Here is a 72,089-nt window from a genome sequence, read left to right as displayed (position 1 = left end):
TTTCAATCAACATTTTTCCAACCACTTTTTTTCATGTCGTTCTGCAATTTCCTGCTTCTTGCTTCTCTTTTGTAGGATATGAATCGATGCAACTGAAACGCAATAGGGAACGAATGAATGTCATTGAGCAAAAATGATTTTTGTATTGAGAAGCAATACATGCAAGATTGGAAATAAAACGGATTGAAATGGAAAAATGCGGCTTGCTTTCACGTCATGTGGATTATTATTATGAAAGGCAGCAAGCACTACATGACTTGCAATTTTTTTGCCTTGTCTTTAAAAAAATACGACTGAGATTAAAATCTGAGCCTTTAGACACGCAAAGATCCAATAAAGGATTTAAAGAGAAAATTATTGAAAAAAGAATTTTTAATTAAAAGATTTGAAAAAAAAATCTGGAACAGAAAATTATAAATTTGTTGAAAAATGTTCGCCATTAATTCAAATTTAATGGCCGATAATAATTCTCGCATATCTGACATTCGCACAGAAATAATTAAAAAATATTATGACACATTTGATTTAAATACACTCGTCCATTAGTAAATTTAAATCACGCCGAGAAAAAAACTGCCGGGAAATTTATTCGATTCGCAACCCATTAAAATAATCGCGAACATTGAACGCCGCTCATTCATCTCTGTCAGAGTTTAATCCAACCACGATGGTCAAACACCTTTTGAACAAATGACCGAAAAATACAAAAAAAAAACATCAAGAGTTTAATAATGATTCATTATCGCAACAAGTTTTAATATAATTTATTTTGTACAAATTATAAGAGGAATAATTTATCGCTCATTGTATTCGTGCCAACAGAATTTTCCATCACGACGAATTTCTTTTGAAATTTTTACGTTGATTGTTTCCACTGGGAAAATCAAAGGAAAATTACTCGAGAAATGCCATGGAGACGCCTCGTACATTGTGCCGCGGAAAAATAAAATAAAAACACATAAAACACTTAATTTTAATTATGTAAATGTTGTTGTGCGGGCATTCACCCGTGTTGTCGTTCGCGCGCACATTGACAATATTTGTTCGAACATCGAAACCAATAAAATTCGAAATAAACACGGAAAACTTTAACAAAACGTTTTTTAAGTAGAATTTATTCCAATTATTTAAAGTTCATGCAAAAATGCTGAATAAAAGGAACGAAGTGAACGAGGAAAAAATAGGTTCGCGCGCGACGCGACAAATAATGTGGTATTGAACTCCAATCAATGTCAATTACTGTGATGCATTATCCTTTGTTGATTTACCGACTTATTTTGTTTGTGGCAGTGCGGCGGTTGAATGAGCATTTATCGAATACATAAAGAGATCCCTGTGGGACGAAAGGGTTTTTAAAAAGCTTTAAAATTAAATTTATCCATAATAATTTAAAATTAATTTATATAATTTTATTAAATTTATTTTAATTAATTTTTGTTTAATTTTATTGAATTTAAAATTTTTAAATTTATTTTTAATTAGTCAAATAATTTTTTTTTTTTGATTAATTTATTTTTTTTTAATAATTTTTTTATTAATTTAAAATAGTTTAAATAATTTATATAATTTAAAATTAATTTAAATTAAATTGATTTAAATTAAATTTTATTTTTTTTTTAATTTAGAAAAATTGGATTATATAAAAAATTATTTAAAATAATTTTTATACCCAAAAAATTTATTAAAATTTAATTTATTTTTTTTATTTTCTAAAAAATAGTAAAAATTTTCTCTGAACATTTAGAGGATTTTTTTTTTAAATTCCCAAAGGCCTTGCAATAGACCATTTCATTCCATTGGGATTCTTTAGAATATTTTAAGTTTATCAAGTTTGTTTGTTTGTCAACAAACATGGAAATAATATCGTAAAGTGCATGTTTTGATAGCGAGGGAGATTTTTTTTTTATCTATTCGAAATTATATTGATAGAATAGAAAGACAGGAAGGAACAACGACCTCATTGAACAAAATGTTAGGAGTCGCATTACTGTTTAAATTACTTCCTTGATTAAAATTCTAATAATAGGACGAAACTTGAGACATTTGTAGTTTGATGAACGAACAACAAATTCAATAGAAATCAAGGCATGAATTACTTTGGTAAGAGGAGAACAGACAAAATGAGTATTTCATTGGATTCATTAAAATGAAATTCGAGTCATTTAAAAGGTCATTTTCAGGTATTTCAAAGGAAAAAAAATGTGGCTTTGACTGGCTGAAAGGTTTCTTAATTTTAATAAAAAGAAATTTTAATTTCTTTTAAATTTTATGAATGGAAAATTTTAGATCATCTAAAAAAACAAAAAAAAAAAAAATAAAACTAAGGAGAATTAATTTTTTTTTTAAATTTGTTTAAAAAAAGTTTTTAAAAATTTTAAAAATGTTTTTAAAAATTTTAAAAATGTTTTTAAAAATTTTAAATTTGCATATTAAAAAAAAACAAATAATTAGATAATTGTAATGTAAATAAATTAAAATTTGTTTTATTTTTTTTATGAAAAAATTAATCAAATGCTATTTAAATAGAATTTTCAACGTTAAGATAATTTTGAGATTAAAGTAAAAAAAAAAAAAAATAAAAAAAATAGAAATAAAATTTTAAAATTTAAATTTAAAAAAAAGTGTCAAAGAAGTATGACTAGAAAATTATTATTTTTATTTATTTTTATTTTTCTTAAAGTTTTTAAATATTTTTCACAATATTTTTTTTTACTTAAAAGTTTTTAACTTTTTTTTTTCATTAAACTCTTTTGTGAATAATTAAAAAAAAAATGTAAAAATTTAACGTCCCTAATTTTTTTTTTTAGTTTCGTTTATAATTTTTTGAATTCCTCATAAAATCCGTGTAAATTTTTTTTAAGTTATAAAACAACCGTATTTACCATAAAAAATGCGCTTAATCCTTTCTTTCATCGAAAACAATAAAAACTTTTCACCCAACCACTATATTTTGATTCGACATTTTTTCTGTCTGCCATCCGACAACGGTGAATGGTATCGGATATTCCTTCGACAAAAATATGTAACTGCGTCATACCCGAACACAGATACACACATTCCACACGAGAATTAATGTCAACAGGTTACCCATTAAAATTATAGTAATTGGAAAAGAACGTGATAAAATGAGTGTGTGAACATGCAATGAAGTGTGCCAATATCAAATTGGTTTTTCATGTGAAACTGAGGAAAATTGACTGTTGTGGATTCCTCTACCTACGTGCCGGCAGACCATTTAAGAGATCTTCCACGAAAAACCAGTGAAGAGTATTTTTTCGACGAAACCAACATTGCTAATGACTCTTTGTTGTTAATAATCGCTTGGTGTTGATTTTAAGCACGAATCTCCTGTTGCTAGTTGCAATTTAATTAATAATACAATTTGTTTGTTTAAGCGACATTTTCATTAGCGTTGTTTGTCAATATTTTTAAAAACTTCCACAAAACAAAAATGTCAGTCTCTGAAAACCACGAGACAGAAATAAAATTTAATTTTTATTCATGAAATTCAGACAACTTTTATCGAGACGTTTTGTAAAGCCCTTAAGCTCCGAAATTATTGTTCTTTTTATTTTAATGTTTTTTCTTTTTTCTTCCATTTTTCAGAATTTACCAACGAAAGTTTTTGATTGTCATGGTGGTCGGTTGCTGGCTTTTTGCCTTCTTGCCGCTGATTTTCACGTGGTCCGGGCACTGGGGAAAATTCGGCTTGGACAAAAACATCGGATCTTGCTCCATTTTGCCAGTTGAAGGTAAGTAGAAAATTATAAAAAAGGCACTTTCCCAAATCCGGCTTACATTAAAAAACACATTTTATATAAAATTTTTAATCTTAATTACTGTTTTATGTTTTATTATTAACATTGCCGTGTTTCAACATGTGTTTCTGTTCACTCATTTCGCTTTTTCTATAAACAATCGTTGTTGAAATAGTAACCGTGTTATCTGAAGCTCAAGTAAAAGAATAAATTTAATATGTAAATGGAACGTTTTTCCTCTTAATTAGGTTTGCATTTTCTTATCTCGGTACAGCCATGCCAAGTTAACTATAGACGACAATGACATATAATAATAGCATAATGGCAATAATAAATGTACAAATGTAAGGCAATGGTGTAAATTTAAATTTAATAATTCTTTGTAGTAACTACTGTTGTTACACATGCAATTTTAAATACACAATAAAAAATTACACGAGAGACGAAGGAATTTTTAATTGTTGAATTTTTGGCAAATTAGTAACTTTTGATGAGGGAAATTTTTGACTGTGATTTGAACATGAAGGAAAAGTTTGTTTAGCATATGAATAAAAATTTAAATAATTTATTTTTTTATTTCCATGAGGAAAAATATTTTTGTTTCTGGAAAAAATAAACCTTTAGGGAATTTTTCGGCAGTAAAATTGTTTTAAAAGATTTTTAAAGGCAAAATAAAGACTCGAAGGGAATTCATTGATTTTTTTTATTTAATTTTTTTTTGCATATCATTTTATTAAAATTTAAAAGCATTTTTATTCTAGATTTATTATATAATGACAATCTAAATTTTTCTCATGAGAATTAAATTTTTAATCAATTACAAAATCCATAAATTATACAAAAAGTTAAACATTTAAAAAAATTGTATTAACTAATGTTTTTTTAATATAAATTTTTTTCAAATCAAAAATATTTATCGATTTCAGAATCAATTTTCTAGTAAAAATTAATCGCAAAATTTTATTGATTTTTTAAAAGAAAAAAAGTATTAAATTTTATCAAATTTTAAAGATTTAGAAAAAGTAACGAAAACAAAACTTAAGAAATAATTCATTTTTAAAGCAAAATAATATTTTTTTTAAATAAAATAAAAATTAATAAAATTGTAAAAAATTAATAAATTAAACCTTTTTTAAAAATTTGTAAATTTATTTAATTTTTTTTAAATAGAATTAAATTTTATTTAAATTATTAAATTTTTATAAAATAAAATATAAAATAAAAATTTTAATTTAAATTTTTATTTAACATATTAAAACCAAACTTATTACTTAAAATTTTTGAATTTTCAAAAAATAGGTCAAAATGTAAAACATTTGAGGATGCATCACCGAAGGCCCATTTGTGATGTAAAATATTTTTATTTAACTTAACTTAAATACTTATCTTCAAATAAAAAATTCTATTAAAAGCAACAAACCTTTAAAATCTGTGAAAAATATTATAATTTAAATTCTTAAATTTTAAAAACTTAAAATTCTAGATGAAACTAAAATTTTTATTACCTAATATTAGTTGAAAATTAGTTTTATATTTTTATTTGTACATAAAAAATATTCCTTTTAAAAAAGAAAATTTTTTATCCTTCTCAAATATCAACATTATTACACAAAAGAGTAAAAAACCATGAGAAGTTGAGTGTAATTGCATCAAGACTTAAAATTGAATGAAAAAAAAAAATCATGAAAGACATCTTTTCACGAGACAAACTTAACTTTTTGAATTGTTCGCTCAATTAAATATCAACATCATTCAAAACTTGCACTTCCTTTCCGGAAACCATAAATGTCTCTTTTTAAAGAAACTCTTGCAATTTTAATATCTTTCAATGTTTTCTTTTAAAAATTGCCTGAAGCTTATGTCGTCTGCCTTCTCGTTTTCGCAACGCCAAGACTCGACACACAAAAAAATAATATTTTCTTGTCATTCTAATTTCACAGGTCACTCACCAAAAGAATTTCTCTTTATAATTGCATTTGCGCTGCCGTGCCTCTGCATCATAATTTGCTACGCTCGCATTTTCTACATTGTCCGCAAGACACACGAGTCTGTGATAAAGTCCGTGGGATCGATCAAGATTGTTCACACAAACAGCAACATGAAACTAACGGCAAGCAATGCTCCATTGGCCGAGGAGGAAAAACTCTGCTACGACGAGAAGAAGCAACAAATGCAACCAACGACGCCACCGCCGCCGCCACAAGAGAATAATTCCGAAAAGCAATTGTTTCCGAAGCACAATAATCACTACATGGACAACAATAGGCGACGACGACGAACGATGACGAAGAAAAATAACAATAATAATGATCATCGTCATCACGAGAAAAGTCACAAAATTCACCGAAACAGCAACAGCAGCGATTGTAATAATCATGCGGCAGCTATTGTCGTGACACAAGAACAACCAAGCAATATTAGTGTGGGAAGTAGTTATAATAGCAGCAGTAGTGCGAGCAATAACGAGAATAATATTTTCACGTGGAAAAACGAAAGCAACGGAAGCGAACGAACGACAAAGGACGTCGATATATCGCGAACCAGCAGTCTCTACAATCGCCAACGACGATACCTGAGCAAATTGGACAAAGACGAGGACCTAAAGTGAGTTGTCAGCATCATGAAACGACAATAATTAATTCTCTCATATTTTCTTTTTTCAGGTTCATTGACACCAGCATCGAAAGTGACCTGCCACCGACACTCTCCAACTTACGGCAGAAAGACGCACGAAAATTATCTGCACAATTAAGTGTAAGAATAAATGAAATGAATAATTTTGTAATAAATGGTGCAACGGCAGCGGCAGCAGCAACAACTACGGCGGATTTGCATGATGATGACGATAAAATTGCAAATGAATTCGACTCGGCAATGGAATACAGTAGCAGTGTGACGACAAATAACAGCAGTAGTTTAGCTACGGAACAGGTAATGAACTCACTTATTTTCTTTTTAAAGAACTTTTCACACAGAAAATTTTCAATAATCCCTTCAGTTTAAGTCCTTCATCGCATTACGGTGCATTTAACATCCTCAATAAACAAATTTCAGAAGATACAGATACTGGTTAAATTTTTAATGAAACCACTTAAAAAGTTTTTGGTTTACTTTAATGCGCTTACACCCAAACTCTCTCGCATAGAATATTAATCGGTAGCATAGCACTTGGTTCTAAAGCTGTGAAAAATTGATGTTTCGCAAACTGAAAAAATTGACGAGATACAATGCGAGAGTTGTAAAACAATAATTATATTACATGCAGAAAATAATTTAAAAATAATTGGCAAAAGTTTAAAATTATCAAGTGCGAAATGTGAACATTATCGAAATTTACAAAAAAACTTTTAAACGTGAATAAATAGCAATGAGCTAATTTAAAAACCCCAACAAAGCTGGACCTAAATTTGAACAAAATTCTGTCATCAACATCTGACATAGTTAAGACATGCTGTAAAGCTCACACAATTTGTATATTTTCATTGAGTCCATTAAAAACCTTGAGCCATGTTGAACTGTGAAAGAAGTTAGAAAAATAGCGGCAAATGAAATAAATTGTTCTTTTCCTCAAAGAAACATCAAAAATCTTCTAAAACAGATGTCGCTCTGATCTGACTTAAGATATTATGCATATTAAAAGAAGAATCTATCAATAAATTATTAAAAAATCAAAACAAATTTTCAAACGTGGATGTACTATTTAATTGTACAATAACACCAAAAATGCACATTCTATTAGCTCACGTTGTACCTTTCATTGAAGCTAAAAAACGTCCACTTGGATTCTTTAGTGAGCAGGCGTCTGAATCAGTGCATCATGCTTTCAATGAACATGTTGAGAATTACAAAATATCGAAAAAAAATCCGGACCATCAAAAACTTTTGCGAGCAGTATGTACATTTAACTCCTTTAGAATATAGATAAATATATATAATATAATAAAAATAGTATATTTTTGTTAGTCATTTATAATTTCCGCTAGTTTTTTATGTCACTTTTCTACAAATGTTTATCACAGGGCAGTGTTGTCTCACTCTCAAAAACACATTTCGATGTTTTACTAAAAGTCTCAAACAAAATTTATAAAAAAAAAACGGAAAAAACACAAAATTTGAGAAAAATTAGTCGATTTTTTTGTTTTTCTGCCTTAATTCCGATTCATCAAAGTCAAAACTCAAAATGACCTTCTATATTTTTGAAGCAAATTTTGTCAGCTTTTCAATGATACCACTCAGTTTGACATTAGTCTTACATTTGTTAGAGCTATGAGTGAAAAATGGAAAATGTCTCTCAATCCTAAGTGGAAAAATGACATTTTCATGTATAGCTTTCGATTAGCTCAACTCTGACTTATCAACGTGACTTATAAATCAAAATAAGTGAAACAAAGAAAGATAAAGGATTTTTTTGTGAATAGTCTTCAATTCTTCATGACCACATCAAACCGAGCCAAATCAGATCATAAGAGGCCATGTGGTTGTTAAAATCTTTAAAAAACTTGCAGACAATAAACGACAACTTCTAATTTTTTTTCCTAAAAATAAATTAAATTTTTTACACAACTCGCAATTTTTATTTAAGCTGCGAGACATCAATTTTTCACAATACCGCTTCTATGAACAGACACAAATTTACGCCTAATTTTCTTCAATAACAATGTCTCTTTATTACATTTATTTTGTTTTTCCACAAAAATTTAGATTTATCGCGAAATTAAGGATGCCAACAAATTAAGCAACAGTACGCAATACCTCGCTGTACAAATTGAGCCGTCATCAAGTTCAGGCATTGAAATTCCGTATGACCACGATACAAAATGGTAATAAGATTTATTTTTTGTTTGGTTTTTTATTATCATTATAAATTTCACTCTACACTCCAAACGCGTTCGCTATAATTAATTATCATTTTATGTTTAATTAAAAAATTTTTCAAGTGCTGATACCACAACGTCGAACAACGTGGCTCCGTCTCCGTCGAATTGCATGGTGAAAAAGCGTTCTTTCGTACAAAAGCTACGCAAAAGTACGCGTCTTGCACACCGAAAACGCTCGATGGGCAACACATCTGGTGCCTCGATGATGTATCCGGGTCGCATGACACCCAAAGATCGTCGACTCTTGAAAATGATTCTCGTTATTTTCGTATCGTTTGTCATTTGTTACCTGCCAATCACCATTAACAAAACCTTCGAAAGCATCGGACAGAATCATTTCATGAATATCACGGGATATCTTCTCATCTACCTGACAACTTGCATCAATCCCATCATTTATGTCGTGATGAGCTCGGAATATCGACAGGCGTACAAAAATTTGCTAATGTGCCGTAATGGAAATGTGCGACAGGGCAAAATGGAAATTCAACGGAATGCCTCGCCACGAGCATGACAAAAAATTATATTTGCATCGAAAGCTGTGATGATGACGACGACAACAACATCGTCCGCGACAACCACGAGCAATGTGACAGCCAGTACGTCGACAACCAAATGAAAGGCTCTGGCGTTCGTTACATTGCGTGACCAACAACGATGATGAAACGACGAAAAATTAGTAATTTTTAACATTCCAAAAGTAGTTAAAGCAAAATTTAAAAGAAACAGGATTTTAAATCTGAATTTAATTCAATTAGGAAGTAAATCAAAAGAGGAAAAAATATACGATTCACTGCCAAATCGGTAATTAAGTGTCTTCAAAAACTCATCAAAATGAGAAATTTATTAAAATAGTATTAAAGCTTTTATTCGAAAATATTTAAAAAAACAAACAAAAGAGATGGAAAAGTGAGTAAACCAAAATTTTGTAAATATAGAGAGGAAGTGTTAGCTTTTGGTATTTCGTATGAATAAAATAAAATAATATGAGTTGATTAATTGAACCAAAATTTGAATTATTGATGAGAAAAATATATAAAGGTAAGTTTATCGAAACATAATTTTCCACGAATTTTTGTTCTAGAAAACATTTGTTTGCAATTTAAATTATAAAACTGAGCTTTAATATTCACAATTTGGGTGAAATTTATTTTTGAATAAATTTGAAGCAAAATTTTATTTTCCATGGAAAAATGTTTTAAATGAAGATGAAAATGTCAAGAGCTCACAAGAGCTTTCCAAGTACTTAGAGATATTTTCTGAAGTATAAATTAATATTAATTTTCATGGAAACATAAAAAGAAGTTAGATAAATTTCATGATATTGAAATTGGACATAAGAACAATATTTGGATAAAATTTAAAATTTTCTAATTCAAGTTCTTAAAAAAAAATGTCGAAAAACGTTAATATATAGACAGAACTGATCTGTTGAACGTCTATCTATTTTTTTTTTCATTTTGACACTTAAAATTGGTCCAAAAATGATATTAAAAATGACCTTATATTGACCAAAATTTTTTTCCAAATATAATTTTTAAACCAAATCTATGTCTCAAAATTAAAAAAAAGGTTTTCAAAATAAGAATTCTGTCGATATCTTTTTTTACCGCATTTCGAAGAAAAAATGCGGATTAAACTCAATTTGTCGTGTGTGTGTGTGTGTGTTCCGGTGTGCCTTAAAATTTTTGTAAATAATTCGAGTACCCTAAGGATCTTTGGGCATAAAAAAATGAAACTGAAAAAAAAAATTTTTCTTTGACATAGTTATCAAGAGCAAAACTAAATCAAAAACTGTGTCAAAGCCATTTTTGTCAAATCTTGCTCCAAATGGATAAAAATTTGTCAGAGGGCTCTAATTTATCATTTTGAATCATTTTATAACTCAAAACTGCCAAAAAATTGAAACTGAAAAAAATTTTTTCCTTTGACATAGTTTTGTTTTAAAAACTAAATCAAGAGAAAAACTGTGTCAAAAACTGTGTCAAAAACTGTGTCAAAGCAATTTTTGTCAAATATTGCTCCAAATGGATAAAAATTTGTCAGAGGGCTCTAATTTATCATTTTTAATCATTTTATAACTCAAAACTGCCAAAAAATTGAAACTGAAAAAATTTTTTTTCTTTGACATAGTTTTGTTTTGAATGTGTATGAAATTGCGAAAGGGTCATGAGGAGTACGAAATTGTGAAATGAGGAGTACAAAAAAGCGTAGATTTATAACATCGAAATGCGGTATAGTATGTCGTTCTTTAGACGACTACTTTCTCTTTTTTTTATATTATTTTAATTTTTTTCTTGAATAATTGAATTGCTTGATTGAAAACCTTTTTTTTTAAATCGTAACCGAAGATTTTGTGTTTGTCATAATTTTTTTTTATTAAAAAGTTTTATGATTTTAATCTAAAAATTTAACTTCAAACATTTAAATAAATGTCACAAAGATTTCTATACATTTAATTTTATTTTAGAGAAGAAAACTTTCCTTTGCCCTACTTTTAATCGTTACTTACACTTGTTAGTTTTTCCGAAGAAATCTTCATTAAATACTTTACTTTTCATTCGAAAAATTTTCCATTTATCGCTTGTATCATTGTCGAACGATATTTCTTTTTACAGTTCTTCAAATCCTCTTAAATTCCACGAACATTGTATTTTCTCGCTCAAAGTGAAAGAAATGTAATTAATTTCCCTTCAAGAGCTAATTCGTAATTTCTCAAGAGCATTTTCCTGAATGTCATTAGATTGGTTGTACGTTCGACATGGAAAGTAAAGTAGAACAAACTTTGTTATAAATACGAAACAAAACTTATTTGCAATCCTTCTCAATCTCGCATGTGTTCATGCGTGTGATGCCTAAAAACAAATTGGAATTAGTTGTTTTATTTTTGCACTTGTTGAATTCACGACACTCCGTTCCATGTGTTTGTGTGGGTGAAGGTTTAATTAAAGCATTTGTTACCTAATTCATTCTTTTTCGATTTGATTGGGAATTCAGAACAAACAAAAACAATATCGAAGAATCCATGGTAACGTGGCTGTTATTGTTCTAACATTGATTTTACTTCACAAAGAATTTTTTTTTTTGAAAGAACCTTTTTTTTAATTAAAATTTGATATTTTTTTGGACATCATGAACTTTGAGGTACTTTTCAAAGAATTTTTTCAATTAATTTTTAATGAAATTTAATTTTTAGCAAGATCGTAAAGCTGTCTATGAACGAAGAAAGAATCTCCTGTACTTGATTCATCAATATTTAGTTGATGTTGGACTTGCAAAGACAAGTAATGCCTTGCAGCAAGAATCTGACTTGAGTAAGGACTACCAAGTTTGTGACAATGTGGATTTGGATACGATGTACATGGAGTTTTGCAGTTATTACAAGTTAAAGTTTGGTAAAAATCCGAAAATTGTAAAACGTGCAGACCAAGAAGTAGAAAAAGATCAAAAAGTTGGTCGTAGATCAACTCCAAAAGTCTCTTCGTTGACTGTTGATAACGAAAAGTCGAAAAATAAACGAGATGTGACCCCAGTTCGGAGCTTAAATGAGGCAATGACTGTTTCCTCAATTGGAGGTAATGGAGATTTTCAGGTCGTGAGTCCAAAGCAAAGCTCTAATAACAACAAAAAATCCATCGCTGTTTGTTTAACAAAACCTTTGCTCAGTTGTTTCGACAATTTTTCCGCTGAATGGCGTGACATGGCGGAAATTATCTGTCGCGATCTCATTCAGAAGGATTATGGGTACACGTGGGATAGTGTCAGAGGTGCTGATAACGCCAAAGCTGTTCTGTATGAAGGTGTAATTGTTCCTCTTGAATACCCGGAACTCTTTTCCATGAATGTCAAATCGTGGAAAAGTGTCTTGATGCATGGACCTCCAGGTACGGGAAAAACCATGCTAGCGAAAGCTTTGTGCTCAGAAGTTAAAGGAAAGTTGTCGTTTTTTAACGTTGCTGCATCGACAGTTACTTCAAAATGGAGAGGAGAGTCGGAGAAGTTGATAAGAGTCCTGTTTGATGTGGCAAAGTTGTATGCGCCATCAATTATTTTTATTGACGAAATCGATGGATTGGCATCGCAAAGAGACTCAATAAATGATCATGAGGCAACGAAGCGGTTTAAGAATGAATTTTTGACGTTAATTGATGGTGTTGGATCAGAGGACTCGGCGGGGGTTTTCTTGTTGGCTAACACAAATTTGCCATGGTAAGACAAGCTTGTTTTTTTTAAATGGACAAACGTGTAAGAAATTTTTGTATGAAAGTAAGGATCATAAGTCAACTTCGGCGTCATCCATTAAGGGCGTCGGCAAAAATAGGGCATTTTTTGACCCCCACCCCCCCTATAATCGTAAACCGTCGAAATTCAACAACCCCCCTAATTTACGACGTGTTTTTTAACATGACCCCCCCCCCCTCACTGAAAAGGAAATTTTTAGTATCAGTTCAAATTTCAATGAAAGCTCGTGAAAAATTTGAAAAAAAAAAACTCAAATTAATGAAAATAAAAAAAAAAAAGATTACAAAGTCTGAAATACTTCAAAAGTTATTTTATATAATTCAAAACGAAAAATTTTTAAATAGTGAATATAAATATTTTAGTTTACATTTCTGTTTACCGAATTTTGACTTAAGATTTTCGAAAGTCGTAAATTTCTTTAACCTCAAACCTCCCCCTAAACTTTTTATTGATGGATGAGGCCTTAAATAAATAAGTCGTGCGAAGTCAATGAATTTATCAATTTTTGTACTGAAATTCGTTCAATAGACCTTTAACAAGATTTCGAAATGATTTCACATTTCTTTTTAACATTCTTCGAACAAATTTCAGTACAAAAATTGATGATTCATTGACTTAACACGACTTAAATTTGACTTAAGATCCTTACGTTCAAACAAAAATTTACACGTTTGACTCCTAAATTTTTTTTTCTCATAATCCTTTGAAGCCTTATTTGATCGAAAATCTTTTAAAACCTTAATTTTCAGGGATATTGACCCCGCATTCCTCCGTCGCTTTGAGAGAAAAATTCTGATAGAACTCCCAGACGCCAAGGATCGTCTCGAGATGTTCAAAACCAACCTTCCCGAAATCGAAACCTGGGACGAATACTGTTGCAATCAAATTGCCGACTCAACGGGATATTTTACAGGTGACGAAATCCGTATCGCCTGTAAGGAAGCCTCAATGCAGCTGATACGCCAAAATATTCAACGCTGCAAAGACAAAACTCAAATACGAAAAGGAATCAGATTCGAAGATCTCATGACGGCAATCGGACAAATTCGTCCCGCTTCGAAGTATTTGATGCAAAAGCACATTGAGTGGAACAAAGCTTTTGGTAATCAACTATAATTTCTTGTATTCACTCATTTTTTGCTCTCTCACAGGAGTCTCATTCACATCATTTTCACTTAAATCCTAAGTAGTTTGTAGCTTGGCTTAACTTTTACTAAATAAATCGAGTTTAGTGTCCCTTGCGTTTTTGTGCTGCTGCCATTTTCTGTCCTTGATACAAGCCGGTGTAATATCCGCTCATGTACCACGACATCAACATGGCTGACAAATGTTCAGCATCTTCGAGATTCTCGTCGAGCATGGGGGGCATCGGCGGGGGTGGCGGGAAAAATACTCCCCCAGATGATTTTGCTTGAGCTTTTCCTGCTTTTTGTCGCTCGAAAAGGACTTGACCAGCTCCAAAATCATGTTCCATGCTGACTCCTGACTCAGATCCGTCTTCTGCTACATTGCCAGCTTGTTTAGCTTCGAATTTTTGTTGTTTTCGTGCCTTTTTACCCCACGATGGCAACAATTCAGACTTTTCTTTGTACTCTTCGTTCTCGTAGCCGATATAGCGAATTGTGAATTTCCCATTGGAATCGACTGCCATGATTTTTGCCTCGTAATCGACGCCATCTTCGTATGTGGCACGACAAAATTCGCCGACCTTGAAATCCTTCGGTTGTGCGGGTTGCTTTGAGCTTCCGGGTGATTCGACGGATTTTTTCGTGGATTTATTTGTGGCATTCGCGAGACGTTTGGCAACTTCCTCCTTTGCGAGTTTCATGGATTCCTCGTATGCTTTGATGATGAGAGTGTCGTCCCATAAATCGTTCTGTTTTTCCTGCAAAAAAAAAGGAGAACCGGAAATGTGTTACAAAATGAGGAAGGAAGAGAAAAAGAAAAAAATTACCTTTGAATTTTCCATTGAATTTGGCATTTTATCACAAATTAAGTACTTGAGTGAGTAAATTGACCTTTGAATTCGTGTTAATGAATTAATTTCGACAAATGCACATCCAAATATTAACAAAAAACGATGAAAATTTAGCCAAAACAAAATCTATACGTTTGTTTTTGTTTGAGAACGGGCGACAGCTGACCTGGATTTGAAGATATGCCAAAAAAATTTACTTTGAAAACTGAATTTGATGGATTTTTTGAATAATTTTTATTAAAAATTTAAAGAAAAAGATACTAATTAATTTAAAAAAATTGCCTAAAATGCCAAAAGTTATATAAGATTTTAGAATTAAGTCAAGTTTTTGTTAAAAATCGATAAATCAAAGAAAAATTTGTCCCAAAAGAGATAAAAACCGGCTTTTTGGCTTATTCTCTGAACCTCTGGTAGTTTTCATCATTTTCATTCGTCTCAAATGATATTTTTCAGAATAAAAACCCCAATATAAAAATATCAATTTGAGACGAATGAAAATGATGAACATTATTTTCGGTGAATCACAGTAGATTGAATTAACAATTGTGGCAAGTTCAAAATTTGAGACGAATGTCAGTGATACAAAATTTTTATTATTGTCTTTATTTATTTGCAAAACTCGTCCACAAAATTTTAATTCGTTTTAAATGAAAAAGTGATCAAAATTACCCTTTTTATCCGGAATCTCATTGCCATACTCGTGTAATTGTGCTGTGTTACAAAATTTAATTCACATTTTATCGTCATTTCTGTGAAAAACGCCAATAAATGTTGTGCCATTATTGCATCAATCGACTGCAACAAAGGAAACGGAAAGCCAACTCGTAAAGTATTGACAAAAAATTACAAAATTCTCGGAAAATCAGCAGATCTGAGGTACGTCGCCACAGGAAAGTCGTTAAAAATTCCACCAAACACACGTCGGGTGTCGTAATTCTACGCTTAACTGCGACTTGAAACATCAAAGCCGGTTCCTATGTAAACAATAAGTTCCGGTATACATATTAATTACACATTACAAAAGTACGTCGTTCGTTCGTTGAAGTTGATGATGATGATGATCGAAAGTGACAAAGAGTCGATATTCGCTTGATTTTTAAGTCTTTAACACCCTTCATGCCTGAAATTCGCAACTATGTGGTATTGATTTTTTTCCCGTCTAAGTCCCAACAACTTTTTTTTGTCGTGGTATTGTATTATTTACGAACGCTATCTGCACTTCCGTATGTTTGTTATGTGCAAAAATACCACACAAATTAATAGATACACAATGCAAGTGGGGTTAGATAGGTATGAAAAACGGTCGATTTTCGGGTTTTTAAGTCGTTCTTTGTTCAAAAAGTATTGAATCAAGTCTCAATTGAATTAAACGATTTTTTTTATAAAAGAAAAGAAATAATGTTTTTTGAGAAAAACTTAAAAAATGGAAAAATTTGGAAAATATTTTTCATGACATGGCTAATGTCTGCAATGAAAAACAGACGTGCGTTTCATGCTCCTTTTACCTCTGCTCTTTCCACTCTAATTTATTTTTGATTGTCTATGAAGGGAACAATGTGTTTGCCTGAATAAATTTACGTCATTAATTTGTGCTCGAGTAGAAATTTTGTTGACGTGAAATGAGACGTTGAACTCTTGAAGCCCTATTACTGAAAATCTTTACTTTTTAATGATTTATTTTTAATTCAAACGACAAAATTTACCTATTCGAGATTTAAAGTGAAATATTTTAAAAAAAAAAAATAAAATTACTAAAGTTGAAGGTTATTTTCAAAATTTTCATGCACAATCTCAAAGTTAAAATTTTTCGGGGTCTTTACTAAAAATTAAAAATCTAAAAGCAACAAAAACTCTAAAAAGCAAAATTGTAAACAGAATCAAAAAAATATGCTAGCGAATGAGGTTATTTATGAAAAAAATTAGAAGATTTGGAAAAAGTTACGAAAATAAAGAAAACGAAAAACATTCTAGAATTACAATCCGTAATGGAAAAAGTGCGGAAACCTCGTTTTACAAAAATCTTAAAGGAAATTTTTGATTTTTAAGAGAAAAATGGGGAAATTTCATAATTTAAAAATGAAAATTTGTAGAATTACTAAAAAAATGTATTAAATTTGATTTAGTTTAGGATTTTTTCATTTCTTGAGTAAAAAATTTTGGAAAAATGTCCAGCAAAAATTTTTCAAAATTTAAAGGCCTATATTGAACAGAAACTTGGGCCTAAGGCTTCAAAATGCTAAGGGTAAATTATCGAACTGTTCTTTGATAAAAAATTTTTTGAGTTTGGCTCCCAGGAAGAAATAAACTTTCCCATTAAATTTTCTCATTATTCTTTAATTCTTTAACATGATTCGCAATTTAAAGGTGTTAGAAGACTAACGACATTTTTTAACAGAATTAATGGCCAAATGAATTTAAATGAACTTTTAAAATACAGATTGATATTTAAAGAAAAATATAACCTTTAAAAATTCGAATGAAAATTCACAAAAAGTCCAAAATTTTTAATTGAAAAAAATTTTATCAGTTAATGAAATTTCAATTCTTACTTCTAATTTGAAAAGTTTGAAGATAAAGGAAAGAAAATTGAAAGAAAAGTTTGCCTAATATTTTTGGTAAAATGTAAAAACTTATTTTTCTTTCAAATATACTTTTCAAGAAAAAAACCTTTATTTGAGGTAAAAAAATCCTTCTTAATTTCTTCTTCAATTGTCATCCTATAATTAATATAATGACCTTTTTCCCTTCAAAAAAATTTTTTTGGCTCTTTTCTTTCTTTCTCGCGCGCTCTTAATCTAGACCAAAGACGACACCTGCCTCTCTGAATGAATGTAAATTTGTAAATTTTTTGCTTGGTACTACACACACACGAACGAAATTTTTTGATTGATCGTCTACTCATGCCCTCGTACTTAAGCAATTTTTAATACAACAAGAAAACAACTTTAGACGAACAATAGCGACTGAATTAAAAGTGTAAGTTAAAGCAAAAAGTTAATACTTGCGTCGTCGTCGTCGTCAGTCCCCATCGTCGCTCATGTAGAATGCCAGAAGTACGGATAAAATGGTCAGTTTCAATAATCAGTTTTTTGCTCGCGATCTAATAAGCGGAGGGAAGATGAAGAAGTGGAAGAACTTCGTAGCGTAGAAGGGTTCGTAATTTAGGGGATGTGGACAATATTTTGCATTGATTATTATTTTTTGGTGATTATATGTTATTTATTTCTTTCTCATGGCTTATGCGTTTCTAATGAATAGAGAAATAATTTGCGAAAAATGTTTTTATAATAATAATAATGAAAATATAAGAGAGAGAGACACTCTCGGCAACGATAACGACGAGGACAACAACGACGACGATAGACGTAAGAAATTATGTTCGCGCTTCTTGTGTAAATGACACAATAATAGAACCCTTAAAACTCTTTTTTTTTTCTTCGGCGCACATAAATTTTGTTCTGAAGTTTGGCAAAAGGGAAATTTCGTGTTATGTTACATCATTTATGGACATTATACAAGTATTAATTATTAACAGTCAAATTGTTGGAAGTGCAAAAAAAAAATTCGTGTCGTTTAGTTAAAACTTTTTTTTTTGTCGCTGAATGTCGTAACAACAATCATTTTTCATTTTTGCATTGAATGTTTAGACACTAGCGGAATTTATTGTTGTGGCGCGTTATTTGATGTCGTTTTGTGAATTTAATATGCATTGACGTGATTAATCAAAATATATCTAACTGACAGATTGGATTGGAAATTTGTGGCTTCGCGAGATGGTTTATGACTTAATTGAAATGAATTAATTTTTGATTTTTTAAAGGAATGAAAAGTACTTAATTTGTGAAAATCTAAAATAAAAAAAAATGAGAAACAAGGAGAAAAAGTTCAAGAAGATTTTGAAGTGTTAAAAAGACAAATTTGACAAGTGAACTCTGAGGATTGATACAAAAAAGTACACAAACTTGACAATTGGAAATTTAAAGCTGAGAAAGTATTCAATCCGATTTCTTATCAGAATTTTTACTAAGCAACCTTATTATTCTAAAACTATCTTGGATAGCAAGAAGTACTTAAATTAATCGTCATTGAAGTAGCTTGACCGATGCTAAAAGAAATCTTTAACCTTTGATATTCCAATTTGATAAAAAATCACAAACCGAAGGCATATAATTTTTTTTAATTCAGCGTTCATTAAATGAGTTAAGCCGTTAATTGAAGGTATTTGGAGCCTCTTGATACTCATAAAAAACTAAAGGAATTATAAAAGGCTAAAAAATTCAAATTTCGATTGAAAAACAAGCAACTATGAACTTTTTTTCCCAGTATAGGGCCTTAAGGTCACTATCCACAACAGAACTTTTCAAGAAATACCGAGTCCTCAAAATTCCTGAGCTGATTAAATATGAGCGAACCATGACTATTTTCAAGATGATCAAAGGCTTGACAAAAACGAACTTGACTATCCCCCTATTTAGTGAACGACACAGCGACACCCGACGAAGATCTAGACTACAAATTCCGCTATCCAGGACAAGTCACTCGCGGAATAGCATCTTTCACGGGGGCTTGAACTTTTACAACGAACTCCCTGTGAATGTCCGTTGAACTGAAAACGTTGTGTACTTTAAAACTGAACTAAAAAAAATATTGACCAACTGTCCCTTAAGTTAAGATAGCTTTAAGTATTAGAATTAGTCAAAACTCTGAATTGTTATCCTAATTGATGTTTCCTACTACCGAAAACAGCAAATGCTGAAGTGGTAGTTTAAAAAAATAAATAATAAAAAAATAAGGCTCTCAAAATTTAATATGGAGATTTTTCGAAATTTTTATTTTTTGGGAAAAATAAATAAAATAAAAAAGTTTTATTTGAAAAAAAATAAGAATTTCGAAAAACCTCCATGTAATAATTTGAGGGCCTTATTTTGGGTGCCTATTTTAAAGAATTTTGTTCTACAGAATGCTCAAGGCCTAAGGCTTCAGTCTTATTAGCCTTCCTGTTTATTAGCCTTCAAGTTTCTTGGAGTCAAAGGTCATAATGAGCTTGAAGACTCGAATTTTCTCAAATTGAAACTATAAAAAATTTCTAAACATTTTTTTTTTCTTATATTTCGTCTTAAAATAAATTGCCCTTCATTAATCGTTTATTGCAATTTTTCTGTGATAAATTTTTAAAAACCAAATAAAACATAATTCGTGGTCACCCTCATTTACTCCTCTGCCTACTTACTACATAAATTTTATCACAGTTTATTTTAAAATAAGACAAATTTCTCGTGTCTTTTGAGTTTTTTTTCTCGTTAATGCCTGACCATTGAATAAACCAATGAATAGACCAAGCAAGAAATAATATTTATTAAAAGAAAAAAAAAACAATAAACGACATTTTTAGTCCAATGTTAAGAAAAAATATCTTTTGATGCTTTTTATTAATTAAACATTTTGTTATTTTGCTGTGTAAAACACAGAATGTGAGTGAAGTGCGGACATTTTGTCGTCGCCGATTCCGTCGTCGTCGTCGTGATGTCAGTGTAAATTTAGAGCTAGATCACCGAAGAAGACATTTGCACGCAACATTTTCGACCTGCTCTGAATACTTTTGCCTGTAACATGTGCTGCTGCTTGTTCTTGTCATGTGTGTCGATGTCGATGGCGAAAGTATTGATTGATATTCGGAAATCCAGACTGAGCGAAATTTTTCTGATCGCGAGTAAGGTCAAAGAGGCACAGAGTAAAAGTGCGCCCATGAGCTATTTGGACTCGATCGCAGTCGATTCAGAGGAAAAAAAAAGTTGAAAAATTTCAACAACACACATTTTTTTTACATGTTTCGATAGATTTTTTCTATTTATATCTTTTTTTCTTACTTGTTGATCTTTTTTCTCGCGCGCGCATATGAGTGTTCGTTCATTCTTTCCCGTATTTCTCGAGCGCCGCCGCCATGGCATGGCGTAATGCGCGAACACATTTTCCTTCCACCTCCTCATATTGTGTAGCTCTGTGCATGTTGTTTATGTAATATGAATAATATAATTACATGTGCGATCATACACAACAACGCACACAGGGCGACTCTCTATAATCGCGTAAGATTTTAATTTTAGAACAATTTATTAATAAAAATAAAATTTGAACGAGTTTTTTCACTTGTTGTTGTTATGTACCTATGCTAAACGGTTTCGCAGGAAAGCAGATCTACGCTACGTCGAAGAAGAAAATTTTGTGTGAAAGAAGAAATTTTCCGTTTGAAATGTCGCAACATGTGTCTACGTACAGAACGTCACATATTAAGGGCGAATTTTTGTCAATTTCTTGCAGTAATTAGAATTTTGCAACTTTGTAACTTAAAATTTTGTTAAAGTCAGGACTGAAAAAACTTCTTACTTGAGAGACTTAATTTTTAACTTGAAAAATAAAATTAAAAATATTTTTGACTTAAGCTAAAATTTAACATATTAAAAATGTAACTTAAGTCCCTTTATGAACTTAAGATCTTAAGTTATGTAATTTTTTTAATTTATCAATTATTTTTACTAAAGTTCGTACATTAACAAAATAATTTAAATTTTTTAGCTCTTTTAATTTTTTATACAAAATTTGATTAAAATTTTTGACAATTAATGAAAATAACGACTTAAGGAATGACTTAAGATTTTTACATTCATATAAAAATTTTACATGACCTTAAGAATAGGACAAAATTCAATAAGTTGTAGAAATATTGACCAATTTTTGAAAATTTCAAGGTTTTCAAAACTTATAAAGTTTCAAAATTAGCTTAAGTATAAATCAACCAAGAAAAGAGGCTTAAGTCAAATTATTTAATTTATTTTTTACATTTTTTTAAATTTTACAAAAAAAAAAATTTTTTTTCACGAAATTTGATCCAAAAACCAAGAAAGACTTCCAAGACTTTTCAAAACTTTTTACTTATTTCAACTTATTTTTGAACTTAAGCTTAAGTCAAATGTCTATTAAGTCTAAATTTTTGTTTGAACTTAAATATTTAAGTTTTAGTAACATAAGCTTTGTAGGCAGAAGTTTAAGTGTTAAGTTCAAGTTTTTGTCTTAGACCTGGAGTAATCATCATTTTAAAAAAAAATAAATTGCAAAATTAAGTTCATAAGCCGACTTAAGAAATTTTTACTTAAAAGGACTTATGACTTTTAATCTTAAGTATGAGTTACTGAAGCTTGACTTAAGTCAAATTAATTGACTTAATTTAAAATTGTATTTTAAAGTTACTTTTGACTTTTCTTAAACTTAAGCCTCTTGAGTTAAAAGCCTTCTAAGTTCTTAAGTTTATTTTTTTTTAATTTAGAAAAAAATGTTAAGTCGACTTAAGTGACTTTTACTTTAAAAAATTTATTCTTATCTAAAAATAATGAAAAATTTTTTATTAATTTTTAACTTTACTAAATTTTGGACCCTGTCAAAAGCAGTTGTCAACATGAAAGAGAAAAACTTGTCAGAACCAATAAATTCTACTTGTTTCAACTCATTACACTAAAGATCTTCGTGACAAGTTACTTTCGTCTTTAAAATGTTGCATGATTGATGGACGATCTTAAGCGGATGGAAAAAGGAACTATTTCTGGTTGGCGCTTCGTGATCGATGACGAAAAGACACTCAACGAGTTACCAATCGATCAGTATTGATCTGCTTGAAAAAAAAAATAATTCTACTTTCCCCTTTTTGCGCCATCAACTGACCGTCAATGTTCCGTGAGTTTCGTATTTTCTCTTGATATTTTTTTTCTTCTTCCGTTCAAACTCTCTCTTTGTGGTTCTGTTACATATGCGATCACATGTGCATGATCAGTGCATACATATTGAACTCTGAGCGACTCACTCACGTACGTAGCGTACCTCTGTATAGCCTGTGTATAGCGTCTGTACGTGTACGTAAGCTATATGCGGGTTCTCATACAAAATTTCTGTCTTTGCTTCAGTTTTGAGTTGGCGACCAACGCGAGCGGTCTACGAGATCATTTCTAATTAGCGTAAAGTTCATTTATTCTAAAAAAAATATATATAAAAAATTTATTTTTCTTTTCCTCCAACATACAATTACACTACACAACACTACACAAAAACAACAACAAAAAATTCACTTGCTTACAATTTTTTTTAGTTTTTTTTTCTTTCAAAATTGCTTCTAAAAAAATCTATTTTTATCACACACGATCATCATCATCATCGATAAATGTGCGATAGATACACACAAATACACACTCGAGAAAAGAAAAAAAAATTATTTGGATTAATTGCGGCCACCACCATCCATCCAATTGATTGTAATGGAAAACAAATGCGAGTCTTAATTAATCCAAATAATCAAGGGGGTGATCGCGCGACACACAAAACAAACAAAAATATTTTTTAATTAATAAAAAAAATAATAAATAAATAAAATTCTAACCAATTAAAATAAATAAAAAAATGCACAACAAAAATAAATGAATAAATAAATAAAAACACATTAAAATTTTTTGGTGATCTCAATTAAAATGGATAGCATAAAAGTGAATGAAAATTAAATTGAAACAAATGCAATGACGAATAAATTCACGATTATATAATAAATAAATTTATATCTACAGAAGAAGTAAAAAAAAATCGGATGTGCGAAAAATAACGTGAAAATCGGATGAAAATGCCAGAAAATTTTCACTGACAAATTAAACATATGAAAATATAAAGAGAAAAAGCTTATTTTATTTCACAAGAAAAAAAATTGACTCGATTACAAAATAAAAAAAAAAATATATAAAAAAAGAAAAAATTGATGAAAAAATAAAAAAAATTGTGCGTGTGTGCGTCGAATTTAAAAATATCTTCAACAAAAAATTTTTATTTAATTTTTTTTTATTGCAAAAAAATTATTTTTAAATAAATAAAAAAAATTAAATTAAAATAAAAAAAATTATTTACGTATATTTTTAGTGCTCTAAATAAATCGAACGAAAAATAAATTAGCGGAGTAAGGAATTATATATTTTTTGAACTAACACAAGAAAGGACACGAAAGGAGCCTTCAAAATGTACGAAAACGGCAATAGCTACGAACAGGACTACATGGAGCAGGAGGAAGAGTGGGAGCGCGAAGGGCTCCTAGATCCTGCATGGGAAAAGCAGCAAAAGAAGGTAAGTGACTCTAATACGTGAAAATATTTTTTTTTTGTGTGAATGTGTTTTTTTGAGACACTCGTCAGAGTGAAATGTCGTCGGAAAATAGATTGTGTGCGTAATTTTTTTTTCTTCGAGCGAACAGGGATTTTCAAGTCGAGTTAAAATTTTGTGATAATGACCCCGTTTCTGAAAATGTTTCCGATTTTTATTAAAAAATGATTTTAAGTAATAAAATTTAAGGTCTTTGAGGTCAATTAAATCAATCAAAAAATAATAAAATTGATAAAAAAATGTCTTTTTAAAAAATTCTAAAGGCTTGAAAAAAATTTCCGTTTTTAAACTTGACCTTTTTTTTGCAATGCGCAACCCCTTTCACTTTAAACTTCACATTTTCACTCCGACCTGAACACATCTGTTAGTCACTCAATGTGGCGGCATAAAGTGACAAATATTCGAAAAACACTCGATAAAAATAGATTTGAAATGCCCTGATTATATCACGAATTGTTCAGACTACAACTACCGAGAATTAATGTTCTTGTCGAAACGAAAAAAAAAGACTTTTGTCGAAATAATAAAATAAAAAGTTACACGACAAAAAAAAATTTGTTATAATCAAACATTCTTATAGACAAATTGATACAATCCAATATGTGAACAAAAAAAATTCGATCATAAAAAAATATTTAAAATGTTTGGACGTCATACGCACTACCAGACACTGTCATTAAAAATATAAATTCGGCCCCCGAGGCTGAAGAAGAAAAAAAGTTGTTTATTTAAACAATTTTTTTTTGTTTAAAATATGAGTTGAATTTTCAAATCGTCAAGTCAAGTCAAGTCGTGTAACTAATTTTAATAATTCAGTTTTTATTATTTTTTTCTTCTATAAAAAAAATGCTGACAACTTTGTATCGAGTTACATTTTAATTCTTTTATTTGATGAATAAAAAAAATTAATTTTATTAAAAGTCACATTTTTGTATTTATTTTTTCATAAAAATGCAATTTTTTATATTTTTTCATGATTGATCAATTTATTTTTGTTTTGTCTGAATATTTAAAAACATAATAAATATTTTAAAGAAAAAATATCAAAATTAAAAAAAAAATATTATTTTAAAATAAAATTAATGGTTGAAAAATGCAATTTCTCGAAGGAGTATTTTTTAAAATTATAAATAAATTTTATTTTTTATTGATTTATTTTTTTTTTTAATTTTTTTTATTATTTTTTTTTAAATTAATAATATAAAAAATAATTAAAAGAGTTTATTTTTATAATTAATTAATTTAAATTATTAAAAAAAATATTTAAATTATTTATTTAAATAATTTATTTAATTATTAATAATTTTGAATGTTCTTTTATTTAAAAAAAAAAATATTTAATTTAAATTTATTAAAACAAAAATTTGATGTAAAAAAAATAAAATTTACTTTTATTGAAATTATTATTATTATTATTTTTTTTTAAATAAAAAAACATTGAAAATTATTTAAAAGTGCAATTTTTCATGATAAGTTATTTAGTTTTTATTAATTTATTTATTACCGATCAATGCACGCACTTTTCTTTCAAAACGTGTTAAAATCAAAAATAATTAATTTACATGCAATTTGTCATGTCATAATATCTCTCCTTATTTTTTTTATTTATTTAAAACTGGTTCGTTGTAATGAAAAGGAAATGTCAATAATTTGTTAAATTTTCATATTTTAATTGCAAATTATGTCGTCGTTGTCTGCGTTTTTTATGGATTTATCAAACTCTTTGCTGTCTTAGATAATTAATTGCTGTCATTAATTGTCGTTATGCATTTTGACATTTTACTTGACTAAATGCAATTTTCTACAAAATAAATAAAAAATTACAAGAAAGTGAAAATTCGCTAGAAAAATCGCTAGAAATTCACTTTTCAAGGTCATAAAAAGTGCAATTTTTCACCCGACAGGTCATTGCTCTGCCACCTGATCAATCAGATGATTTTCAGTACGTCATGATTTTTTGGGTCATGAATCACGATCAATCTAGCAGCAGCTACGAAAGGTGTTTGACATGCCTCACAATTTGTTCTAATTTCCATTCATAAATTTAATTGACGGCGTTTTTTTGTCAAGTAGCTGGGCGACTTTTTTTGTTGTTAAAAACGTTTTATTTATTTATTTTTTTTTTTTTTGATACATAATAAATATTAATGAACGAACAGGTTTCATTTCAGGTTCTGTGTGCGACTTTTTGGTTTATTTTTGGATAATTATTGTGTGTCATGTTTCAAGAAAAACATATTTATTTATAAATAACTGTATGCCCGTGTGCACGCTGGAGAGGCGACTACTTGCCGTCTCCGTCATCAAAAGCATTAAAAATAAAAATAAAAAGAAATTAAAGATAATGAGACATAATCAAAGTTGTTAACGCAGAACAAAAAAAAAGTGACATTCTACCAACGTTGTTTTGTCTTTCCACAAGACGAACGATGGACCATCAATTAAAATTTTTGCACGTTTTAAAGGTTCTTGATCTAATTATTAGCTTGTGAATTGTGTGGTAAAATCCAACAGCTGTTGATGTTTTTTTCAACGTTTTCGCATAATTCAAGCGAAACACAATCGATCGTTTATGCGACTTGAAAAATTGTCTTTTGAACAAAGTATTGTATTTATTTAACATTCATTTTTGGAACGTCTTTCCGCTAAAAAATATCTTCTATTGACACATTAGAAAAGAAATTCTAGTAGAAAAAAAAATTAAAACAAATATTTTAAAAATATTTTTTCAAGCAGTTAGCGTGAAAAACATTCGTTGTTTAAATAAATATTTAACGAAAAATTTTAGAATTCATACGGTACAAGTCTTCGTTCGAACAAAATTTTGTCTAGAAAATCAAATTCTTATGTCGAAATAATGTTTTATGTTTGAAAATTTCTTAAATTCTGTCTAAAAACGGTCTGAGATCATTCATCATTAGACCAGTAACGGATTTTTAATGAGAATTTTATACGAAATCTGATTCAAGCATGTCTTGAAAAAGCCATTAAAATTGGGCTCACGTTCGTAAAAAGTGATAAAAAAATGTTTAATGTTATAATTATTTAAATATTTATTTTTTTTTTATCATGGAAGCTACTTTCATTCAAGTCAAGGTCGTTACTTGTTTTGTTTTTGATTAAAAAAAAATAATAAAATAAAAAAAAAATGTCGCGACTTTTTTAATTTTTTTTGATGACTCAAACCTTTTAAAAAAATTTCCTCAACGGAAATTCAAGACAAATGGAAATTTGATGACCACTTAAAAGATTTGAAAACATAATTTGATCCATATTCTGTTTAGTTTCTTTTTTAAATTTATGACTAATTTTTTTTTGCATATTTTTTTTTTCATTTCTGGTCTGAAATGAATTTAGGTCTGTAACATTTTTTTCTAAAATATCAATGATGTAATCGCACTCAATCTCAATTCCATCAATATCTTTACATATGTTGCTTATGTTTTATAAATAAACTATTTTTTGCCTCTAAAACGATTTAAATTGCTTGATTGATCTTTTTTTAACGAAAAAAAAAAACTGAAAATTAAAAGTTACACAATGCACGGCGTTAAATAAATGAAAAACTTACAAGATGAGATAAGAATTGTACAGTTGTTTACACAAATGTGAAATTAAATCGTTCCAAGTCTGAGTCGTTTCAAATTATTTTTTTTTGTTTATTTACTATTGTTTATACTTTTACTAGTTAACGGCGGTGATTGGCCCTCTGGTTAATGTCCTTGTCGCCTACGTAACTTTAATTGTTATTAGTTAAAATTATGTTGCCGCTTGAATGATATATTACTTTTTAAAAATTTTCCTAAGAGACAAATTTTTAAACGATTTGTGACAGAATTACATTTCTAGGTCACATTTTATTCTCACATACTTTTGAAAAAAAAAATATGTAAAAATTTTATATGTGTCGAGGTGATGAAGATCACCTCCCATTATTACTACGACGACACATAATAATATTAAATAAATAATAATAGGTCACAAAGGAATTTTTTACCTTGTTATTTTTTTTATAATTTATTATTTTGACAACAATCATAATTGATTCTTTTCTGCTTTTAATCAGTAGTTTTTTTTCAATTGAACAATTGTCCATTATCTCCCGAAAAAAAAATAAAAATAAATCGAAAAATAGTACGATGACATGCCTCATTGGTTACTCATCGATGGCAGAAACGATAAATTAAAAATGTGATTGACATGATTTTTTTTCGTCTGTGTGATGATGATGAAAAATTGTCAATGCAACTTGTTGAAATTATTACCCGAAAAATATTTTTGCTCATTCCAAAAAGTAAAGCACGAAAAAAGTTTGATCATTTGCCAAAATTATGCAACTTATTTTTAATTCAGCAGGTTGTCGTGGTAATTTAGTACATGTAGCACTTGAATTTATTAACTTTACGACGCGTTAAAATTAGAATATTTTCGTAATAATAATTATATTGCGGATTTTTTTTTTGTTTGGTGCCCTGCACCTTGTAATAAACTTGTTATAAATTTGTTGGGTGATTCATACTTTCATTCATCCATAAGAATAAGAACATGCAGTTTAGTTTTAATTATCGCAATTATTTATTAATGTTTGGATAGAGGAATGTTAATGTCGTGAATTAACGTTGAAGAGGTTTTGATGAATTTATCGTAGACGTGTTAGAGATCAAGGGACATTATGTGATAGAATTGGTGTTAAATGGACAAAATGTGTCTGTCTGTTTGATCTTAGTACAAATATCAAAAAAAATAATTGTGAAAAAAGTAAATGTAAAATATCTGAATAAAGCAAAATGAAGTCAAGTATAATCTTGTCAAATCTAAGTCGAAGCAGTGGATTGAGAGTTAAACTTCCAGAGAAAGCCTTTTTTCAGAAAGCAAAACAAAAATTTAAGACACGGAGTTGATAAAAAAGAGCATTCAATCCTTCTGCCTTTTTCATCATTAAGCTCAGTTCAAACAGAAATACAAAAACAATGAGCCAAATATTCTAAGACTTCCAAATGTCATAAGCTGTTACTTCAACATTTACCTGTAAATTGTGAAAGGAATCTCACCCACCCGACGTCAAATTATGTCCGATGTACGTTGATATTCATTAGAAGTGACATAAGCTTAACATCAGCTTCAGAGATACATTCAATGAATCAAATTGTAAGAAGTTGGAGAAAGGGAGAAGGGACGAGACAGATCGTCACCGTAAAGGTCACTTTGGTTAGATCATTCGAGCTATGAAGAAGATTCAAGAAATAAATTGTGAATAAATAAATTAACGTAAATTAATAAAAATTCCTTTTGAAACCTTATAAATTTGGCATCCCTTGCGGAATTCAAACCCGCGACCTTTGGATTAGAAATTACATCGTAAAGGTGACGGTTTGTCTCCTCCCTTCTCCCTTTCGCCAACTCCTTACAAAATCAAACCAACAACTTTGAGTACTTGACAACCAAAACAAAATCTTCCATTCAAGCTTTGAAACTGTTTAAAAAGAAAACTATTGGCAAACGTAGCAGGTCAGTTAAAGAGGATATTCATAGATTTGAACTTCGCCTACCTAAGAGGATCTGGTAACATTAGAAGCGATCAGATCTTACCAGAAAAATAATCTTACCAATCAAACTAATCCTGTATTTGCATTACCAAAAAGAAATACGATTTGTAAAAATATTTTATGAAAGAAATTATTAGAGAAGTAACCTATTTGATAAAATGCGCTCTCGTTATTGACACAAATCATCTAACAAAAGTCTCACCTCACAAAAATCGTGTATGACTGTTTTTCGATTTCCCTCTCTCTCATTGCAAATACATTTTAAAGTATAAATATTCAATTTTCAATATTTCCCACGCATTTCGCAGTCTCTCCTTCTCTCTCTTTCATGCGAAAAAAAATTCAAAAACATAAATCGCGTGCCATGCAATTTCATCAAAAGTACCAAAAACCATGAAATAGTTGTCTTCTTGTTTTTTTCCAACTACACGGCACGCATCACTGCAAAAACATGCCAATTAAAACGGAACTTAATAACGTAATGCTAATTGAGCGGAATGCATAATTTTAATTCGCCCAAAAGCTGCGAAAACATATTGCACCGCGAGGGCATTGAAGCGACAAGATTCACACGGTTTTTTTTCAGTCTAGTCTGGATCTGTCTGAAGCATTGAAATGAAAAAAAACGTGTTCGAACAAAAACAAAAAAAAAAGTTGGAAATATTGTCATGTTCCTCTCTCAAAGTTGCGACAACAATAAAGTAATCACTTTGATGACACTTGATGAATAAATATGATGCGGTCAATCACTTCTCTCATTTTCCTTTTGTCTTTTTTTTCGAATGTTTGGTAGGTAAATGTTTTTGCCGCATATTTGCTCGCCATACAGACCGGTATATGCCCTTGATTTGTTGGCTTATTGTTTGTTGAATATTTAATTAAATGATTGTTATCATAAAATTGTCGTGTGTAGTTTTTGTCTCTGTGCATCTTTGTGCAGTAGGTTCATTGCCACAACAATTGCGGATCTGATAAAAAAAAAGATCATTTAATTAGAACAATGTTACTCCGAAGAAACTGCGAGATAATGTAAATTTAAATACGAAAAAAAAGTAGAACAAAAAGTGAAGATAGGAAATATAAATTAAGTAGGCGCATGTTTAAATGCAGATCTAATTGGAGTCATGTAAGAAAAATATCGCTTGATTAACACATCATTCACAAAGGAGAAAAAGCGAGAGACAGGCGAGTTTGTTTGCCGCCAGCTTTTGCGTACGGTGTCAAGATTCACAAGGAATTTATTAATGCTAATTGCAAATTTATGGCTTTTTAACTGACTCACGATTAATTAAATCACTTTTTCTGCGTTTTTTTACGTTTAGTTGCCATAAACGGACTTGCCGTAAGCCCCTTCTAAGCTCTAAGTTCAGTTACCTCGTTTCGCCTTCGTCGTTAATTCAATTATACCTCACATAAACGAGAAGATCCCCGTCATAATAAATTTTATTTTTATTTATTTACTCAACTTCAGATTTCGCTCGTCTCTTATCCATCCAATAAATGTGAGGTAAATAGCATACACGCGCTCGATATTAAACAAACAAATAAATCTGCGTTCGTTGACAATCATTGTCAAGATCAATCTTCGGTAGCTCACCTTTTTCATTGTTAATGCACTTTCGTCCCGCAATTCACTTAAGATGTCATTTCCAAACCAATAAATATTTATTTTTTTCTTCGTTTTTGCAGAAAAAGTTAATGATCGAATAAATTAAATGAATCGCTGTTGTTGTTAAATGTGCATCGAAAGTACAAATGACCGGACATCATCACAGCTACTCGGCACGTCGCGCAACGCACACACTCACACTCGCGAATCCATTTTTGGCTGCGTGTAATTCGATGCCGTGAAGAGCCAAAAAAATAAAGTAATTTTTCTTTTTTGTGTGTGATGATGATGATGATGCTCATTGTATTTTGTAAAGTAAAAGAAGAAAGATTTCTCGCGCGGTACGTACGGAAATTTTCGCTCAAACAGAGATTTTCTCTCGTTATCAACAACATTTTCGCTCTCACATCTCATACAGTGGATGAGTGAATACGCGATAAAAATAAATAATTTGTTACAATGTTTCGTGTATAGATCATTGGTCATTTGACGTTCCTTTCCGTCCATCCGCTCAAGTACAAGTAGACATCAACGACGAACGTTTCCCAAGTTTTTACTTTTGTTTTGCAATTTATTTATGCAATTCACATTTTCTCGTCATTTGAAAATATTTTCGTCTTGAATGACTAAGAATTTGGCTTAAGGTCATCTATTTAAAGGTTGTGTTTGTTTGTAAATATTTTTTCGTGGATGGAATTGTATAATAATTCTTGGCTGCTGAAATTTTAAAATAACGATGTTTTTGTACAAAAGTTGTTGACAAACTGGTGACTCATGCCAAAAACAGGTAAAAAATTTTGAAATATGGATTTGGTTGTTTTTCTCGAGCCTCTGGCTCCGAATGTCATGAATGTATTCATTCAAGATTCAAAAGTTTTTTCATTGCAATATTCTTACTTATGTTTTTGACCCTGTACCTAAAATTGCTTGGTTTGGATTAAAAAGTAATTAATTTTGGTTGCCCTGAGAGCAATTCCGTTGATATCTTAGACGAAGTTGATTCATGTTCTTCAAGTTGAGATCCAATTTTTACCAAAACTTTTTCTTAAGGTTTTCTTCAGCTGCTTCTTTAAGTATTTCAAGACTTTAGTTTTGATCATCAAGAAAAATTTTCTTAATCTAAAAGATATTCAACTGAAACTCTTCGTTCAAACTAAATCCTGAAAGTAAAGTAAAGTTAGTAGCCATTTACAGACCCTATTGATATTTTTCTTTCGCTTGGTAAAGTGTGAACGATGATAATTAAATATTTATTTACCTTACAAATTCACAACATTTTTTCTTTAACTTGCTAAAGAAAAAGTCTGGAATAATATTTGCCTTATCGCAGCATTGAACCTCTGAAGTGTCAAATTCTCTGTTCGAATTCATTAAAACGGCAATAAATCTCAAATTGGGTCATAATGCGCTCAGTCACTTGATAATGTGCAATAATTGCGTGGATTGGCGTGGCAAGTTGATTATCCAACCTGTTTTGTAAAACACCGTAAAAGAATATGTTCTTAACTGTTAATAAAAACAAGAATAAAATATATCATTAAATGTAAATAAAACAGCAAAAATGTAAAGAAAACTTGATATCAAACTTTGTAAATCATCGCTTGTCAATTCTCTCAAGTCAAGAGTGAGTGCATTGATCGCTAACAATTCGAATTGAATTCGAAGGCATTTAAAAGGTGCTGAAGTGAAAGTAACCTTGGCGGAATCTCGTCTCATTGAAATTCATTCAATGATGTGTGTTGGAAAAAAAATGTTACAATTAACAATATTTTAAAACCCAAGTAAACGCCTCTAAACATCATTTCGCTGGTAATTTGCGTGTGTGTAAAAAAATAGGTTCTCATAACAGAAACAATCAATTGTATGTAATAAAAAGCACGATTCAACTAGTATTTCTCTTTAAACAATGAACGAATATTTTCCCATCCGAATTTCATCTATCGACGAAATTGAAAACAATTAGTCGACGCTTCCATTATACTTTTAAAAAGATATTAAAAAAGTCACCTTGAGCGGCAAGTTTTTTTTAAACTAAAAGGAATGCTTTTTAAACGTTATCGATTATGATTAGTAAAGTGATGATCATGACTGGAATGTCTCCTTTTGTAAATGATTTAATGAAAAGAATGAAAGAAAGAATCTGACGAGTATTGTTATCGACGTTCGGACGTTTCTTTTTAGTCATGTCTGTAAAAATATTTCTTCTAGAAGTTGCTGTCTATAGTGATGCATTTCTGGTTATTTTATTAATTTATTCGCTTAATAAGCTTGTTGATTGATCTATCGATACAAGCGCATCACATAGAAGATGATAAAATGTAATACTTACAAGTTGTTGACAGTAGATGACTTTTGTTCATGAATCCCGGTTTGAAGCTATTTTGACCTCAGGATTTGATTTAGAAGCCATATCAGCTTTTTTATGGACTGAAGTCTAAACTCTAGATTCCTTTTTGAACTGCTTCTAATCTTTTATCTGTTATTAGACCTAAATAGATAAAGATTAACGATTTTTTCCATTCTTCAAAGCTTAAAGAAAAATAATGAATCAGAATTTTCAAATAGAAATAAATTTCTCTATTAACCTTTAATAGAAATGACATCAATCCTATTGATTTATTTCTATTAATTCTCTATTACTGTTGATGATTCAATGCATTCTTTGATCAAAATTTATCACAGGTTTACTTAGCGGTTATTTTTACCGAAGATGATCGATGATGACTTTCCTCTTTCATATTGACTTGACATTGAATTCAATTTTAGAAAAAGATTACCGCTCTCATGTGCCATTTGTAGCTGATACTTATCTTAATGTCTCATTAAAAGTTAAGCAAAACATGATTTACCACTAACTTCATAATCTTCTTTGCATAAATTTAATTAATTATCAGCTGAACTTGGGTTCAAACAGTAGCACGCCGTCGTCTTGAGATTAAGTCATAAAAATGCACATTTTAATTTTATGACCATATTAAGTTTTTTTTAATACTCACGATGTGAAATAGTTGAGAAGTTTAAAGCCGATCCCGCGGGTCATGCTTTCCCTCGAGAGATGGAGACACAAAGAGACTCTTCTAGTAGTGAAAGTTTCCTCAAGCAAATAGTAGCAAGTTAGTTAAAGATGCGATCTTAATGACTTAACTGTCCAAATAATTCGCTACCATGTAGAAGGGAGGTACATTATTAATTGTTAGATTAATCTCTAATGTGATAGCATCTCACCATAAATTTATGTATCATACATTCCCGTCATACCAAAGTGTTTACAGTTGATTGCATACACCGAACGACTGATCGAACAGAACACCGGATTAAACAAGAATCTACAATGTTGAGATATCTTAGTTTAATTATGTATTATTATTATTTTTTTTATCGATTCCATCAAGTTGTTCATATGTTTCTGAAACAAAGTTGCGAGAAGAAAAAGTTGACGTGAATAAAAAAAAATAAAACGGGAATAAATTTAATCGTAACTGATACATTATTCAAAAAATAAAGAGAAAAAAATTAAAAAGAAATAAAAGCTAGAATCAGAGCATAATTGCTACTGTTTAACGCATGGCACGAGATCCCATTACCTGGTTGGTAGTATTATTTTTACATTAAGGTTGAAGCAATTAGGAAAAGTGTTTCGTTTGTGAGCCGCTTAAAATAATTAATCTCAGTAGGAGGATCTACTGTTATGACAAGACTAAAGCAACTTTAGACTTTGATGAAAACTGACACGTTTTAATTTGGTTACAATAATAAAATTCGCATAAGTTTTTTTTAACGAAATATCGTATCTTTTCTGTACAAAAACTTATTGACTATCACTTTAATATCCAATCGAAAAAGAGTAACTTTATAAAAATCCTATTAAGCTCTAAATGAAGTTGTTGAAAAGATTCTCATTATTTTGAGTGAAGGTTAAGAACATCTTTAAGCTTTTTTGATCCTCTTGAACAATTAAATTAGAAATTTTTTTCAGGATAAAATCTGAAACATATTTTTACTTTGCATCTGCCTCGATATACATTTACCCGACATAAAACGTAAAGCATTTCAAGAGCAGAAAAGAAAACAATCTGACATTTAAATGCAGTTCGAACACCTTTGCAGAAGACGAAAGAAAGAAGTTTCAGTATCGAACAAGAGCAAAACAACAAAACGCGCAAGAAAGGAGAAGCAGAAAGAAAGAAATGAAAGAATAACTGTAATGTCAGGCCAAGGTAAACTCGATACATATTAAAATGCATGCGAGAGACAACGATACATTTTTAACACGAAATGTACATGGAAAGAGCCAGAGAAGAAAAAAAAAGTTGATCAAAACAAGTCATCTTGTTGTTTGTTGTAAAAATTGTTGTAGTTTCTTCTCGTTCCACGTCCATCTTTTGAAACATTTTTTTCCTCATCTTCTTTTTTTTACACTAAATACACGATCGATTATAATATGTATGTTACTACGATCATCATTTACTATTATTATTATTGCTCTTATTATTTACATTTTTTTATATAATAATAATAAGCATCATCTTTCTTTCTTTCTTATGGTGTTTACCGGTTCCAATAATGATCTTCTTTGCTTTATCTTTTTCTTTCTTTTACGTAATGCTCTTATATGGATGTTGATCTGATTTTGTTTCCGCGCGGAGAAATTATTTTTATTCTCCAAAGTCGGACAATATGAAAAAAAAAGTCGCAACATGTGTCAATCTGTGGTAATCGATTGCTCTTTTTATTATTATGATTATTATATTGCTCATTGTCGTTCAGGTATTATTTTGTATCGAAAGGTGATTAGATTGATCAATGTAATAAACATGTAGCTTTGTAGGTGAATAATTTGTGCTATTATTGTCCACAAAACGTGTAATGATGATGGATCTATTACTAATCTGTCATCTGGTTGGCAAGTTGGCAATAAATTGTGGGTTATTTAGAGTATGGTGATGATTGAATATTAATGGATAATGATTGGTTTGGGGAGAGTGACAATGTTGCAAGTTTGAAGTGAAGAGATAAGAAGAAAAAAGGCTTTGGAAATTGAGGTCAAAATTACTCCGTTTAAGAGGGATAGAACTCAGAAGCAGATTCCAGTATGATTCTTACTTGAGGTTTGTTTGATTCGTGATTTTGTACTGATGATACTTTCCTTGAAATTGTTGATTTGAATCTCCAATATTTAATTTTTAGCAACGTGGAAGTTACATCAATTTTTAATTTCGATACTTACCTGGTTGAACTGTCTATCGATCTTTGTATTTGATTCATCAGTATCTCTAAGATCGCTTTGTGTAAGAAAAGAAATTATTAGTAAGAAGAAATATTTTATTTTATGTCAATTTAGTATCATGAACTTACCTAAAGTATCCTATAGTTTTAATTTTCTTCAGCAGAGCATTCTAAGTCTACATAGATAAAATCTTTAGACACTTTTTTTAAAGTATTGAACCAATTTTATGTATTTAAAACATCTTAAAAACCATAAGAGGTCAAATCAAGGTCAAATTATGAAATAAGGGTTTCTAAAAAAATACATATTTAAAATTTTTGGTTCTCAGTAGTTAAAATTATTTTCTACTTACCAGATAAGATCTTCTGAAGACTTTGAAAAATGAACAAATCCTTGATTCTAATTTCAAACTCATTTTCATAACTTTAGATCAATTGATATTGATTTCTTTTGCCTCATGAGTCTCTTCACTAAACCTTCAACTGACTTCTTATCTCATCATGAAACTAAGCAGATACATTCCTAATGCCAATAACGTTACTATTACAGCATCTGCAAAAAAAAAATAATAAACCTGCTTGCTGGCAATGACAATGAATTCAGTTCGTTACCGGTTTCGTATCGAATTGATGATTACGTGAAACGCTACGTGAAATTGATAATATTTTTTCTTTTCATTGCGTGTGACTCGAAGGCTTTGCAGAAGTTCACAGTAAAATTTCCATTGAAGCAAAAGTGAATAAAATTCACATGAACTCTTCTTCTTCTCTTTTTCCTTCTCGATATTTGTTTAATCGCTTATTATTCCTCATAAAATATTTCTTTTACGAGATTTTCTTGCAACTTGTTCGAACTGATATTAAATTTCTAGTTCTACAAAGTGGTAATAAATCATAAATAATTATCATAAATTACCAATAATTCCGCACGTTCCGCATTTTCCCGCAAAAATTGATATTTTTTTATTGAATCAAATCTATCATTAAAACCGCAGCCAGACATGGAATTTCTCCCGCAACTAGTTTTCAACTGCGTAAGTTGCAGTTGACATCATCTGGACATCATTTCACTATCGAGCGATAACCATCGTCAATGCATAAATTAATTCCGTTAACATATTGAATTCCACATATGAGACGCAATTAATGTACATTACTGTAAAGTTTTGGACATCTAACTTGCCATGTGAATCAATGAAAGTTGCTTCGTAATTTGATCAGTTGCGCAAATTTCTATTCAGTTGTTTGTTTATGGATTTGTTTATGATTTAATGAAATTACCTCGCAAAGAGATGATTGACCTTTGCATGATGCGGAATGAACTTGCGATGATCGTAAAATAAAAGCACTCGATCGATTTTTGTGTTATGGTGAAGGAGATAAATTTAAAACGTGACCACTTGGAAATGGTTCATCTCACACATAACGTGGGATTTTGTAAAAGTTGAAGTGAATTAAAGGGCTTAAGTGTATTTAGTTTAAGTTTTATATTTTTTTTTTAAAAAATATTTATAAAATTTTAAATTATATTTTTTTACTATAATTTCTTACGGTTTTTAATTTTTTTAAATTTTTAATTTTAATTTTTACAAAAAAATTAAAATTTTAATTATATTATCAGGAAAAATCTTTAAAAAAAATAATAAAATGAAATAAAAATAAATATAATAAACAAAAAAAAAATATTTTTATTATTAAAAAATATTTTATTAAGTAATTAATTTTTACTATTTTTTAATAATTAGCTAATTAATTATTAAATCTTAAAATTTTTAAATTATTTGAAAAAATTCAATTTTTTTATTTATTATTCAAAAAAAAAAAAAAAAAATAAAATAAATAAAAAATAAATAAATAAAAAATAAATAAAAAATAAAAAAAAATGAAATAAAAAAAAATTCATGAAAATATTTACTCAAAAATGTACAAAAAAAATATATGATTTTTTTTTATTTTTTTAAATAATTTAAAAATTTCAAGAATCAATAAAAATGAAAATATTTTAAATTTATTAATTTTTCTTAATAATTAATTAATTGATTTTAATTAATATAATTTAATATTTTTTAAATTTTTTATTGAATCTTGAATTTTTTAAACTATTTAAAAAATAAAAAACTATTTATTATATTTTTTTTGTAAATTTTTCAGTGAAATTTTTGATACAGACAGACATTTAATTTCATACAAAATTAATTTATTTTTTCAAAATGTCAAAAAAGCCAACAAAGTATTATTATTTTAGCAATAATTCTAAAATTTACGACGTATTCCGTGTTGTTGTCTCGTTCGGTGCTGCTGCTTCAGAAACTGCATCCGAGAGAAAAGTCGTAAATGCATGCCTAATCTAAATAAATTCATTGTAAAGTAATAATCATAAAATAATAACAATAAACGACGAGATAAAATCCACATTGAGCTCGAGAGTCACTCGAACAATAAATAAGTTGGCTGGGCAGTTACTTATTTGTCTATCAAGATAAGTAAATAAAATAAAAAGAATCTCGAAAGAGAAAAAAATAATAAATAATGATAATAAATGAGAGATTGCTATCTTTATATGGGCATCATTTACAGTTTTTTAGTTAGATTTTAATCAAATTGAAAACGCGTATCTTGTACCACATAAAAATTGTGTTTTGATTCAATTAACAAAAAAAAATAGTTGTTGCACTGATATGGTAGTTTAATAGTTTTTTAAGTGATTTTTTTGCTCTGACAATTTTTTGTAATTTTTTAATAAATTAATTAATTGATTTATTTATTAAAAAATTGATCATCACTCGAGATTAAATTTCTTGTAAATAAATCGAGTCGTTAATTTTTTGTTAATTAATTAATTAATCAAGTCAAACTTCACTTCGCAGCGCTTGAGTTGTGCAACATCATTAATCACTCATTTCTTCGCTACTTAGAATTTCTGTCCGATTTTCACTGACTGACAATTTTTCTTAAAGTATTTATCATAAAAAATGTATTTTTTTTTTCTAAAAGTCATCATTAAAATTCTTCCATCAGCAACGATCCTCCATTTACGGAATTTTTCTTGAAAGCATAAAATGATAAAATATTGCAACTTCTTCTTCTTGCTTTAAAAATAAATAAACAGACAATATTTCTAGATCAAGTTTAGTGAGTCAATTATTTTGTCAGAGATTCCGGTTTATTTTATTTATTTCTATTTCTGAAAAAAAAAAAATAAAATGATACTTTATAATAATTAATTATGATTTTATTGAGTCTCTCGTTAACGTAACTTATGTTATAAATTTCCACATGAATAAAAATAGAATAAAAAATTAGAAAAGAGTCGTCGCCTTGTCGCTTGTTTGTTGATTGACATCTAAAGTCACACCTGGAAGAATAAAATATTTTTTTTATGATATTTTATGAGGAATCCAGTTTGATTTAGACAAGCTAATAAATTTAAATAAAAAAAAATAAATAAAAAATTAATTTTATTAATTTTTTTTGCAGAAAATTTTATTTACTAGAAAAGCAAAAATTCTCCCACACTTTCAATTATTTTAAAATATTTTAATTTTTTTTCTTGTATTTATTTATAAACTTATCTCCGGTCTATTTCTCGTAATGTGCAAGAGCGAAAAAAAAAATAAAATAAATTTTCAGCGATGATGACTGAGGTCATCAAAAATAGAATTCAAAGGGAGGAGGGCTGCATCGACCATCACATGTCTCGCGTTCGTTATGGAATGTTTGTTGATATTTATTGTATCTGTTTTAAATTTACTTTTTAAATAATTAGTCATCAATGTGAGTCACATTTGGCGGATGTGAAAAGAGCTGCGGATCTCAATTTTTTTTTAATTTTTTAAAAAATTATTTTTTTTTTTATTTTTTTTTTGTATTTAAATTTTTTTTAATGGAAAATTATTTTTTACAACATCTTAGGGGTCTTTAGGTCCCGTCACTCAATTCTGTAACAAAGATGTAAAAAGATTTTTTTTTAAATTGAATGAATAAATGGAACAAAAGCATCATTTTTGAACGACGATGACGGCTAATTATGTGCCAGCCAAGTTTTTTTTGTTGCATTTCAGTTGAAATATCGCATTCGAATGATGTTTTTATTAATTTTTCGTGACGATCGTTGTTTAGTGAGGTATTATCTGTTAATTAAATAAGGTGCTAAGGAAAGATGGTGCGTTTGAGAAAAGTTAATACTAATATTTCACGACTGTTGAAGGTATGAGAGTAAGGTTTCATTTGATTTTTTACATTTTTTTAATAAAATTAATTTAAATTTAAATTTTTTATCACATTTATTATTTTTTTTAGTTATTTTTTAGAATTTATTACATTTTTTTTAAAATTTAATTTAATTTAATTTAAAAAATCTTTTAAAATTATTTTTATTAATTTTTAAAATTTATTTAATTATTATTTTTTTAATTAATTTAATTTTTTGTTCTAAAAACTATGCAATTTTAAACCCTCCCCTTTATTTTTTAAATAAATCAAAATTAATAAATAAATTTATTTAAAATTAATTTAATTTATTTTTTAAATTTAAAATTTTTTTAATTATTTTTTTTTTTTAATTTAATTAATTTTTTAAATTTTAACTTTTAAATAAATTTTTTTTTGCTCTAAAAAGTATGCAATTTGCATTACAAAATCAATCCCTCCCCTAAAAAATTTCAAGGGGAAAATTTTAAAATTTTAATTAATATTTTTTTACGCTTTTAGCCGACAAACAAAGAGCAATAAAGCAGTAATGAACATCTATTACAAGAGCATGCAAATTAAATGATGCACAATTTTCATTATTATGCTCTTACATTGTCGTTGTTGCTCTTTTTTTTTACTGCAACAATAAATAATAATGATCATGCGTAGAGAAAAGTGCGACTAATTATTATTTATCACCGCAACTGACACTTTTGAGATGCATGCGCTGATTCTGACCATTAAAATTAAATTAATCTGCTTTTATGTTTAATGGATTTTACTATGATAAGCCGGCAGCAAGACTCCCGTTGCTTACTTATCTCTTCAAACAACATTCGTAAAGCATATATTTTTTTTTAAATGGAATGTCGCTCGAAATCTTTTTAAAAAATCATAAGAAATTTTTTGTTTTATGAGAAATCGTAAAAAAATAAAATATTAGTTTGTTGCAGTTACAGTTGCATTATGTGTTCGGTCTTACAAAGAATGATCATAGAAAAGTCATAAAAAAATTTACATTTAAACATTAAAAATAAAAATAATTTTTTTATCTCTTCAAAAGTCATTCAGGTTCCATTTTTCGTTTGTTTTTTTATCTCTCTCTTGCACTTTAATTTTTTACCTCCGGTCGCACTTGACACGCTTAAGTAGTCTAGACACAAAGAGATATCCGGTAAATTTTTTTTTCGACACAAAATCACATAATTTCACGTCAATTGTCTTTATTTTTATGGATGTATCAAGTCACCTACGCCGCAATTCAAAAAGATTTAAAACAATTAATATTAATCAGTGAGCGTAAAAAAAAATAAATAAAATGATGACAAAAATGTCAACAAACAGAAATAATAAATAAATCTGAGTGAAGTTGTTTTGAAATGAAGTTTCATTTCGATGAAAGAAGGAATGCAAATAAGTGATTAAACAAAAATGTCATAAAAACTGTTTTACGAGGGAACATGATCTTCTGTTTTGTTTTCTTTTTTATGAAATAGAGTCATGTTGTTTTAAAGAATATTTTTATTTAGGTCAACATGAGTTTGAAAAATTATTCCAGTGTAATTTGAGTGATTTTTAGATATTCCCCCCAAATTTTTTAAGGGGAGGGATTGATTTTGTGATGTAAATTGCATACTTTTTAGAGCCAAAAATTAATTTAATTTAAAAATTAAAAAAATTAATTAAATTTTATTAAAATTAATTTTAAAAAAATAATTTAATTAATTAGTTTAATTTAATTTAATTTATTTTAATTTTATTAATTTTGATTTATTTATTTCAAAAATAAAAATAATAAATAAAAGTATAATTAGGTATAAAAAAAATTAAAAATTATTTATTAAAAAAATAAAATTTTTATTAAATTTTTACTCCGAAAAGTAGGCAACATGCACTACAAAATCAATCCCTCCCCAAAATTTTAAGGGGGAAATATTTAAAAAATTACGAAAAAAATCTTTTTTCGTTTAAAAATATTTTTAAATTTATTTCTGAGGCTTTTTGAGTCTCTACCTCAAATTTTGTAGCCAAAAATATTTTTTTTTAATTAATTTTTTTATATCAAAATTTATTTATTTTGAGTTTCAATAAAAAATATTTTTCTAACAACTCCAATCTTTGTCATTTACTTCACTTCTTAATTTGCTCCAAATTCTTTTAATCTCTATTTAAATGCGCAAAACATGAATTCGAATTCAACAATTGACATTTACATGGTCTACAAATGAAAAATAAATATGAAATACAATACGAGACATTGTTGTTAACAAATTGACCAATGAATAGTTGAGACATTTCTAAATCCATAAACAACATTGCGACACCGAGAGAATTCAATCCAGACGATTGTGGTTTTGCTGAAACCAGTCAGGCACCACATCACATGTTGTTACCTAATCGGTACTAATTCAACGCGACTTGGACTTATTTTTGAGCCAACTTAGAAATCGAAGAAAGAAATTTTTTATCAAGGTGTGTTTTTTCCTCTTTTTTTCTTCTTTAATTAATCAATAACTACTCTTTCATCGATTTCAATTCCATTTTTAATCGTCATACAATTAATTTATGCATTTGTTGCTGTTGCCTTGTTAGTACAACAAATAAGGTCAGAAATGTCGAATCGATCTCTTACGTAAAGAAAAAATACTTTAGACTTGCATTTTTTGTTCTGCTATCTCTTTCGTGCGATTTTCATTCCCTTTTTTAATATTTTACATACACACTAGTCACTACTTGCGCCAAATCGCATGGAAATGCATTTTATTTGTGTTTATAAAGTGTGTGGTTTGCGTTTTTAGCAAATTCTAGTTGCATTACCGCTTGGCGAACGAACAACAATGAAGAGGTGAGCGAAACCGGTTTCTTGTGTGTTCTGGATTAAATTCAATTGTTGTTCGTATTATTATTATTGATTATGCAATTTTGCAATACGAGAAGACGAGTGACATTGTGCAGGAACTTTTAAAGGGGGAAATATTAAGTGACCCTTTTTTGCTTGAAGTGAACTTGAAGTAAACGACAGTTAATGAAGATGAATGTCTTGTATGAAGATTATGATCGAATATGACGAGGAAGGCGTTAAAAGGCAGTAGAAGTTAAAAAAGTGGAATAAAAGTATGGAAAGTAGAGCAAACGTGTGAGTACTTGGAATATTTTTATGTCGTCGGTGTCGGGTTGCGATATTATTTTAGTTCAAAGAAATGTTTTTAATGCATTTTGCATTCCTTTTCAAACATTTTTGACTGAAATAAAAAATGATTTTAACTAATTATAATTTTATTTACATTTTTTTATATAAATTTTGTTAAATTAATTATTTCTGTTTTAAAAAAATATAAATTTATAAAAAATAGAAAAGAATTAAATTAAAGAAGTTAAAATTTTATTTTTATTAATTTATTAAAATAAACAAATTAAAATAAAAAAATAATTTCTGAAAAAATAAATTATATTTTTTTATAGATCATAGATGTTTTTCTATTTAAAAAAAATATTAAATTCTGAAAATAATTTATAGAATAAAACCAAAAAAATTATTAAAAAAAATAAAATATTATTATAATTAATTAATATTATTTTTTTAATAAAATTAATTAAATAAAATATTAAATAAAATATTTTAATAAAATATTAAATTTATTAAATAAATAAAAGTAGAAATTTTATAAAAAAAATAAATATTAAAATTAAAATATATTTTTAAATAAAAAATTAATATCTGAAAAATAAAAATATTTTTTTTAATTTAAATTTATTTTTTTAATTTTTTAAAATTTTTATTTTTTTTTTACGAAAATTATTAAATTAAAAAAAAATATTTTAATAAAATATTAAATTAATTAAATAAATAAAATTAGAAATTTTATAATAAAAAAAAGATAAATATTAAAACAATTTTTTTAAATAAAAAGTTAATATCTGAAAAATAAAAATATTATTTTTATGTTTTTTTTTATTTTTATTAAATAAATATTTTTTTTATCGAAAATTGATTAAATTTAAAATTAAAAATAAATTTAATTTAAATTAAAAATATATTTTAAAACTATTTCTCTTACTTAACAAACAATCCAAAGTTCATCCCCGAGTTCAATCCAATTACAAACGCAACCTTCCTATTGTCGACAAGCTATTTACCTTTAAAAAAAACATAAACAAACAATTAATAAGATGCAAATTACAGAAATTATCACACATATTAAAACACTGCGCAGAAAAAATTCCATGAAAAGTGAAAGGAGTGAATTAAAATATTTTTTTCTTGCTTTGTTCGCTTTGATTGTTTTCTATCCAATACTTATTAGACTCAACATTTTTCGCTATTTTTTCACTTCAATGTCTTTTCGTGCAGCACCCTAATAAATACCGTACAACTGTCCGCCCTTTCTTGAACGTGGGTCGTTATCTTTCTAATGTAAACTAAAGTATGGAATAATTGAAATGTGAGTCTGACAAAAAAAAAACGGCGTTGCAGTTTTTACTTCATGTAAAACTGAAATTAAAATTAGCTTGTTTTTGTTGCAAAAAAAAAAAAAAGTAAAAGGCTTGAGAAAATTGTTGATGCATGAAATATGCGATGTTGGGGCGTTTTTAGTACATTTTGATTAAAATGTAGTTTACAACAAGAGTTTTTAGAGAGAGATTTATTAGTTGACCTTGCAAAGTGCATTTCCTGAACTTTGATCGTTTTGAAAAAAAAAAATGATTTATTAATTTTTTGTGTTTTTTTGTTCGTTTCAGACATTTACTGCTTGGTGCAACAGTCACTTACGTAAAGCTGGTACTGCAATTGATAGTATTGAGGATGATTTTCGTAATGGACTCAAACTTATGCTTTTGTTGGAAGTCATTTCCGGCGAGACACTACCAAAGCCAGACCGTGGCAAGATGCGTTTCCACAAGGTTTGTATTTTTTTTATTCGAAAAATTATTTTAATTAATTTTTTTTAAATTTTTATAAACTAATTTAAAAAATTTATTTTTAATTAAAAAATAAATGATAGTCAATTAAATTTTTAATTAATTAATTTAAATAAATTAAATTAAATTAATAAAATTTTAATTTTAAAATAAAATTAATTAACAATTAAAAAAAAAATAATTAATAATTAAAAAAAAATAATTTAAAAAAATTAATTAAAATTTAATACAATAATTTAATTTTAATACAAAAATGAAAAAAAATATCCAATTATTTTTATGATATTAATTATTTAAAAATCAAAATATTTTTTTATTCATTGAATTAATTTTTTATTAAAATATTATTTTTATTTATTCATTTTATTGAAATAAATATAAATATTGTAATAATAAATATAAATAATAAATATAAATAAATATTGATTTAAATTAATTTTTTTAAATAAAATAATTTTTTTAAATTTCATAAAAAAAATAAAAATAATAATAAAAAATTAATCATACCTAATAATTTAACAATTATTTTTAAAATAATTAATTGAATAAAACTATTAATTTTTTATTTTAGATTGCAAATGTCAACAAAGCCCTTGACTACATTGCATCGAAAGGTGTAAAATTGGTGTCAATTGGTGCTGAGGAAATTGTCGATGGCAACTTAAAGATGACTCTCGGCATGATCTGGACCATTATCCTTCGTTTTGCCATCCAAGATATTTCCGTTGAAGAAATGACCGCCAAGGAGGGTCTCTTGTTATGGTGCCAACGTAAGACAGCTCCATACAAGAATGTCAACGTACAAAACTTCCATCTCAGTTTCAAGGTAATTTTAAAATTTTTAACTGAAAAATTAAATTTATGACAAAATTTTATAAATTTTTAGGATGGTCTTGCTTTCTGTGCATTGATTCATCGTCATAGACCAGACTTGATTGACTACTCAAAACTCTCCAAAGATAATCCATTGGAAAATCTCAACACTGCCTTTGATGTTGCTGAGAAATATCTTGATATTCCAAGAATGTTGGACCCTGATGGTAAGTTTTCCTCCAATTTTTTTCATTTTTTAACAAAATTTCATCAAAAATCGCCAATTCACGTCGAAACCGAGATTAAAAACCAAATTTTGATTAGATTTGATCAACACTCCAAAGCCGGATGAACGTGCTATCATGACCTACGTGTCATGCTATTACCACGCTTTCCAAGGCGCTCAACAGGTTCGCTACAAAATCGAGTGTTTTTCCCCCGTGACAGTTTGTTTTTTGAGTGTTCGCCGCTTTTTAACCAAAAAAATCCGATTTTGCATGAAAAAATTTAAATTTTCAGGAAATTTCGCGAAAAAAAATAACAAAAAAAATTATTGGCTCTAACTTATGCGTTGAGTGTTTTTCTTTTCATGCTTCCTAAAATGTGCAAATAACACAACCCACTTAAAACAGATCTACAGAACACCGCAATGCCGGACGAGAGAGCAATTATGACGTATGTGTCTTCCTACTACCACTGCTTCAGTAGTAGCCAAAAGGTCTGTTTTAATGCTTTTTCAATGTTTTTTAAGAGATTTTTTTCTGTCGTTGTGTGATTTAATGAAGATTTTATGGACTAATGTTGATTGCATACTTTTAGGCTGAAACTGCAGCAAACCGCATCTGCAAAGTGTTGAAGGTGAACCAAGAAAATGAACGTCTTATGGAGGAATATGAGCGACTTGCCAGTGATGTAAGTATTTTTTTTTATAAATATTTGATTTTTTTGTCGAATTTTGTCGATTTCTTAAAATAAAATAAAATTTTTAATTAGAAATTTTTGTGAAAAATTAAAAATTCTTTTCCAAAAATTATTTTTTTTTTGCTTTTTTCAATGTGAATAAAAATATCAAACCAAATATTTATTTTATTTAAAAATTTAATTATTTTTATTTAAAAATCAGTTCAAAATTAGCCCAAATTTAATTAATTTTTTTTTAATTATAAAAAAAATAATCTTTTCAATAATTTTTTTGAACTATTAAGCTTAGTTTAATTTTTAAAAATTATTTAAATTTTTTTCAAAATTTAATTAAATTTTTTCTAAGTTTATAATTTTTATTTAATAAAAAATTCAATAAAAATTAGACAAAAATTTTGAATTTTTTTTTTTATTTCCAATTTTTTTTTTTTTTTCCCAATATTTCAAAAGTCGAGAATAAATAAAAAAAAATAATAATTTTCCAAAATAATTTTTTGGTATTTTCATAATTTTTCAAGGAATTTTTAAAAATTTTTTAATCGTTTATTATTTTTTTAAAAATTTTTATTGAAAAATATTTTTACAAAATTTTTATTTAATTTTTTGGAAATAAAATCATTAAATAATTTAAAATTTTTTTTTATTTTTTTTTTTAAAAATGAATTTAGAAAAAACTTATATCAATTTTTAAAATTTAAATATTTTTAAACAAAACTAAAAATTGATTAATGAAAAATTTTTTAAAACTTTTCATTTTTATGAAAGTTATTTCCAATTTTATTTTTTTTTATGTTGCCCCCCCCCATTTTGTCAAAAAAAAAAGGTTTTGGGACAAATAAAAATTTGAAAAAAATTTAATATTGAAAAAATAATTTTCAAAAATTAAATTAAATTTTGAAAATAAAAATTTTATATTTCATTTAAAAAAATTTAATGTTTAATTAAAATTAATTTTTTATTTCGTTTTAAAATTAGCATTTTTTATTTTAAAATTTAATTAAAAAAACAAAAAAAAAGATTTGATCTCGAATATCTAATTTATAAAGGAAAATATTAAAATATCATAAAATTTAAGAATTTTTTTTCTTTGAAGAAACGATCGTACAAAATTTTTTTGATTTTATTTAAAAAACACTTCTAACAATTTTTTTTAATTTCAGCTCCTTGAATGGATTCGTCGCACAATGCCTTGGTTGGCATCTCGTCAAACAGACAGCACCTTGGCTGGCGTCCAGAAGAAATTGGAGGAGTACCGCACGTACCGTCGCAAGCACAAGCCTCCACGTGTCGAGCAAAAGGCGAAGCTCGAAACGAACTTCAACACGCTCCAAACGAAGTTGCGTCTCTCGAACCGTCCCGCTTACATGCCGACCGAGGGCAAGACCGTTTCCGACATCGGCAACGCCTGGAAGGGCTTGGAACACGCCGAAAAGGCCTTCGAGGAATGGCTGCTCGCCGAAACGATGCGTTTGGAGCGCTTGGAGCACTTGGCACAAAAGTTCAAGCACAAGTCCGACACGCACGAGGACTGGACTCGCGGCAAAGAAGAAATGTTGCAATCGCAAGATTTCCGCAGCTGCAAACTCAACGAACTCAAGGCGCTGAAAAAGAAGCACGAAGCCTTCGAAAGCGACTTGGCGGCGCATCAAGATCGTGTCGAACAAATTGCCGCAATTGCCCAAGAACTCAACACGCTCGAATATCACGATTGCGTCTCGGTCAATTCGCGTTGCCAACGCATCTGCGACCAATGGGATCGTCTCGGCGCCTTGACGCAACGTCGTCGCCAAGCCTTGGACGAAGCGGAACGCGTCTTGGAGAAAATCGACATTTTGCATTTGGAATTTGCAAAACGTGCCGCTCCCTTCAACAATTGGCTCGATGGCGCTCGCGAAGATTTGGTCGACATGTTCATCGTGCACACCATGGAGGAAATTCAGGGTCTCATGACGGCGCACGAGCAATTCAAGGCGACATTGGGCGAAGCCGACAAGGAATTCAACTTGATTGTCGGTTTGGTGCGCGAAGTCGAGAGCATCGTGCAAACGCAAAAGATTCCCGGCGGCTTGGAAAATCCCTACACGACACTCACCGCTGCCGATCTTACGCGCAAATGGTCCGACGTTCGTACTCTAGTCCCGCAACGCGACAATACGCTTGCCAGCGAGTTGCGCAAACAGCAAAACAACGAGATGTTGCGTCGCCAATTCGCCGAAAAGGCAAACAACGTTGGTCCGTGGATCGAGAGACAAATGGATGCCGTTACTGCGATCGGCATGTCCATTCAGGGCTCGTTGGAGGAGCAATTGTTGCGTCTTAAGGAGTACGAACAAGCTGTCTACGCCTACAAACCAAATATCGAGGACTTGGAGAAGATCCATCAAGCTGTGCAAGAGAGCATGATCTTCGAGAATCGTTACACCAACTACACAATGGAGACATTGCGCGTTGGATGGGAACAATTGCTCACCTCAATCAACAGAAATATCAATGAGGTAAATTTTATTTTTCCACAAAAAATTAAAATTAAAAATTTTTTTCATCCAAAAATTTAAAATTTAATCAGAAAAATTTTTTTTGCTCTCAAAAAACATTAATAAAAATTTTTTCTTTCAAAACTTTTCTTTTCACAACAAAAAAAAATGAAAATTCTACTCAAAAATATTTTTTCTCTCAAAAAACAAAAAAAAAAAAAAAAATTGACAAAATATTTTCTTTCATCTAAAAAAAATTTAAAATTTACTCAAAAAACCTTTTTTTCATTTAAAAAATTCAAAATTAATTTTAATAATTTTTTTTCCTCTTAAAAAATAAAAAAATTTCTAAAAAAAAAATTAGAAATTCATTAAAATTTTTTTTCTCTCAAAAAACAACACAATTCAGACGCAATAGTTTTTTTTCACGAAAAAATAAAAAAAAAACAATTAAAAAATGTTTTTCTCTAAAAATGTAAAAAATTAAAAACTAACTCAAATTTTTTTTCACTTAAAAAATAAAAAAAAAATTTACTTAAATTTTTTTCATAATTTATTTCAGCTCGAAAATCAAATCTTGACACGTGACTCGAAGGGCATCACACAAGAGCAACTCAACGAGTTCCGATCAAGCTTCAATCACTTTGACAAGAACCGCACAGGTCGCTTGACACCCGAAGAACTCAAGTCGTGCCTCGTTTCCTTGGGCTACTCGATCGGCAAGGATCGCCAAGGCGAACTCGACTTCCAACGTATTCTCGCCGTTGTAGATCCCAACTCGACTGGATACATCTTATTCGATGCCTTCCTCGATTTCATGACACGCGAAAGCACCGACACAGATACCGCTGAACAAGTTATCGACTCATTCAGAATTTTGGCTTCAGATAAGGTAAAATTTTGGATTTTTATTAAAATTTTAGTTTTAAATTTTTTATAGAAAAAAAATAAAATTATTTTAAAGATATTTATTTATATCAAATAAATTTAAAAATTTTATTTTTATAAGAATTTTAACTTAATTAAATTTTTTTAATTTTTTTAAATTAATTAATATTTAAAAATTAAATTATTTAAATTTTTTATAAAAATTTAAAATTTTTTAAAAAATAAAAATAAAAATTTAATAAAAAATAATTTAATTAATTTTATTCAAATTTTTATAGAAGAATTTAAATTAAATTTTAAAAAATAATTAAATAAATATTATTAATTTTATTTTTTAATTATTATTTGAAAATTTTTAGAAAATGTTAAATTGATAACAAAATATTAAGTTAAAAAAATGTTTTTAAATTTTAGGTTTTGAAGAATTTTGCTATTTTACAAAATATAAAAAATGTTTAATTTACTTTCAAATTATTTTTTTAAAATTAATTTTAACATTATTATTTATTAAAAAATATTTATCGTAATTATTTTAATTTTTTTACAGCCATACATTCTTCCTGATGAGCTTCGTCGCGAATTACCACCAGACCAGGCTGAATATTGTATCCAAAGAATGCCACCATTCAAAGGTAATTTATTTTTATTCTTCACAAATCGCTCAGAAATTAATGTAATTTTTTTCTCTTTTTAGGCCCTGGAGCAGTACCCGGCGCTTTGGACTACATGTCCTTCAGTACAGCCCTTTATGGTGAAAGTGATTTGTAAAAAAATGAAAATTATATAAAGAAAAGAGAGGAATATTAAATTTTATTACAAAATAATTTTTTAATAAATAAATATTTTCCCCCCGCGCACGAAATTCAGTCCACACACTCACTCTTCTTCTATCAAATCTCCAAATTGTCACAAAAATAAATAAAAAAATATTTACATATCTTAACTTTCTTCTTCTTCTTTTTGTTTTATATAAAAAAAATAAATTTAAAAAAATCTTATTTATTTTATCATATAATTATATTAAATATTGTGTAGAAAAAAAAATCAGAAATTGAAAAAAATCGCCATTATGTTTCAAAAAATAAATAAAAAAAATTATATAAAGAAAATCAAATAAAATAATATACAATATTATTGATTTATTTAAATTTTAATTATTATTATTAAAAAATAAGTAAAATAAAAAAAATTATAAAATGTTGTGTGAATATGTTCGATCAAGTCTTCTTATTATTTTTTGACTTTAAAAAATAAAAAGGAAAAAATTACAAAAAAAAATTATTTCATGTTTAAATTTTTTGTCATCTAAATCGCGTCTTGTTGTTGAGAGGAATGTGCTCAATACTTACTATCACAATACAATCAAAGTGGGTGAAACAATCATCATATCCTATTAATTATTAATATTTTTAATAATAAATAAATAAAATAATCTCGCCAAAAAAAACTTATGAAAATAACTCAACAAAAAAAAATTAATAATGCAGGAAAATTATATTTTTTAATACGCAAATTTTATAAAAATATTTAACACAAAAAAAAAACAAAATTTTAAAATTAAGTCATAAAAGTATATAAATATTTAATATTAAAGACCATTTTTTTCTTGCCTCTATTTAATGAGATATCATAGCATAATCAAATTTTTTGTCGGAGCGAAGAGAGGAAACTTCAGCGGAACTAACATCAAGTGTCCAGAAAAAAGTGTTCAGTCAAATCTTAAAAAAAAATTAAAAGTGTTCGTCTAAAAGTGTAAAAATATAAAAATAAAATCTTCTCCCTCTACAAAGAAAAGAAAATACAAAAATATCAAGTATAATTATATAATATATATATATTTATTTATCTATCGAGTAAAATATGAAAACAAAAAAAAACAAACACAAAAATAAATTACAAAATAAATTTATGAGATATTGCAAAATTTTGAATAAAAATATTTGAAAAATTTTATTAAGAGTATTTCTTTTTAATTTTTATAAAATTTAATGGAGACGCCTTTTTATTTATTTTTTTCTTTAGTTGACCTTTTCTCATATTCATGATAAACTTCATCCCAAAACTCGACCCGATCAACATTTGGAACACCTTCAATCATCTCCAAGTCATCCGAAATGTCCAAATATGAGAATTTTTTATCCTTCATCGGTTCCCAAATCGTATAAAAAGGCCAAAAATCTCGCGGAGTTGGATTTCCATATTTCGCAAAATTAGTCCACATTTTTACCATTCGATTTTTCGTCACCATTTCACGTCGGGCGATGTCTAGCATGTTCACTCCGACATACATGTACGAAGGAGCAGCGAACAAATAGCCGAGTTCATCTCCATGGGCGACTCCAGGTCCCAAATATCCAACGAATTTCTTGTAAAAGTTGAAAGCGCCATCAAAAGCGAATCGATAAGAGTGAATGTTTTTGTTTCCGTGTCGCAAAAGCTCTCGTACAGTTCGTGTCATGCCATAAAGGAAATGAACATCGGTTCCGTAACGAACCATGGCGTCGGCGATTTTGGATGAAGAGATGTTTTTGTTGAGACCGATGTAAATGTGACTAATATCTTGAGCAAGAACATCGATTTCGGCTTTGTGAAGTCCTGTGATGTTGATGTTTGAGGGAATGAAGTACATGTCGCTGCTCTTGAATTTTTTATTGGTGCCAGGATTAAATAAATAATCTAAAAAAAAATTAAAATTTATTTTATATATAAATAATTTAAAAAAATAATAAAATTTAAAAAATAAAAATTTAATTAATTTAATAAAAATTACTTAAATAAAATTTTTTTAATAATTAAGGCCGCTCCAAATTTTTTTCGAACTTTTTGTCCCAAAAACTTTTTTAAAATAAAAAAAAAATTTTTTGAAATACTTTTTCATACAAAATGACAAAATTCAAACAATTTTTGATCATTAATTTATATTTTAGTTGTTTTCTTGGTCTATATTGATGTTTGATAATTTAAAATTGATATTAAAGTATTTTAAGTTAAAAATTTCAACAAAAAAATTTCATAAAAAAAACTGTCAAAAATTTTGAAAAATAATTTTTTTGAAAAAATTTTTAGAGAAGAAAATTCATGTTAAATTTCGTTTTTCAATACAAAAATTCTAAAAATTAAAATTTTTTTAAAAAAATTTTGAAAAATTCTTGAAACGGTAAATTTTTGATATTTTCAACTTTTTTTTTAAAAACTTTTTTTGAGACAAAAAGTTCAAAAAAAAAAAAAAAATTTGGAGCGGCCTAATTTTAAATTAAAAAATATATTTGATTTAATTTAATTTTCTTTAATATTAAATGAATTAATTCAAATTTTTAAAAAATTAATAAAAATGTCAATTTTTGAGCTTTTAAATGTTTTTTAAAAGGATTTTTTTCAATAATTGTTTTTTAAATGAACCTTGAATCTTAAATTTTCACAAAATTATGAAAAAAAAAATCAAAATTTTTTGACTAAAAATTGGCTTAAAATACATTAATTTCATTTGATTACGGAAAAATATTTTTAAAAATATGAAAAACTATTTTTAAGAAAAAAAAATTGTAAATAAATTTTAAGTTGCATTACTTACTTTTGAAAATTAAAATTCCCTCATTTGCTGTAAATCCGGTCATGTACGGAATATTTTTATAATTTCCTGATCTCAAAATTTTCAAGGGAGATTCTTTAATTATCGCTTCGTACGGTTCTGAATCATTTTCGTAAACTTTTTCGACGCATGGAGTGAAATTTACTATCAACGCATTTCGTTCTTCCTCTGGAGTATCCATTTTTTCACTTTTTTCGACCAAACTTCTCACTGGCTGTTCTTTTAAAAATCTCACAAGTTCATCTGTGGAATTTCCTTTAAATCCCAAATCACGTCCCAACCGCATCGCTTGCATTTTTGGGTTCTCCACGAAGCTCCATGGTGACAAAATTGATCCTGACTGCGAAATTGCGTGTCTAAAAAGTCCCTTTGCCGCATCAGATAACATCAAAATGTCAACAGAAACTCCCCCAGCTGAAAATCCAAAAATTGTAACTTTTTCCGGATCACCTCCAAACACTGCGATGTTCCTTTGAATCCATTTCAATGCGAGAATTTGATCGTGAATTCCCATATTTCCTCGTGCTTCGTCATTTACGCACAAAAATCCGAGGGCTCCGAGACGATAATTCAAAGTTACAACGACGACATCTTCGTTCACGAGGAAATCTGGTCCGGTGAGAGGAAAATTTCCAGATCCAGCACGAAAAGCGCCTCCATGAAGCCAAACCATGACAGCACGAGGCTCTTTGAAATTTTCGTCAGTTGGAATTGCTTTTGTAAAAACATTCAAAAAGAGACAATCCTCGATTCCCAAGTAAGTTCGCGTGATTGCTTGAGTATGAGGACATGCCGAACCGAATTTCGTGGCTAGTCGAACGCCTTCCCATGAATTTTCAGGTAAAGCTGGTTTGAAACTATTTAAAAAAAAAATTAAATTAATTTTTTTTTATCTAAATTCAAGACTTACCGCCTTTCCCCCAAAGGAGCTTGACCATATCTGATGCCCATAAAATGATAAAATCCCTTCTTGTAAACGCCTTTCAACGATCCTTCCTGAATTTTTACCACCGTATTTTTGGTTGGCTTGAAAATCGTCGGTTTCATAGGATGAAAATTTGCTGCCGGAGTCGTCGTTGTTAACTTTTCTGTCACATTTTCAACCAAATCAGGTAAGTCCGTTACTTCAAAAGTCGTTAATTCATCAAAAATTGTCTGAGTCGTCTCATAATCGAGAGTCGTAGTTTCAAAACTTTGTCCTTTAACGACATTTAAAGCAAAAATTAGGCAAAAAATTAGTTGTAAGAACATCTTCTTGCTTCATCGACGTCTCACAAGTAACTAAATTGCCAAAAAATGTCCAAATTATGCATTTACAAAGAACGAAACCGGTTCAAGATTCTTTTCTTTGTGCCCGAGAAAGAACATAACGGTAATTTTCTTTGTACTCGGACATACAACGCGCACTCTCTAATTGGCCGAGCAGTGAAATATTTGTAAAAAAATGTAAATTTCTGTTTTGAAGCCAATTTGTCATGAAATGCGGTGAAACTAATTTTGGAGATTTCATGATTGATAAAAATTTTGCACGTTTTTTAAATTTAAGCCGCTCCAAATTTATTTTATTTTTTTTTTCGTACCATGGAAAGTCGAAAATAAAATTTAATTTTAAAATTTTATCAAAAATTATAAATTTTTGATCAACTTTTAAATTTTTTAAAGAAATTTTCAAAATTTCTTTCAAAGTTTTTTTTTAAATTTTAGAATTTTCTTCTCTGAAAACAATTTATTTAAAATTTTTAATTTTTTTAACAATTATTTTTTTTTTTATTAAATTCTTATTTTTAACTTAAAATAAGAAAAAAAATAAAGAAATTTAAAAATAAAAAATTAATTAAATGAATAAAAATTTATTAAAAATATTCCAACTGTCAAAAACTGTTTAAATTTTGTCATTTTGTATAAAAAATTAATCTAAAAATTTTTATTTTGGCTCTTTAAATTTTTAAATAATTAATTTAACCTTTAACACTTTTTATTTTTATTTATCTAAAAACAAAAATTTTTTTTTTGACAAAAAGTTCAAAAAAAAATCAGAGCAACTTAACAAGCAATTTTGTCAAATTGTAACATTTTGAGATTAAAAAAAAATTATTACACAACAATTCTCGAGAAACATTGGCAACTGAAACAACTGCATCATTAAACACAAAATCGGTGCCGAAAGCAATCAAATGCTTAGCTTTGTTCCTTATTACTGCAACTCAACTTTACAATTGGATCAATTGTGCTCAAGACTTTGCGCATAAAAATAACTTATGACATGCACATTTCATCTCTATCAATTGCAAAATTCTCTCTTGAGTCGATTATTTGCACGAATCCGTTTCATTCATCACTTTCGATCGCATTCAACTCACCACGAAAAAACCTCTCTTTGCGATTCTGAAGTCTTTCTTGTAACTCGTTGGTACTTCTCCGCAGTTTTTGTCTCACCAAGTAACAGTTTCATGCTTTTTTACGCGACACTAATGCAACTTTTTATGATCACGTGATTCTTTTATTAATGTTTTGTGTGAGACAATGCGATTAACGTTATTAAGATATTATGGCTGCAGAAGCAGTAGATGCGAAAAAAGAGTTCAAAAGAGGTGCGAGAGTTGTCATTAAATTACATGCCTGTCGATTCGATGTGATTTGAGCGATTTTGCCTTATTAGAACACGTTTCAATTGTGCGATCACGGAACAATCTCCTTCGAATCTTCCGTTATTAACTCTTGAGATTACCTCATCGCTCGTAATTTTGCAGCAAACAAATAAAAGAGGATAAATTCAATCAATTTATGGGTAATTGGACAATTTCATGCTTTGCGATGTACGGATTGCAATTTTTGATTGAAATCTTTTAATGGAGATCTTGCACTTTCATTTTTATCGGCATTCCGTGTTTTGGGTTCGCTACTGCTGCTGCTTGGTGTCAAAATTTCGTGATTTTTAGTGGATTGAATGAGATAAGATCGATGTAAAAATTTTATAGTCTATAAATTTTGTTTTATCTGAATCGAAAGTACGATAACCTTTAAAAAATTTTAAGGCTTTAGTTTAAAGGTGAAATATTTAAAAGACTCAAATTTTTCAAAGCTGAATTACTTTAAATTAATCCGAAATAAGACTTCATTAAGATTTTTAATGAGAATTTATTTTCATACAAAACAAAAATTTTAAGGTAAAGTTTAATAAAGTTTTCCAAAAAAATTAATTAGGCCGCTCCAAACGAAAATCAAAAATAAAGTCCGATGCCCCATTTTAAAAGTCAAAAATCCAATGGGGCAAAATAAAAAAAAAAAAGTTAAAAATTTCATCAAAATTGATCGTTTTTTGTTGTATTTTCATAATTTTTCAAGAAATTTTCAAAAAAATTTATAAAAAATTTTCAATTATTTTAATTTTTGTTTTGAAAATCATATTTTAACTTAAATTTTCTTCTCTAAAAAAAATTTTCATAAAATTACTGAATTTTTTTTTCAATTTTTTTTGACAGTTATTTTTTATGAAATTTTAATTTTTCAATTTTTAACTTAAAATGATCTTAAATCAATTTTTAATTTGAAAGTTTCAAAGAAGATTATTAAAAAACAACAAATATGTTGATCAACGATCAAATATTGCTAAAATTTTGTCATTTTGTATGAAAGTAAGTATTTCAAAAAATTTTTTTTTATTTTGCCCCCCCCCATTTTATTTTCAAAAATTTTGGACTTTATTTTTGATTTTCATTTGGAGTGGCCTTAATGGGTTTTTTTTACTTAAACTTGTAACAAAATAGCTGATTTTTTTATTTTTTTTTTTTAATTTTTTAAATTTTAATTTTATTCAGTATTTTTAAGTTAAAGTTTTTTTTTGACTTTTTAGATAATTTCATATTATTTTATGGTGTAAATAAGTGTAAAATTTGATAATTTGGATGAAACTTCTTAGAAAGCTAAAAATTTTCAGATTTTAGCATTTTTACTTTTTGTGATTTTTGAAGAATCTGATTCGATCCATTTCAATTTTCGTTTTATTTTTCATCTTTTTTTAAAGTTTTCCATTAAACTTTACATCCGTTTTACATCTTCATAAGCCTTCAGCTTACCAAACCACAAGATCTTCATCTTTTTTGTAATTCAACACTTTTCCTGTCCAATTAGTAACTTAATCGCTCATAATTTGGCGTCTTTATTGACACTAATTGTCGGACATAAAAAGATCATGACCACCTGATAAAATCAATGAACATTGACTTTAATCGATTTTTTCTTTTATTTCGTCTTCATTCACATTTACAAATTTATCTCTATCTTTAATATTTTACAACGAAAAAACGCACGAAGAGACAGTTACATAATTCCCAAATCTTGCTTATTTTATAAAAAATCGTATCGTAGACACGTTCCACTTTTTTCACACAATTTTTTGCCCTTTATTGTTTTAAGATCAATTATTGTTTATTTCCGGTTTAGTTTTTTTTTTTTTTTTTTTTTTGAAAAAATTAAAATTCGTTTAGAGGGCCTTTCACTCTTGTTTGTTCTTAAAAACCAACTTTTTATGTCATCAATCGCATTAAAAATATTAAATTTGACTCATCTGCTTTTTTTTATATCTTAAAGTGGGCGCATTGTTTGATATATTTAACTGTTCAAGCACTTGTTTACTCATTTTTGTTATTTACAGTAAACTTGACATTGGTTTTGTGTGCAAAAAAGTTTTTTTTTCACACGATCAATTTTTCAAAGTGCAGCGACTCGCTCTACTTACGGATGTTCAAACCACGCAATTTGACATAAAATGCACCACTTAAGGTATTTACTTACGGTTTTACATGACATTTGGTTGTTATGCAAATTTTTTGATTGATATTTCGTTGCGAGTCGATCGATCAACCGCGAAGAAATCTAGTTTTAGCTGAAACAAAGTAGTAAGTGATACATCTTGGCTCTGTGTCTCTAATGTGGCAATGCTCCAGTATTTTTGTTTCAGATGTATTGATTGATGGATATTGGATGACAGGATGACAATTAATACCATAGGTGAAGGCATTTTCCGTTCACTTTGGCTTCAACTTACCTTCGATGGATTTTTTTCGTAAGTATTCGCTTCCTATTTCAACTTACCTTTTTTTAACTTAAAATTCTGATGAAACATGATTTGGAGTTAAAAGTTCCGGCAGTGATAAAAATCTACTAAAACTTAAAATTAATTCAAATTCAAACTATTTCTAACATTTTTAAAAGTAATTCAAGAAAATGTCTGAAACAAGAAAACAAAAGCAATTTCGCACAGAAAATTTTTGCTGCAAGAAAATTACATAATTTCACAAAAGTCATTAAAGTGCAAAGCAGAAACGAAATAACAACAAATCTTTCATTATTTTCTATCACGTGATACTTTTTAATGCTATTCGCGATCTTTGTCAGAGATAGACAGAAATTTTGTTGTTTTTTAAACATTCCATTTAGCTATATACGAGAAATCCTCCAGTTACAAGTGTTAAATTAAAATCATTTACTGTCTTTTTTAATGGTAAATCGTTTGACCTTTGATTGCGATAATTCGGTTGATTGAAAACAAAATTTAGCTCAAAAGTAGAACGGCGTGACATGTCTCAAGTTTGCTGAAAAAAAAAATGATGAAAAAAAATAACAATTTGTGCAAATTCCTGTTTGTTGGCAAAAAATAGAAAATTACATAATAAGACAAGGTCGTTTCATTGTTTCTCTTTTATTTTTTTTTATTAATATACCTGCAGACGATTTTTTTGCGTACATTTTTTATCATCATTATCATACACATTTGATATTTTCTCCTACATGACTACATCATTATATTGCTACTTATATTAGGTGTATTGACATACAAAAAGAAATGGAAAGCATATAATTTGGCGCATATTAAAATGTGTGTTAACTACCAAATCTAAAACGGATTAATGAAAAAAATATTGTTATGTGTTTTATGTCTCTTCTCTACGACTTTCGTCTTCTGTAAATTAAAAATTATGAGATGCAAAAAATTATTAAAATTAAACTGGCCGATGAACCACTTGGAGTAAGTATCGAGTTTCGCTTGATTGAATTAAACAATAAATTTTTATTAATATTGGCCAAAATTGCAAAAATTTTTCAAACAAAAATGTGCGAAAAATTCAGAAGTTATAATGTGCCTTAATTTATTTTTAAAATTACGTTATTTGTATAATTTTAGTCAGTTTTTTGTTTTCTTATATAATAAAGTGAATGATAGACGTCATTTACTTATTAAGCCATTATTGGATGTTTAAGACATTTTTTGAAAGATGAAATGCGCTTCAAAGGTTTAAGAGATGTCAGTCCGTTTAATGGAGTTTTTTGTAATATCAAGGAATTTAAAATTAAATGAAGGTTATGAAGGTAAGTAAAAATATTAAATTCTTGAAAAATTTGTAATGCAAGCTAAATAAAATCACATAGTTCCAGCCTCGAATTTCAAAGCCAATCCTTCAAGTAAAATCTTTCTCAGGATCATGTTGTATGGAAAACATGTATTCGACTGTTTAAACAAATTTAGATGGACAATCATTGATAAGAGAATAGTCTTCAAACCGCTCGGCTTTTTTCACTCTTAAGATCAACATCGCGCAACAATGTCAAACAAAATACTCTAAACAAAAACTGGATTCAAAATAACTTTTTGTTTGTACGAGGTAAAGAACATAGTGAAAGAGACATATTTAAAGCTTAATACTTAAACATTTTGGAAATTGCTTTGAAATCCGTAGCCGAGGTAACAATATCGTCTCTTGAATCCGGATCTTCATGTAAATGTTTTTGAATAAGATTTTTTAGTAAATAGAGATGGACAATGTAAATTTTAAATTTTCATCCATCCATAAAAAAATCCATCGACTCATAAATGGTCAATAAAATAAAGTTATAAAAATTATTTTCTATTCGTAACAATGAAGACTTCTGAAGTCTTACAAAGAAGCAGTAGAAAAGCAAGACAATTAGTTAAAGTCAATTAAAGAGTATTTCGTGTCTTCAATTTTAAAATGCGCTCACGTCAGTCATTCCCAAATAAGTCTCTTCAATATTTTTTTCTTGTTTCGTGTATAATATAATTTTATGCTCTAATTTTTTGTTTATCTTAAACACTCGTTAATGGCGTGGCGTTTAAAAATGATCAAATTTGGTGATTGTCTATACTCATGTTCGTGCTCATTTACATTTACTTACAAATATTTTTTTTCTCTAACAAAAAAATTCATCGTCATTAATTGTGTATGTCTTTAATTACTTACAATCTTTTTACAACAACGAAATTTTACGAACTTTCTAACTCTATTTCTTATGTTTTAAAATTAATTTTGGCACAAAAATCTTCTTCTTTCCTTGTGATGCTGTATGTCGTAACACGCGACCTCCGTAATGAGTTAAAAATGAGTCCAAATCACCAAAGACCTGGAATGCAATTAAATAATCAATAAATTTATTGATGAGATTCGAGCAATGCATTTGGCACGCGATCTCTCTTCAAAATATTTATTATACTAGACGTGACTAAAATTTGCAATTGACCTTTTGATCCTTTCACGCCTCGCGTTGCATCTAATTGAACATGCAAACTTACCTCGTCTGAATTGTAGTCTGTCGTTCCTGGCCATCGCATGTTCTGCATCTCTGGCGTTACGGTCCACGTGAAATACGTGCTCGTCTTGGGCGGCGCTATATTGTGACTTGTCGCTGGGAATGTGAAGGTGTACGTTGGAGGAGCACTTTTACCAACTGTCAAAACGAAATGTTGATTAAAAACTAAAGATTTTCATTAGAAATCTCGTAACTTACAGGAATGTCCTTTATTTCCATGTTGTCGATTTGTAGGGAACTCCACATATGTCAAGGCATTCGGTTTGTAGGTCGGCACCCATTTAATGTCGTAATGCAGAGGCATAGGCACCGGGTAGGTTGTATCAGCTAGCGGCATGGCAATGTAATGACCTCCATGGTCAATTTGGACTTGGTACGTTTGTTTGACGTTTCGATGCTCATAGGGCCACACCTGATATTGTCGTGGCTCAAGGATAATTCCATCAGGCACCGCAATGCCGTCACTTTGTAATCGATTCAAAATAAGCCGATCAGCATTGAAAGCCGTTTCTGGTATCTTGCCGCCTGGCAAATGCGGGGAAACTTGCTCACGATACAGCGAACGTTTTTGCTGAAATTTTAATAGCGACAGATAGTCAAATTTGTTGCAAAAAAAAATATTTTTTGTAACATTTTAAAAAACGTGCTTCTACTCACTCTTATCACTCCGGCTTCTGTGTATGGGAGATGATTATTTATTAATGCCACGAAAACGGCAATTGCAACACATAAATTCCGCATATTTGGCTACTCTTTGAATGTTTATTTAGAATTTAATTTATATTTTTCAGAATCACGATTTTGGTTTCGACACAATATTTTTTTTTATTATTATTATTTAACATTCATGTAGTGCTTCACTTTTTTCTCGCTTTTGATGTTTTACATTAAAATTTATTTGAAACGATTGACGTTTTATTGCTTTGAAAACATCAGGTAACCAACTTGCAATGTATTTTATTGTGGAAAATGGATCACATAGTAATGTATATTTAATGAACCTTTTAAAGTGATTTACTTCTTCTTCGTCTTCTTTTTTCTCTCTTGAGTTTTATTTAATTGTGCTCAATGCCATTCGCGTCGTTGTCGTCATTTGTTCGAATGACTACCACCATTATTATTTATGTTATTTTGTTGCACTCTGTCAATATAATAGCACTATAAATTATTTTTTATGTAATAAATTTAAATGTACGAGAAGATTTGGAATTACATTCGAGAGGATTTTTTTCTTCGTTTATTTAAAAAGATGTAAATTGCATCTTTTCAAGTAATTTAATCGCTTTTGACATCTTTCTGCTTCTATTATTGGATTTTTTATTTGCATCAGTAGGTTTTTTTTTTGTAAATTTGAAAGTCTTTATTGGGAATATGAATAATCGAAGTGGAGCAACGAGACAACTTTGAAGGTCAGTAACCTTAAGTTATGAGCTATAAATTTTGAAATCGATTCTAAATCATTCTAAGTCAATATTTTCTAACAAAGGGATTTCATTATAAGAAAATTTTCGAATATATTCGAATGAAACTGAATAACTATTTAAATTAGTTTCATTTTAAATCGTTTCTTAAATTGGTTTTTAAATAAACCTTTCGATAATAATTTTAGGTATTACAATAACATAAACAATCAGCCCAGGAACATAACTTGTGAATGTAAATAAAGGGTTTAATGTTCGTGAAATTAGCCACCCACTAAAAGACAAACAAACAACTTCCTCTCTCTCACTCTCATCGTACCTTCGTATGCCGGCAAATTGACCATGTCGATCAACTTAATTGCACCTTTTTTCATGTAACTTTTTACGGTGCGTTATTGGAATCGCTCGCAGTAACTAAACGCGGTACTAAAGGTGTAAATAATTCTTTTTAACAACTTCTTTGATTAATAAGCGAGAGGAAATCCGATGTTTTGATTAAAATGAATGGCATAGACATGTGTTTTGATTGTTTTTCTGCTCGTCTGCGATATTTAAATTTTTTTGTTTTAATAATGATGTTCAACTTTTACTTTCATTTGGTTATCGAAACGAAATATTTCACTTCCTCGTGTAGATATATGAGACGCAAATGTGACTCGTTGCCTAGTTTTTCATAATTTATTGGATTCAGTGAATGCACTTGCACTCAAACTACTAGAAATCATCACCGAATGCAGTTGCATTCATTGTTGCGTAATGAAAAAAAAAATACGGGCGGATTGTTTTACATGCTGCTTCGTAATTAATTCGGGTTGTTTTGTCATGTGACTATTTGTTTGCTTTTTTTCAATGGAAATAGACTTTCACTCTTTTAGATCCTCATTTGAATGATTTTGGGGTTCATGACACACATAACAAAACAGTCGTCGTCACATGACTCGAAATCCGTTGAAAGTGCGATAAAAAATAGCCAAAAAATTAGTTTGTGTCGTCTACCATTCATTCAGGCAGTGAACCCAAAAACCGGTAAAGTTGCATATAATTAATTTGGTTTGCAAATCTTTGGCGCTTATGAGAGTGTGATGACTTTAATTTATGAATGCATCGTGGTTTGCCTCCTAGTTTTGTTTGCAACTTGCAGTCATGTGATGATGGAGTTATGAAATTTATTAACGAGTTTTTTGTTTTATTTTTTTTTGCCTTTATGAAACAGATAATATGCAACGGTTGCTCGTCATCTTGTGACCTAATATGAGAGATTATTGGAGACACGTGCATTTAACTTTCTAGCAACTTCTGTGGTTTAGGTTTTACGGTTGCTGAATAATTAACCCAGAACTAATAGGTAAGTAATTCTTAAAGCTTTTTAACGCTATTTTTTCATATTTCAGGTCCTAATATTTTGAAAAATATAAAACATGGAAGAAAATTCCTTCTATCTATTCAATTAATTCAAACCAAGCAAAAAAATATATAAGGAGGCACGCTCAAAATTCACTCAGCTCTCCCAGAAGATCGTAAAATGTTTCTAAAAGATCTCAGTAAATTTTAAGCACGATTGAAGTCAGAAAAGTTTTTCATGATTTCGAGTCTCTAGACGACAATCGTACGCTCGATAGTCTGATACGCTAACCACTGAACTAAGCTGAGTTCCTGATAAAGAGTTGAATTAATCCCAAATTTACTGAATGATGAATCACTTGTGAAGGCGGAAGTGCCATCTTATTACAAACCGTAAGACATTCAAAAGCCCAATGTTACGTGTTTAACGATCAACTAACGGCAAAAAAAATTAATCATAGGAATCTGGGTTCAAACAGTTTTTTCAAAAAATATCAAATTTAATTCATTATGCCTTCAACCATCAAGTAGAAACAACGTAAACGAAAAATAGTCCCAATTGCCTTCTGCAGGTAAAACAATTTCCGATTCCAAATAAAAAGCCTTCTCATCATTTGGTGCCCAATCACCCATCGAATTCTTCAATTTACCTCAACTCAAACATTTAAGAACATTTAAGTAAGCCAACCAATCCATCAAATTATTCCATGTGAATGTAACATGAATCTCTTCCTGACAACCGAGAATAAATGACAATCGTGAAGAACATTGAAATTCATCAGAACATGATTTTATGTTACATTGTTGTAAACATGAGTTACCTTTCAATTCAAACACGCTAATAAATTATTTATAAAACTCATTGATATTTGTAGCACCTATGTATACAAATTTGCACAATTCAGTTTGTCGTTAAAAAGACGACATAAAAACTGTAGGAGTTCTTCGTTTGCATTGTTAAACGTTTCCTTGACTTAATTTTGGGTCTTGTCCCAAATTCAGATCGAGATCCCGCTTCACCGGAAATCCAACTGCGATTTTCATACAAATTGCTCCGATTTCGATTGCAATCTCCATTCAACTTGTACAAACAAGGAAAACAAAATAAAAACACAAAAAGATCGTTGAACATGATCGTCTACATGACACCTGATTAGCGATGCTAATAAAATACTTTAACAACTTACAATAGGTGTTAATAAGCAATAAAAGTAATTTATTGGAGATCGTTCCATGTGCGTTTTTTTCTTAAAGCGCACACAAATTCAGGCGAAAGGAACATCTTGCCCTTGCTTTTGGTTTCGGAATCAATTACATACGAGATTGTAAATCCCACGACGGACACGACCACAATTCATTGAGTTTGTCACTTTGTGTCTAGACACTTCGTGAACTAATTGTTGCTCGTTAAAAAATTGATCTCATATTTCATCATTTCAAAAGTGTGAAGGACGATGTTTAATTTTTGTCTCTTCCCGAAAACAACTTTTGAAGTTGTAGAAAGGCTTAATTGTTGCCTAATTGCTGCTAAATTGATTAAAAACAAGAGGTTTCCGTCCTATTTGTCACCAAGTCTTTCGTTTCCTCTTCATGTCAATAACAAACTGACCTACATTGCTGCCAATTCCCGTGCTGTGCAAAACAAACACCGGTGGTGACGGGATTATTACATCAACATTAAAATTCAGTTAAGCCGCATAAATCACCATTTATGAATAGTTCATGAATAATTTTACGGGCTTTGTGAGTAAGTACGGTTATTGGATTTTGACTTAATGCCTTTTGCGTGCTTCTGTTCATGAAGAGGTGTGAGTAAAGTAAGTCACATAAATTAATTTTCAGAAGATTTTTTTCAAATCTTTGATTTTTCTTCGCGAATTTTCTCATGATCATGAAATTAACTCATCATCATTATGCCGAAAAAAAATGTCGAAATGAAATATTTTCTGGTCTCGTGCGTTTGCTGACCAAGATTTGAAGCAAAAAAATCGTAACATTACATACTCACTTAATTTACAAGTCATAAATGTAATTTATTGTACATCAACGCGAAAAAAGTGTTTGCTCATGAAAGTGAGTATTTTTTAATAGTTTTTTACATAAATTTTTGTTACAGAGCGATGAAGGTATCTCCCGCATGTTTTTATTAATTGTCTACCATTATCCAGTGAGCAGATAAACGGTTCAAAGTCACGTGAGTATTATTTTTTTTACGATGATGATGCTCCAAATTTTAATTGTTGAAGTTTTTTATGAAGTGTGGATGCTTCTTTGGTTAGATAAGTTTTGACAAGGGCATCTGATATATTTTTTCAACAGGTTCAAAAGCTGCAGTTCATACCAAGGTTGAAGGAGGATTTCTAACATTTTAATGTATATTCAGAAGTTCACGATTTTAAAAGATTTTAAAAGATTTTGATCGAGCATATTTTGCCAAATTCCGGCTTTCCGATTTTTAGGACATCAAACGAATTAAAGTAATTAAAGTAATAAGATGGCGCGCAGTACTTGATATCAGCATTTCGTCGAAAAATAAATGGCATGAGATTTTTTGATAATTTTATATTAGTTAAGCCTAAAGTAGTCCAAAAACCTGAACCAAAGTGTTTCTATGCATTTTTAGTGAGATCGGGTATGTCAAAGAGGTACTTTAATATACCTAAATGCACTTTAAAAATGGGTAAAATCCGTTTTTTTCGTTTCAGAATTTTAAATTTAGGATTTTTGGACTACTTTAGACCTAACTAAAAATGTGCCTCAACAAGCCGCGATCAACACCAATTGTCGAGCTCCATGAAGAAGCAGATATTCTGTCTCTCATCGATTTCCTCGTAAGGCTTTTGGAAAAATTTGAACTCTCACTAACTAACTAACTAACCATTGGGATCTAAAAGATCTTGCGAATCGACGAACCAGATAGCGACAAATCGTGGATCGCCTTTGCTCAACATGAGGACAGTCTCGAATCTTTAGACAAGAGATAAGGCGTAAAGTAAAGTAATTAAACCGAAGTAAGCAATTTTGAACTCTTAGTCCTCGTAGATGAGCTTTATAAACATTTTTCAAAATTTGGAGCTCTGGCTTTTGATTCATTAAGTTTTATCTTTTCATATTGTCATTATTCATATTTCCATATTGCCGCCAAGTACTGGAAGCGCTGCTGTGATATTTAGTTTATAATTAGTGTTTAGCAGTCTAATCAAGTTTGGAGCTCCTTTAAGAGTTTATAAAAATTTGTATACACAACAAATATCCTTTCTATGAGACAGAATTAATCAAATCATCCTTCATATTGCTCAAAAACTTGCTCTACTTCCTCTAAGGTGGTCATTTTGTGGTAATATTCCACTAATTTCATTCACCTCTGCTCCATTTGAACTCCAACTGTGACTTGCCGTTTCCTCTTTGAACGAATTCATAACCTCATTTGATCCGAATGACTACTGTGAATTATTTGCCTCTAACATTCACTACCAATTTATTATTTGTTAAAACAATAGCTCAGCTTGCGAATTCGACGATTTATTGACGTCTAACACGTACCACGACCATTCACTCTCCTTCCCTCAGTAGCAATGCAAATGATATAATTTCAATATTTTTTTTTCTCGCACATAAAAATGAAAGTAAGTTCAAATGTCTCTCTCACTGAAAAATTCGTTTCAACAATTATAATTGAAGGTCCCACCGCTGATGATGAGTCCAAGATGACTTAAATGAATTACAAAAGACTCGACACGGCAGATTACGATCACTGATTTCACAACGTCGCAACGAGAAAAAGTGCGTTAATGCCTCGAATGCGTGAAGAATGACAATTTTGGTTAAAAACTTTTCGAAAATTGTAATTATCTTCCATCAAAAAGGGCAAGCGAACAGGTGTTTTGTGGTTCCGATCTCGCGTCTGGCATTGGTTAGGTGAAGCTGATTGATTGATAAATCACTTGCGAGACGCACAAAAAATGCCAAAACAACAAAAAAATTGTTGATAAATATTTTAATGTGCGATGCGTGATTGATGAGTCCCATTACGAGCTTAAGTATTCGCTGTCAAAGTTGATGGTCGTCTATTTAAATAAAGCTGCCTTTCTTTCTGCCTTTTGTCAGCAGTCTTTTTGGAGCTTTAAAGCTTTTGTCTCCTCGCGTCATTTAAATGCAGATTTTTGCACATTTCTCTTTATTTATGTCTTTATTTCGATTTTTGCAAATATTTTAAGAGTTTGTCAGGTCGGTCGCTCGTTCATGGAATTATCATTTAAATTAATTTTTTACGCGTTTCACTGCTGTGATGCGATGATGATGTGAGTATAATTTGTGTGTGTGATAACAAAACAGAAGTAACAATTTATGTAATAGCCAATTTGGGTCTCTAAGTATGGCTTTACGTATGGCTGTTAAGAAAGGTCCGGGTATTTATGATGCAAAAAAATGTATTTTTTTACGCATGTGTGTTGATTTGCTTTGTCATTTTCTGCGTTTTGTTTCATTGAAAAATAAAGCTGATTCAAAGATTTAAAATTTTTTTGATTTCGCTTAAATTAAAAAAAATTAAAAAATTAAACTTTAAAAAAATAAGAAAATAAATTTAAAAAAAATTAATTAATTAATTAAATTAAATTATACAAAATAATTAAAATAAAATTTAAATTAAAAATGTAATTATTTAATTGAAAAAATTCAAAAATTATACAAAATAATGATCTATATTTTCGTTGTTTTTAAATAAATTTTAAATTTAAAATTGATTTTTGAGCAAATCAACCAAAAAATTGAAAAATAACTTTTTACAAAAAAAATTTGAAAAAAAAATTAAAATTGAAAAATTTAGTAAAAATTCTTTAAAATATTTATAATATGATTTTTTAAAATCATTATCGGTCATTTTTGATGAAATTTTTAACTTTTTTTTTAAAAAACAAAATGGAAAAAAATTGAAAAAATTTGGAGCGGCCTTATTTAAATTTATATAAAAACAATTAAATAAATTTTTTAAAATATTTATAATAAATTTTTTATTTACATTACTTTATAAAATTAATAGATCAAAATAATTAATTGATTAAAATTAAAAGTTTAAAAAAAAAACAAAAGTCAAATATTTTTTGTATAAAATTTTATCAAAAAATTTTAAAAATCAAAACAAACGAATGATTTTATTTTATAAAAATTTACAAATATTTTTTTTTATAAAATATGAAATAATTAAAAAAAAAATATTTTTTAACGGAATTTTTTTTAAATTTTTCTCGAAAATTTTAAATAATTCGTGTTAAAAATCAAAAACTCTTTCGATCATTGAATCAGCCTCAGTTAATTGTTTGTTCAGTCTTTCAATGATACTCATTAGAAAGTATTTCTGCGTCTTAATTACCCGCGAGATGCATGGAAGCTCATCTTCATAATGAATATTTTCAGCTAATTAATCATCCAAATTCTGCCAATGTGCAATTTTTACGTCATTCGAGCGACATGAACAATTGTGACACACAAAAATGCTCATGTAAGGTGTTTCGATTCTCATTAAAAATTTGTCATTTGCGTTTTTTTCTCTCATTAGGAATTCCGCGATGACAATTTCTCGACGTTTTTATGATGTTTCTCTCGTTTGTGATCTTAATCTCAAAATCGCGTAATAAAACTTCACATGCTCAAAGTGAATGTTTTGTCTCTTTTTTTACCGCATGAACATTAATTATTAGGTACCTCTTGTACTTTTGTCGCATCATCCGAGTTTCAATGTTTTATTGACGCGATTTTTTTTTGCTGTCTGGCTGAAATGTGTCATTGGATCAACGTGGTAGATTAAGAGTAGACTTGATTTTTATGGCGAGTTGTTAATTTAAAGCACATTTTGTTTCATCAATCGACAATTAAAAGTTACATTTTTGGTCAATTCTTCGATGAAATGTCAATCATGATCAGATTTAACAATGAACATGTCAGAAAAATTGATTTTTTGCAATGGATGTCATGTAATTTATTGAAACATCCGAAAAAGGGATGGTTCTTGAAGGACATTTTTATTTAAAACAATCAAAAATATTTTAATTGTTTAAATCCGTTCTCTTTTGGGTGCTTCAAAAGACTTAAAAGGTCAAGATGAATTTTTGATCAAATTTAAAGAAGAATTGGTTCCTTTCATAAAATGTTGAATTCTTACATAATTGCATCAAAAACCCCTAAAAATTGTGTTTCCTCGAAAATTTCTTATCTAACAACGCATCAAAAACGTATAAAAATCCACTCAAAAAAAGGTCGATTTTTTTTCTTTTGACAAATAACCAACTCACAATTTTATTATCAACAAATTTATTTCCAATCACTAATGATCTTTCTTTTATATTTTATCACAAAAATTCACCAGCTCACACATTTTGTATTTTTTTATGATTTTTATTCATCTTCTTTCTTTCACTTTCGATACGTTTTGTTTGAAAACGGTCACAATTTATTTAATATAATTCGCATAATTTTTGCGTTTTTTTTTTCATTAAAAATTATATAATTTTTTTTTTTAGTAATTTTCCATTCATCTTCAAATTATATTGCAGAAAGATGTCAAATTTTGCATTTTTATTGGTTTCAATTTTTTTTTATTAAATTTTAAAAAATAAAAAAAAAATATTTAAAAAATATTTTTTAAATTTTTTTGGCCTTCTCGAATTTATTACAAAAAAAATATTTTTTTTTACTTTAATTGAATTAGTTCTGCTGATTAATTTTTTTATCTCTCGAAATGTGTGTCACGATTAATTTTTATTTAAATAATTCGATCCTAGAAATTCACGAAAAAAGTGGTTTCGCGTCCGATCACGACGAAGTTCGTTTGGTAACTGACTTTGTACGAAAATAAAAATGTTAGGCGAGGAGTCGTTTGTTGTTGTTGCTGTTTTGTCTATATGTCACTACTGTGTACATTTGTAAATGAAAAACGCCGCTGTACGAACGATACCGCTGTGCATCGTCAATTTCCTTTCTTTTTTGCACGTGATTCATACAAACAAATAAATATTATGCTTGAACGTTGTTATGGTGAAGTGAAGGATGGTAAGCATCGCACAATGATCAGTTTGAAGCATTTTGGCGGTAAAAACGAAAAGATGGTGAGCATAATTTATTTTTTATTTTAATATAAAATTTAAAAAAATCTAATTTTTTTTAAATAAAAATAACTGATTCAAAATTGAAAAAATTTTTGAAATATTTCAACGAAAACAAATAATAATTTGTATAACAAAAAATTTGTAATTGATCCATGATTTACTTTAAAAAGTACCAATCACGTAATTTTCAAATTTATTTAATTTATTAAGTGCAATTGCATCAACATCATCCACATCAATCGAACTTTTTTAAAACTCAAAACGTAATAAAAACCCACATTTTTGATGAATTTCAATTAAAAAGACGCTCGAAAGTTACAATTGAACTGCGAGGAAGCATCATGCCAAATGGGTCAAGATTAAATTTTTATCTCTCAACACGTTTTACTTCAATTTTATTCCAA

General features: G+C 28.7%; 5 protein-coding genes across 7 annotated transcripts in view; 3 read left to right on the top strand and 2 right to left on the bottom strand.

Annotated features, from left to right (window-relative positions):
* LOC134827451 (phosphatidylinositol 3-kinase 2-like) overlaps nt 1–9,527 on the top strand; it is a 12,738-nt gene extending 3,211 nt beyond the window's left edge. Inside the window, exons 2-6 of the mRNA XM_063840087.1 lie at nt 3,607–3,752; nt 5,699–6,362; nt 6,422–6,689; nt 8,460–8,578; nt 8,696–9,527. Coding sequence (XP_063696157.1) covers nt 3,607–3,752; nt 5,699–6,362; nt 6,422–6,689; nt 8,460–8,578; nt 8,696–9,149 — 1,651 coding nt within the window. The 3' untranslated portion in view covers nt 9,150–9,527. The remainder of the gene's footprint in view (nt 1–3,606; nt 3,753–5,698; nt 6,363–6,421; nt 6,690–8,459; nt 8,579–8,695) is intronic.
* Nucleotides 9,528–11,767: 2,240 nt separating this feature from the next.
* On the top strand, nt 11,768–13,993 carry LOC134837635 (katanin p60 ATPase-containing subunit A-like 2). The gene is made up of 3 exons (XM_063853017.1): nt 11,768–11,779; nt 11,832–12,844; nt 13,627–13,993. The coding sequence occupies exons 1-3, from the start codon at nt 11,768–11,770 to the stop codon at nt 13,991–13,993; spliced, it is 1,392 nt and encodes a 463-aa protein (XP_063709087.1).
* LOC134838013 (survival motor neuron protein) lies at nt 13,962–15,004 on the bottom strand. The gene is made up of 2 exons (XM_063853446.1): nt 14,832–15,004; nt 13,962–14,762 (listed from the first exon to the last, which is right to left on the bottom strand). The coding sequence occupies exons 1-2, from the start codon at nt 14,856–14,858 to the stop codon at nt 14,106–14,108; spliced, it is 684 nt and encodes a 227-aa protein (XP_063709516.1). The 5' UTR covers nt 14,859–15,004; the 3' UTR covers nt 13,962–14,105.
* Nucleotides 15,005–23,801: 8,797 nt separating this feature from the next.
* LOC134827450 (alpha-actinin, sarcomeric) lies at nt 23,802–51,692 on the top strand. 3 transcript variants are annotated; one of them, XM_063840086.1, is made up of 11 exons: nt 23,803–24,002; nt 45,351–45,512; nt 46,102–46,356; nt 46,417–46,570; nt 46,668–46,753; nt 46,984–47,061; nt 47,163–47,255; nt 48,425–49,759; nt 50,301–50,630; nt 51,174–51,258; nt 51,321–51,692. In XM_063840086.1, the coding sequence occupies exons 1-11, from the start codon at nt 23,898–23,900 to the stop codon at nt 51,392–51,394; spliced, it is 2,757 nt and encodes a 918-aa protein (XP_063696156.1). In that variant the 5' UTR covers nt 23,803–23,897; the 3' UTR covers nt 51,395–51,692. The 3 variants fall into 3 exon arrangements, with proteins under 3 accessions (XP_063696154.1, XP_063696155.1, XP_063696156.1); XM_063840084.1 differs by lacking the exon at nt 46,668–46,753 and having other exon boundaries at nt 23,802–24,002; nt 46,976–47,061; nt 51,321–51,691; XM_063840085.1 differs by lacking the exon at nt 46,984–47,061 and having other exon boundaries at nt 23,802–24,002; nt 51,321–51,691.
* A 936-nt stretch (nt 51,693–52,628) lies between these two features.
* Nucleotides 52,629–58,310, bottom strand: LOC134837633 (esterase B1-like). The gene is made up of 4 exons (XM_063853016.1): nt 58,292–58,310; nt 55,126–55,414; nt 54,198–55,072; nt 52,629–53,302 (listed from the first exon to the last, which is right to left on the bottom strand). The coding sequence occupies exons 1-4, from the start codon at nt 58,308–58,310 to the stop codon at nt 52,629–52,631; spliced, it is 1,857 nt and encodes a 618-aa protein (XP_063709086.1).
* Between the last annotated feature and the right edge of the window lie 13,779 nt (nt 58,311–72,089).

This window comes from Culicoides brevitarsis, chromosome 1 (assembly GCF_036172545.1).
Source record: "Culicoides brevitarsis isolate CSIRO-B50_1 chromosome 1, AGI_CSIRO_Cbre_v1, whole genome shotgun sequence".
Taxonomy (NCBI): Eukaryota; Metazoa; Arthropoda; class Insecta; order Diptera; family Ceratopogonidae; genus Culicoides; species Culicoides brevitarsis.
This window is presented reverse-complemented; position numbering and strand designations above follow the sequence as displayed.

Excerpts from the sequence above, each read along its gene's own strand:
- LOC134837635 (XM_063853017.1), top strand. Across the intron at positions 12,845-13,626 it reads GCTAACACAAATTTGCCATG|GGATATTGACCCCGCATTCC; the intron begins GTAAGACAAGCT and ends CTTAATTTTCAG.
- LOC134838013 (XM_063853446.1), bottom strand. The coding sequence starts at position 14,858 with ATGCCAAATTCAATGGAAAATTCAAAG. Across the intron at positions 14,763-14,831 it reads ATTCAATGGAAAATTCAAAG|GAAAAACAGAACGATTTATG; the intron begins GTAATTTTTTTC and ends TTTTTTTTGCAG.
- LOC134827450 (XM_063840086.1), top strand. The coding sequence starts at position 23,898 with ATGTACGAAAACGGCAATAGCTACGAACAGGACTACATGGAGCAGGAG. Across the intron at positions 47,256-48,424 it reads ATGAGCGACTTGCCAGTGAT|CTCCTTGAATGGATTCGTCG; the intron begins GTAAGTATTTTT and ends TTTTAATTTCAG. Across the intron at positions 51,259-51,320 it reads AAGAATGCCACCATTCAAAG|GCCCTGGAGCAGTACCCGGC; the intron begins GTAATTTATTTT and ends TTCTCTTTTTAG.
- LOC134837633 (XM_063853016.1), bottom strand. Across the intron at positions 55,073-55,125 it reads GCTCCTTTGGGGGAAAGGCG|TTTCAAACCAGCTTTACCTG; the intron begins GTAAGTCTTGAA and ends TTTTTTAAATAG. Across the intron at positions 53,303-54,197 it reads GGGAATTTTAATTTTCAAAA|ATTATTTATTTAATCCTGGC; the intron begins GTAAGTAATGCA and ends ATTTTTTTTTAG.